Source organism: Gekko japonicus, unplaced genomic scaffold (assembly GCF_001447785.1).
Source record: "Gekko japonicus isolate JY-2015 unplaced genomic scaffold, Gekko_japonicus_V1.1 scaffold934, whole genome shotgun sequence".
Lineage (NCBI taxonomy): Eukaryota > Metazoa > Chordata > Lepidosauria > Squamata > Gekkonidae > Gekko > Gekko japonicus.
The window spans coordinates 140075-212163 of NW_015177036.1; the positions used below are offsets into that span (position 1 = coordinate 140075).

At 45.1% G+C, this 72089-nt stretch overlaps 1 protein-coding gene across 1 annotated transcript; it reads left to right on the top strand.

Moving 5' to 3' along the window:
- Positions 1–2415: 2415 nt before the first annotated feature.
- On the top strand, positions 2416–30227 carry FOSL2 (FOS like antigen 2). Its single transcript, XM_015427969.1, has 4 exons — positions 2416–3322; positions 16284–16538; positions 26624–26731; positions 27415–30227. Exons 1-4 carry the CDS (start codon positions 3224–3226, stop codon positions 27922–27924), a joined length of 972 nt encoding a protein of 323 aa, XP_015283455.1. The 5' UTR covers positions 2416–3223; the 3' UTR covers positions 27925–30227.
- The last annotated feature ends 41862 nt before the right edge of the window (positions 30228–72089 follow it).

Below are 72089 nucleotides of genomic sequence, written 5' to 3' on the forward strand. Positions count from 1 at the left end.
TTGTAGACCTGGCTGTGATTTGTGATTTGGCGTTGAGTTTGGAGTACCCCACATAAAAATCCTGAGGATCCATGGTTTAGATCCATGTCTTTGTGCCACTGCAGTACCATGAAGCAATGCATCTGTGAATTTCTGTGGTGCATTCTATGGCTATGGACAGAAGTGATTTGATAGTGAGTTTTGCATGTCCTAACTTTAAAATCCTGTGTATCCATTAGTATCCATTCTTTGAATCCACATTGTGTGCCATGGTGGAAGTACAAAGGGGTAGATCCCTGATTTCTGTAGTGCAGGATATGATGAGTGATTTGGTGATGAGTTTGGGGTGACCCAATGCAAAAGTCCTCAGAATCCATGAGTATCTGTGCTTTGGAATGATGTCTTTGTGTATGATGGTGCCATGAAGCAGTGGATCCATGATTTTTGTAGTACACTCTGTGGTTATGAATATGACATGTGATTTGAGTTTGGGGTGGCTCAGTGGTTAAGACGCTGAACTGCAGACTGGAAGGTCGGTAGTTCAGCAGTTCTAAACCCGAGTGCCACATGACGGAGTGAGCTCCCGTCTCTGGTCCCAGCTCTTGCCATCCTAGCAGTTCAAAACCAAGAAATTGCAAGTAGATAAATAGGTACCGCTTTGGTGGGAAGGTAACAGCATTCCGTGCGCCTCGGTGTCTAGTCATGTCGGCCACATGACCATGGAAATGTCTTCGGTCAGCGCTGGCTCTTCAGCTTGGAAATGGAGATGAGCGCCACCCCCTAGAGCTGGATTCAACTGGCTTTTGAGCAAGGGAAACCTTTACCTTTTGGGGGTGACTCAATGCAAAAATTATGAGGATCTATGTTTCAGAACCGTGGTGGTGCCATGAAGCAGTGGATTTATGATTTTTGTGGTGCAATCTGTGGCTATGGAGATGACATGATTAGATGGTGACTTTGGGGTGACCCAATACAAAAATCTGAAGGATTCATGAGGATCCGTGCTTTGGAACCACATTTTTGCACCACTGCAGTGCCACAAAATGGTAGATGCATGATTTTTGTGGTGCTGCCTACAGACTGATGCTGTAGTCTACAGTATGATGTTGGGTTTATTTTGTTTCAATGTAACAATCATATGAATTCCTGAGGACCCATGCCTCGGATCCATGTTTTGTGCCATTGCAGTGCTGTGAGAAGTTTTGGATCTGGGTTTTTGTTTTGTTTTAATGGATCAGTCCATGTTCTTCGGTTTGACATGTGATCTGATACTGGATTTGGGGGAGTTCTGTTGAAAAAACTACAGGATCCACGTAGATCCCTCTTGTACTCCCCCTCCATCTTACTTAGGGCACACAAGCAAACTCAGAAAATCCGTGAGGCCCAGTTATCACGACCCCTTCCCCAAGGCGCTGGATAATAATTTGTGGCTTTTGTTATTGTTTAGTGAAAGGTAACAACGAATCAACGCGGAACTAAGCACTAAAATCCCCCCAAAAAACTGGGCACCATTCTCACCACCGTTGCAAAAGGACGCCCCTAAGTCCCACGGCCGCCACCTGTCTGAATAATTCCTTACCAAAAAACTGGGCACCATTCTCACCACCACCGTTGCAAAAGGACGCCTCTAAGTCCCACGGCCGCCACCTCTCTGAATAATTCATGACAGCTCACCCAAAGCAGACTTTCCGCGAATTCTCTTTACCAAAACAATGCATCAGAGAAGAAAGACTTCTCTCGCGTCCCTCTCCCTTTCTCCCTTCCTGGGCCGCTTGACTTCGAACCTCAATCCTCCATTTCCTTCACAAACGCCACATATAGAAGATCCGAACGCAGCTCCTCCGAACCACCGAGTCCTCCTCGCTCGTCTCCACCCCACCACTCTTTCTTTCCTCCTGATCCGATTTCCTCTGCAGCGATCTGTTCGATCTCTCGCGGACTAGCAGGGAATCCCTCTCTGAGCGCGTCATCCTAACCAAGGAAACCCGCGCTCGCGTAGTACCACGCAAATGACCATCTTTGGCAACGGCGACTTGCGACAATGGAACAGACTAAACCCAGACGTAGGAGGGGGGGAGAGAGAGAGGAAAGGAGGCGGTCTGGACCTCGGAAATCGAGCCCATCTAACGCCCTGGCCGGCCTGTCCTTCCGCGGCAGAGGGGAATGGCTGTGAGAGAGGCTGCCAGTCTTCTGCCTGGGGTTGGCTGCGCTGGGTTTACTGGGCAGGGTGATCCTGGCCGCCACCGACGCCTCCTCTTCCTCGTTTGCCAGGTGGGAGGTTCCGCGGTGCGAGGCGGGGTGTGGCCAAGTGCAAGCTTGACGTTTGCGAATCCACATGGTACAGATTTTTTTTTTCCTCCAGAGGCAGATGGAATAATAAGAACCGTGGATTTGAACTAATGCCATTGCACTGACTCATCCAGGGGGAGTAAAGGAGCTCAGAGAACAGGATACATAGGCGCTCAGCAGAAAGAAAAAGAGAAGGGGGGCGTGTAACAAGGAGGGGAAACGAGATCGCTTTCGTGACAGAGAAGGTCCAGCATCAAGGGTTAAAAGATCATTAATTAAGAGGCACATTTTAAACGGCAACAATAAACAAACAAGGATCCTCAGATCCTGGGCTGAATCATCCCGTCCAGTTAGACCAGGAAGCTGGCACTTTTCTGAAGGGCTTAATTACACAGGAGGCGAAGAGCCTCCTGACTTCAAAACTACAGTGCCACCGAGGCTTGGAAAGCAGAAGAGAGATCCACAGGAAGTTGGAAGGAAGGCGATCAGACGCGTCAACTCTGGGGGCTTTCTCCCCTGTAGAGGATTAAAGTCGCGTTTGGAAAGGGAAGGATTTTTTTTCCCTCCCCCCAATTAGTCTATCGCCGATTTAATGAACAAAACCAACTTTTAATTTTCATCCGAGGCTCAATGATTTGGCTCTAGAGGGAGTGTATTCCCCCCCCCCATATACTAGAGAGGGATTGGGGGGATTGTTTTTAATTCTCACAGTCCGGTATCTCAAGGAAAAAGAAGGTCCAGGAAGGGACTGCGTTTTCCATTGCTTGAAAGGGCACCCTCCAAACGCAACTATCTCCGCTGAGTGTCTTTGGAAAATCCTAAAGCAGCAAAGTTAATAAAAGATCGGAGGCGAGAAAGACAGAGAGGGGCAGACAAAAGGGGAGCGTGCGCTCGGAAGGTGTTTGGTGTTTTTTTTTTTTTAAAGTTTATTTCCCTCCTGCTCCCACCTCGGATCATGTACCAGGACTTTCCAGGGAACTTTGATACCTCCTCTCGGGGCAGCAGTGGTTCTCCTGGCCACCCGGAAACGTACTCCAGCGTGACACCTCAACAGGTAGGGGCGATCACAGGCTTTTCTGCCACCAGCCAAGTTTTGGAGTTGCTCTTGTTTCCCTTTCCTTCTTAAAAATACTCGTGGTCTTTGGATCCTCTGTGCGCTTTATTTATTTATTTTTATTTTCTGTCTCGAACTACAGCTCGGGTGACTGGATTTTTATTGGGCAGTATTTCTGGGTTTGGGATGGTTTATCTAGGAACGGGGCTCCCACTGTCCTCCTTTTGTTCTCCCCCAGCCCCGGGGTCTCGATAGCCCCCGTTCCCAGCGCCCTGCAATTATTCGAAGCCAGCAGTAACCTGTCCTCCTTCCCTCCCTCCCTGCCTGCCTGCCCCCCTGGCGGCTCCGTGCCTTCCAGCACTCCTTAATCAAATAGTAAAGTTCACTAACCACACCCAGTCCACCTCCTGCGAGTGCGCTCAAACCTCTCCCTCGCGCGGGAGATTAGGGGGAAGAGGAATAGGGTGGCGCGTCTCCTTTGGCCTCCAGTCCAACAGCCGTCCTTCTACGCTACACCTTAAAAGGAGGCGGAAGCGCCGGCTGCCTGTGCGAGAGCTTGGGCGGTTTGGGGTGAGCGCGGAGAGGACGCGAGTGTGAAGTTCGGGCGAGAGCCGGGGTTTGCCAGGGTAGAGAAAAGGCGGCGAGTGAGGGAGTGGGAGCCGCCGCCGAGGCTCCGTCGCGAAGTAAGTGGGACCGAGTTCTTCTTCTCTTGGGAAAGGGCTGAGTCTATGGAAAATAGCCGGTCTGGAAGGGTCTGGGGCGAACGGCGCGCTTGGCAAAACCCACCCTTGGTGCCTGCGTGACCGTTCTGGGGCTGTTGTTGTCTTCGCGGGTTGTGCTGGCCTCTGGTGGATTGAAATTGGGGCCGGAGAGGGGAAAAAAAAGGGGGGGGGAGACCCAGTTCAATCGTGGGGCTGGTTATGCTGTTTATTGCCGGGCACTGCCAGAGAGCAGGATTCATCGTTGCCTGGTGGTAGTTCAGACACTTCACCCTGAATATCTGTTTTGCGCCTCAAGGGACGCCTGGAAGGAGTGCCAGGATGCAGAGTTCCTTACACGTGTTCTCCCAAACCGAAATAGGAGCACCAGGCTTATGCGCTTAGCCAGGCTCTACGGGCAGAATAGTCTCTGTCTCTCTCAACATTCCCCCCCCCCCCCCAGTATGAAGGGGTGTAGGGGGGGGAAGCCGTGCATAGTCGCTGAAAGGAAACGACAGATCTTGAGTGCTTAATGTTGAGATTTCCACTGGGCTAGAAACAATATATATTTTAAAAAGCAAAAACAAAACTGGTCTCCCTTTTCGGAACGTTGCCTGCCCGTCGAAAAGCAAAACATTCCAATGTGGAGGTGCTGTAGGGGCGGGGAAGAAGTTTAAGCTGTAAACCTAGAAGTAATTATCCTGCACTGCAGTCCTCAAACAGTTTATATCCTTTTACAGCAATGGGATTATAGAGAAGTGATGAGCTCATGAACGGTGGTGCTGTCGTTCAGATCATCCATATAGTTGCTTGGATTTACTCTTTACATTTCTGACGATGGTGGATTTGGATTTTGTGGAATTTCATATGGGACATCTGTCTTTGGACTGTACCCAATTATTAATGGGATTCTGCCCCCCTGAGCTCGCCATGGTGACTGGCTCACACCCTCTCACATGACTTATGGACACCAGAATGCCTTTTACATGCCACTTAGATGCTTTGTGTTGGCTTTTGTAGAATCAAAATCATAACTATACTTCCTTGGCCTTTCTCGATGCAGGCAGATTGTGTAGGTCACCTAAGGGAGGCTCGGGGAGATACTAGTTGAATTCTTTTTGTACCTCATGTACCTGTCTGAGTGGATGTGCTTTCTCTTACAATTGTTTTAATTGTAAACATTGAGCTAAAAAAATACTTCTCATTCCTTCAAAAAAATACTTCTCATTCCTTCAAACTTCCTGTTGTTTCCCCTTCCTTAATTCCTTATCTCCTTATTAGAGATATGCAAATGTATAAACATGGCAGATGGGCTGATGAAAGGAAACACCGTCCTAACTTCTTTGGGCATGGTCCCAGACTGATATGCATTTATGTGCATTCCCAGGAACAAGCTGTTTGGATGCCGGGCTCCTATGAACCCAACTAAACTGGGTTTGTGTTTTAATCATATCTTTGAGGCTTGACGAAAGATTGTGCATGTGAATTTAAAGACTCCTTCAAGAGACTAGGCTGCATTAAAAAGTCCAAAGAAGCAGGGCCACTGGCAGAGTGAGGGCCAGATCCACACCAGTTTTATAGACTTGAGTTGTAGTGTTTTTTGTGAGACCTCTGTGCAAATATAGAAAAACTAATAGTGTTGTTTAGTATGGCTTCACAAAATCCTTTTCAAATAACTGCAGTCTATTTTCATTGCATGGGATTCTAGGGGAGGGGTGAGAGTGTCTAAAATGTGTGGGTATATCAAATTAAGCCCAAATGTCACAGGAGATCTTTGTATAAATGTACTTAATTTGTTAACTTTTCTTTGCAACACTTGGATGGTTTTCTTTTCTTTCTCTCTGTTTGTCTCTCTCTTTTGTCTAAGCTGGTTTCCTGAAGAAGAAGGAAAGACACAGACCTCTGAAAAATGTAAAAATATATGGAGCAAGCCACTAGAATCTTTGTGGACATTTGGTTCAGGTCCATCTCACACAAGGGCACAGAGAAGTATTGCTTCCCCTTCAGCCCTGTGCTTTTAAATATTTAAATCTTTTGAATGTTCTGTTTCAATCAAATATATTTTTTTAAAATCATGACAGTTTTAAAATAATGGACCATACAGTTCTCTGGAGGCATTGGCAACTTTTTTTTTGCTCTCTTATGAAGCAGTTTGGCTCCCTACCTTGTACCAGTGTGCTAGGCCTGTCAAATCTTTTTGCAGTGATTTCCAAAAACACCCAGGTTTGTTTTGCTTTCTGAATCTTTACCAGAAACCATGCATGTTTCCAGAATTGTTTAATTATCATGATGGTTAGAAATGTTCACATTTAAAAAAGAAGAAGCAGATGAAGAAGCTGTAAAATGCCAGATTATGAAGTACATAAACATCAGCACTTACTCTGGAAGAACATTTAACTAAAATCATTGGGACATCTTTCCAAGGAGCAGGTTTAGGACTACAGAGTATGTTGGCCTGATTCTCTCAGCTCATCCTGACCCAAACTAACAATATTTAAAATATAAAATAAGATAGCTATTTGGACAGGTAGCTCAGAATCCAGATAAAGATATATATGGGCCTGTTCAGATTTCTGCCACTCTGGTCGCCCACTTTTATATTTTTCAGGACAAACTTTCTATTTTGTTGTCAATGTTCTTTGTAAAATCCAGCTATGAATTCATCCTTATCCACAACAAGTTTCCATTTTTCAATAGCTATTCTTGGCTTGGGTTGGAGATGACATATTTCTATGTCAAAAATATGTTTCAAAATGTCAAAGAATGAGCTTAAAAACAGCCTTTAAATGAACATCGCATAAGCACTTAGCTAATTCTGAGGGTGCTGCTACACAAAAGGGTTTAATAATGAGTAGTAGCATAAACATAGTGCTATGTTAGCTTCTGACTGCCATTAGTTTACAGATGCCCTGCAAAAAATGGACTCTTAGGTTAATCCCAGTATTCTGTTTTTCAAGAAATTATGATGAAACCATCTGTAAAAATCTTTTTTCTCTCTCTTGCTTTTTTACCCCATCCCCATTATTTTTCCTTGAATTCTTTTCTTTCCTATTCTGAATTCACCACTGTTTCATCAGCTATACAAAAGCATAATGATTTCTGCTCCATGGTGGTGTTTAAGAACTATGATCATCTTCGTGATGACATAACCAGTATCTTTTTAAATTCAGGTGGGGTAGCCGTGTTGGTCCGAAGCAGCAGAACAGCGTTTGAGTCCAGTGGCACCTTTAAGACTAACAGGCATTTACATTGAGTTTTTAATAGTATCTGTCCAAGAAGATGGAATGTATTGTTTCCCTTAGTGGCTTACATCTTCACGCAAAGCTGGGGAGAGATATTTTATTGCTTTCCTTTGGTATTCGGACATTCCTTGGCTGACTAAAGGGAGGTTGTTGGTATTTATTGTTGATTAGTTTTGACCTTCAGAATGCAAATTCTTACAGGCCTTGTGCGATTTGACTGCATTTTTGTGATAGCTCTTATGGTCAGCGTCTAGTCTTGAAGGATGTCGGAACTTGAAGAATGAGAAATATTTCCTGTTGAAACTGAAATACACGAAATCCAGGAGGCTACTTGCTTCCCTCCCCTTGGTCTACATTTTTCTTAGGACTTTTTGGAGGTATCTTCTTAATGTGCCAGCATAAGCAAAACCCATGGCTTCTGGAGAAGACATTGCACAACCTCATTAGTTACACAAACGTATATTTCATAACTTGTTTACATCAGCTGGCCTTGCTTCGCTTCCCTCCCCCCCGCAACTTTCTTACCACATGTGTAAAGTGTGTAGAATGTAAGGTGAGGCACTCAAAACTTTTTTTTCATATCAAGTACCTTTAAGGTTTTAAAAAAAACCCAAAATAAAACTTTCCTGTATAAAACTTTGCAAGTGATGCCAGTCTGTGACATTCTCACACATCAAAGACCTTTTCTTACCAGAAATGACTCTCACGGTGTCCAAGTCCTCACCAAAGATATATCTTTGGTGCCCTCTGTAGGCTATGGAAAGATTGCCAGAGATCATACACAATGGAAAGGAATTATTTGCTCACTTACAGTAAACTTGGGGAATCTTGCAGGGGCTGGGTGGAGCAAGATTTTCAAAGGCTTGCATTGTTTGGTGCCTCTTGTTGCAATCCATGGGTCGCTAAAGGGACTGCTATTAAATATGTGTTCCTAATTTTTCCAATTTGGCAAGTTTTTGTTTAGATTTTCAGTTTTTCTTGTAAGCCTTTTCCTGTGCCATCCAATGGCGCCTTTAAGACCAACAAAGTCCCCCCCACCCCGCCGGGTATAAGCTTTCATGTGCACGCACACTTCTTCAAATACTGAAGGAGTGTGCACGTACATGAAAAGCTTATATCCAGAATAAAACTTTGTTGGTGTTAAAGGTGCCACTGGACTCAGACTTTGTTCTGCTGATCTGTGTTTGCTCTGTTCTGTGTTTGATCAACACAGCTGCCCACCTGAATCTACCTGTGCCATCCAGGCACTTTAGTCCAGCATTACACCCTGTTGTGCATTTTGCTCTCTAGGTCTGAATCAGCTCCAGCTTGTGGGATCTCACCTCTCAAGGTGATGATGCCAGTCAGTCAATTCACTGATCGAATTGGTCAACTGATGGTCTGTTTTGTTGTGTCTTACGATTGATGATTATTGTTTAACAGCACAGATTTCTCTTTTGTCACAGTTTTAGTATTTGATCCAGCAATGAACCAAGATGTTGTATTCTAGTAAGTGTGTTCCCCATCCATATGGGTTTTTAAAGTCATATTTGTAGATGTTGCAGGAAGGGCAGTCTACTGCAGTTACCCCCGCGTGTCATCACCAACACCTTTATTTTACACCCACCCTTCACTTGGTGGGTTACAGGATCAGCAACCCTGATCCAAATTCGAGTCTGCCTGGAACTTATGCCCTCTGTGTACAGAGTACTCATGGTAACCTGGTGAAGACAATACTCCCTGTATTATTGTGTTACGTGTTTCGGGACTAATCCTTCACATTGAAAAATGAGGTGGGACAGAGGGAAGAATAAAGAAGTCAGAATACAGTCTTGCACGGGCCTCTATCAGTGAGTGACCGCATTCTCTTCTAAGACACTGGGAGGTGTCTTCATTGTCTTACCCTTGATCCCTGCAGATGTTGTAGATTAAGATGTTGCACAGATTTCTTCATCTCAAGATTTCATGTTTCATGAATTCTTTACTGTGGATGTCAGCTGAATCCTATCAGCAGAGAAAAGTATATCTTAAATGCGTTGCTTCCTTTTTATCATTACTTTTTCTTCAAAAAGATGCAATGTATGTTAGAGTGGAGTTTGTCTTTTGGAGTAAAAGTATCAATACCTTCGTATTGTTTTACCCTTCAAAGACCAGGCTGTAGGTTTGGTGGGGGGTTTTAATGGCAGGAAACACTGTACGTTTCATAGTACAGTACAAGTTACATTACAAGTTAAATATGGCTTGCGTTATTTCATACAGGCTTAACAGGAAGACTTATCTGGAAATTTCCTGCAAGATTAAATCTGGAGGCACATCTAAGTTGAAAAGGGTTGGACTCTGTTGACTTCTGCTGCTCCCCAACTTTTTCTAACCATGGTGTCAGTACCCTGTAGATAAATATCATTATAGTTGTTATGTGCAGACAGTTATTGTTGTGGGTTCATAGAAATAGGTAAAGTAGGACTATTTCATAAATCTTTTTTTTTTTAATCTGGTGAAAGATTCTGAACTTTTTCTCTTTTCAGCAGCACATTCCTTGTAGAATTTGCCCCAGGCACAGTTTCTGCATGGTTGGGGGGATTTCCCTTGGTTCCCATTCTCTTCAGCGTATTACATTTTTAACAGGGTCTTTAAAAGCAGACAGGGGGTGTTGGATTTGAAGCCTCTGGTGACAGATTGGTCTTGGACAGATCACTCTGTCTCTGGCAAATTAGCTTCACACAGGGTTGTCGTGATGGCACATAAGATAAGAACGATAAAATACTGAGCCGAAAAATGCTGTAGAAATTATATATAAGACAATTCTTCCAATGAGGGTGAATGGCAATGGTTTGTTTGTGTAACCTTGTAATCGGTGATATCCCTTATTATTTTAAAGGGCATTGTTTGTTCCATGGTCTCACTGAATTTATTGACCCCTGTTTCCCCAAACTGACCTTGAAAGCCAGAATGGAGAGAATGTTGTCAGTTTCTTTGGGTCTCCCCTGAAGAGAATATTTATTTCATTTATACCCTGTCTTTCTCCCCAGTTGGGACCCAAAGTGGCTTAAAAGAAACATGAGCGTCAACTGTGACTGAATACATGGGTGTACACTTTTTCAGCCTACATTCATGCAAGTAATATGTATTGTGTGAAATAGCATAAGGCACAATAAGCAGCCTCTCCTGTAATTTTGTCTTTGTGTGTAGTTGTGGGGTCTGCTCTTATTAGGAATTAGGAGTCCATCCTTGCTAATACAACATAGACTTGAGGAACCTAGGTCAAGTGTGATCCTTAGTGACATTTATGAAGATTATAGAGGCCTGACCTTCAACTCCTGGTTGTTTGGGAGAGGTTTGTTTCTGACTCTAGGTTATTTGAAGGTCATTATAATTTATGTGACTTGTCAAATATGAACTCCTCCCTGATTATTAGTCACTAGACATTAGGGCAGACGTCACTGAAAAGGTAATTTTGCTCTCGTGTACACTCCCAACTCCTAGCTCATCTTCCGAAACGTATATTGGATAATTATAATGCACCTTGCATTCATAGCTTTTACCTAGAGCCCCCCAAAGTCTGTATTTATGATGTTTAGCAGAACTGGTCTACTTCATGCACGTAAAAACAAATAGTGGTTTTGTAGTGGGACTTAAACGGTGGCTCAAGTGGTTAAGACGCTGAACTGCAAGCTGTGGAAGGTCAGTAGTTCAGTAGTTCGAGACCCGGGTGCCGCATGACGGAGTGAGCTCCCATCTCTAGTTCCAGCTCCTGCCAACCTAGCAGTTCGAAAGCAAGAAATTGCAAGTAGATAAATAGGTACCACTTCGGTGGGAAGGGAACAGCGTTCCGTGTGCCTTGGTGTTTAGTTATGCCGGCCACATGACCATGGAAACGTCTTCGGACAGCGCTGGCTCTTCAGCTTTGAAACGGAGATGAGCACCACAACCCTAGAGACGGATTCGACTGGCTTTCGAGCAAGGGAATCTTTACCTTTACCTTTACTAGTGGGATATTACGTGAGCCAAATAAGCAAATGGCTTCCATACTGGCTAACGAATTACATTGACTGGACCCTTCCTTCCTTCCTTCCTTCCTTCCTTCCTTCCTTCCTTCCTTCCTTCCTCTCTCTCTCTCTTTCACTCTTTCTTTTCCTTCCTTCCTTCCTTCCTTCCTTCCTTCCTCCCTCTTTTCTTTCTTTCTTTCTTTCTTTCTTCTTCTTGATCCAGATGACCTAATAATTAAAACTTTTGTCCTCTGCAAAGATAACTTGTGCATGCACTGTGGTGTAGAACTGTTCTGTCAGATAATTATGATTCAGGCTTTGGATCACTGATGTTGTAGAGTAGAGGCAACATTAAGTGCAGATTTGTTAATATTGAATTCCTGTATAGTTATTGAAAACTAGTTGAGAAGTTTGACCTATATTCCTTAGAATAATAAAGAATGTGTTTATCATATTTTCTCATGGTGGATAGATTCATCTATCAATAGCTATGGACTGTGATAGCCGCAGACCTAACTTTCACGTTCAGGGAATGTGTATGTCTCCTATGTTTTGCCAAGCGTAAGGGGTAAATTAAGGTTGACTACCGATATAATTCCTTGCTTGTAACTTTCCCGGGGACCTATGGCTGACCATTTCTGAAGACACAGTCCTGGTAGACCTTTTGCCTGATCCAAATGAGGCATGCTTTTCTCCTCCTTTTGCTGTATATGATTAAAATTATGTGGTGGTGGAAAATGCTATCAAGTCACAGCTGACTTATGGTGACCCTGTAGGGTTTACAAGGCAAGAGAAGAAGTTTGCCATCGCCTACCTCTGTGTAGCAACCCTGGACTTCTTTGGTAGCCTCTCATCCAAATACTAACCAGGGCCAACCCTGCTTAGTTTCCAAGATACAATGAGATTGGGGTATCCTGGGCCATCCAGGTCAGGGCTGATAAAGTTGCCTGTGGAGGACCATAAACCATTTTTATTAACACTTTTAAAATCCCATTGTTGAGACATGATATGACTATAAAACTAATGTGTGTCTCCTGTAATCTCTGTCTCCTGAATGGCTCCCTTGTTAGACAAAAACATTCCTTCTCATGGTACTTTCCCCTTCAGGGGCAGTCTATTGTGTGTGTGTTTTCTCCCCCCCGCCAGCAGTTTAGTGCCAACAAACTATCCAAATGGATTTACTTCAGACTGGAAACAAGGTGTACAAGTTTTCTTTTTTATTATTTTGCAGGAGATCATTACCTAGTGCCTTTTAAAAAGCTGCTGCTTTTGTTTTGTCTAGACAGAGCAAGAGAGCTGCAGGGAATTTTTCTGATCTGAATCCCAAAACACATTTTATAGGGTATTATTAAAATACATGCACGCAAACCTGCTGCAGCTAGACACACCTTTATATTCTGCTCTGTTTACATGTGGCCTCAAAATGGACATTTTTGGACAGCTGTGTCTACAGCTGGAGCCTGGGGGGGGAATCATGTGTCTTGGTGGTAGAACAGTGTAAAGAGCTTGTACCCATCTTTCTTTTGCATTGGGGGGTATGCGTGGCATTGAGTACACATTGATGTTCCATCACTTTTTTTATACCCTGCATGTAGTAAACTAAGTAAAGAAAGTTTAGACGGTTGTTTTAGCAAACAAAATCCAAATGTGTGCGACATTGCCAATGAACTTTCACTGCGTGTGCTGTGGTAGCATTTTTAGACTGAAATTTATTCTTAACGAATACTGTCGCTCTTCTGAGGTTTACAGATTGTTCTAGGCAAACACCCATAAGAGAGAGATATGCGCCCAGGCAGTTATGAAGAAAGTAAAAGAGAACAGAAGCACACTCCTCTCTGTACCAGCTTTTAGGTTCACCTCTTTCTTGGCCTTCCAGGTAGCTTTGGGAAGGGTCAGATTACTTGTTGCCATGTGCCAGTGTCTTTTCAAGGGTGGCGTAGCTCTGTCCACTTCATGAGTCAGTTCCTCCTCTTCCCTTGTCACGTTGCCTTCTAGGCATGAGAACAAGTGGGTGGGTGTCACCAGGGTACCTCCTTGGATTTTGTCAGGGAATTAATGGAAGTTGTCAGAATAAGATTCTTATGCATCCATCACCCTAAGCGGCTTTCACGTGTTAGTGTACATGCACCAATTTGTGTTCACTGTACACATACAAGATGATGTTTATATACATGGATGGCAAATGCATTTATTCAACACATGTGCATCATTTCACACAATCTAGACCCTGGATTTTTCAAGGTGTTGGTGCTTGAGTAGTTGGTGCTTGCGCAGTTCCGCAGGGCCTGCAAGATGGAGCTCTTCCGCCAGGCTTATGAGTAGGAGCTGCCACAGCCACTTCCACCACCGCTCTTTATAGAGAGAGACCACTGGGGTGGTGGAGTAACATCTTTCCATCACCCCAGTCTTCCCCCCCTGCTGTACAAGATGTTAGTTTATATGTGCATCCGCTGGATTGATTTTAAGTTGTTTTAAGTAATTTTAATTCTGTATTTTATACTATGTAATTGTATATTGAACGCACTTGGTGCCTAATGTGAGCCGCCCTGAGCCCGTTCGCGGGGAGGGCGGAGTATAAATGTAATAAATAAATAAATTAAATTAAATAAAATCAGGACGAATGCATGTTCATTTATCACAGAAGCATGTTGTACATTATATTGTACATACATTAGTATGTGCTCAGGTAAAACAGAGAATGTACTTGCATACAATGTAATATGTGAAAAGATAGTTTTTGTGGCGCCCCCTCCCTTATTTATTTGTTATCCATTCTACACATTACGCAGGAAAAAAATAGTAAACTGAGGTGGCAGAATTCTGGGTTGTTCTATTTTAGATTGGAAGCATGGCATCAGTTTTTTTTTTAAATGTCCCATCGCTCTTTTTTTATACCCTGCGTGTAGTGAAGCAAGTAAGAAAAGTTTAGATGGTTGTTCTAACAAACAAAATCCAAATGTGTGCAACATTGCCAATGAACTTTCACTACTTATGCTGTGGTAGCATTTTTAGACTGAAATTTATTGTCTCAGGTTGCTTCACAATATTTACTACCAATGAGGAGAGAAGAAATACATGGCAAGCTCTGTAATTAAGCTGCTAGGCTGACATTCTGGGCTCTTGGTAAGCCATTGTAATGTGCTGTTATTGAAACGGGGATCCAAAGTGTGCAGAGCTTTGCACATCTACAGTTCTATACTAAAGTGACTTGTTCTGCAAATAGAGATCTGTAGTTCTGTGCTACTCAGGGCTGATTGATGTGTGGGTGAAATTACATCTTGGCCAACTCTCATAACTACTTAAATGTTGTTCGGTCCACTTTTGTCATAACTGGTTTATTCTTGCTATGCAAATAAATGAGATAAGCTGTAGTAGAGGGAAAGGATTCTGGTAAAGTTGGCATTCAATGATTATTATTTATTTTACATGATGGTAATCTGGCAGACCTAAGCAGTGCTAGAATTATGTCTACTCATTGGCATACATTACTTAAGGGTTTTCAGCAAACCAAACTGATAAATTCCATTTTTTTTTGTAGGTTTTTTTCGCCAGAATATTAGATTTGCTAGTTTAATTTTGCAGTACCTTTACTCAGTTCTACTAGGGCTGATATATATTGGTTAGACAGCTTCTACCTTGCCAATGCACTCGCCAGGCCTGCTTGCTTCCTTCATCTTGAGCAAAACTTTCAAATTCAAAGATGTGTACATTACACAAAGGCCTAACCACCACCTATGTTCAATAATTCCTCTCCAAATACTCCATGGCCTATCTAGTGAAGTACCATAGCATGTGGAAGTCCTGGGCATAACTACAGGAAGGAGTAGGAGGTGCAGAGAGACGTGCCCACTTCTAATTTGGACTCAATTGGATCTATGGCTGCCAGGTCCCCGGGAAGGCTGAGGTTTCCCCGCTCAAAGGGTCCCCAATCTGCTGGTCCGCAAAAGGCCAGCAGGGGGAACCCCACCCTCAATGTGCCCAGTTCAGGCTGACATGCCCCAACATGATGACATCACTTCCGGGTGACGTCAATGCTCCGTGCACGTGTGAATGTCTTGGCCAGGGACCAACTCTCCCCTTCTTTTAACCATAAGTCACTTGGCAACCCTAATTGGATCCTGAGTAGGGATGGGCACGAACTGGAAAAATGGAGGTTTGTGCTTTGGGCTTTTTCATGAACCATGAATTTCCATGAACTTCTCCATTGCACAGTTCATGCTTCAGATGTTTGTGGGGCTCCCCACCCCGAAGTGAGTTCTGAAGGCATTTAAATGCCCTCAGAACCCACCACGGCCAACCTGAATGAGCTCCAAAGGCATTTAAGTGCCTTCAGATCCCACCTCTGGGTTGGGCCACCCAACCAAGCTCTGAGAGTGAGCTCCAAAGGCCTATAAAAGCCTTTGGGAGTTCACCCTTGGAGCTCAGTCAAGTCGTGTGGCCCAACTCGACTGAGCTCTCAGTGTGAGCTCTGAAGGCTTTTATAGGCCTTTGGGCCCACTTCCAGGTGGGGCCTGCCCATATAAAAGTCTTCAGAGCTCACACTCAGCGCTCAGTCGAGTCAGGCTCCCTGACTTAACTGAGCTCCGAGAGTGAGCTCCAAAGGCTTTTATAGGCCTTTGGGGCTCAGTTGGGCTGGCCTGACCCAGAGGTGGGCTCCGAAAGCATTAAAATGCCTTTGGAGCTCACTCGGCTAGGGGTGGTGGACTCAGACAGCATTTAAATGCCTTTGGGGCTCACTTCTGGTTGGCTGAATGCCTTTGGAGCTCACTCGGGTTGGCTGTGGTGGGCTGACAGCCATAACCATGATTCACTGAGTTCAGACACTCACTGTCCACATGATTCCCCATCCCCCAGTCTCATCCATGTATCAATTTAAGAACCTGTAGAGTTGGTACTGTTTGGAATGGATGCTGTGGGGCCAGGTGTACTTTAAGCATTGTTTGGTAAAAGGCAGCTTCTTTTATCTTGACTTACATATTGCTTATATGTCAGTGGTTTAGTATTCTGGCATCTGAATTTTTTCTCTTTCTCTCTTTTTCTGTGTTGTATCTCCTAGAAATTCCGGGTAGATATGCCAGGATCGAGCAGCACTTTTATCCCCACTCTGAACGCGATTACCACCAGCCAAGACCTGCAGTGGATGGTCCAGCCCACTGTGATCACCTCCATGCCAAGTGCCTACTCTCGTTCGCATCCCTACAGCCATGCTCTTCCTAATCTGTCTTCAGTTTCTGGTCACACAGCCCTTCAGAGACCTGGTGTTATCAAAACCATTGGGACCACAGTAGGCAGAAGGAGACGAGATGAACAGGTAATCACAGTGGTTCAAGCAAGTGCGTATCATCTGCTAGCTGGGTTGGCATGGGAATTGCTGGAATTGAAAGCAAATTTCCAGGACAATAACTTAATTCTCCTTGTATAGTTGGGGCTGACTTACGCTGTGATGTCGGTATTTTTCATGGTGATGTAGTATTTTAAGTTAATATGGAGGATGCTGGGTTGCATAGATATTTTTTTGTATAAGGCAAGTTATACAAACAATGGCTCACCAGTAGGGCATGTCTTGTGTTTCTGTATATCTCACGCACTTTCGTCCCACTCTTCCTCCAAGGTGCTCAGAGTAGCATACATGATCCCCCCTTCCTTATTTTATCTTCAAAGCAACTCTGAGCTAGATTAGGCAGGGAGAGTGACTGGCCCAAAGTTGCTCAGTGAGTTTCACAGCAGAATGGGAATTTGAACCCCCTTCTGCCTGTTCCAGCTGGGGTTGCCAGATCCCCCAGGCCACCAGCAGGGGATAGAATGGGGTTGCTTGTTTTTTGCTAGATCCAGGTTGGGAAATTTCTGGAGATTGGTGTGTGTGTGTGGAGCCTGGGGAAGACAGGGACCTCAGTGGAATATGATGCCATAGAGTCCACTCCAAAGCATCCATTTTCTCCAGGGGAACTGATCTCTGTGATGAGCTGTAATTCCAGGGGATCCCCAACCTCCACCTGGAGGCTGGCATCCCTAGATCCAGCACCCTTGCTACTGTGCCACTCTGGCTCATCTCATGTGAGGGCTCGCTTTGGACCCTGGCATTTCCAGTGAAGAGATTTTGGCTAGCAAGCTAGGAGAGACCGGGGATCTATAAAACTAAATTAGAGACTTGCTAGCAGTCAGGACTGATGGTACTGAACAATATCAGACTATAAAATACCATTCAGAGTCTGTGTGTAATGTTTGCTGTGTTTCCATACCACCGAAATGATTTTGCAAAAAGGGGCAACAAGGCAGCATTGTTTTTCAGTGGTTCCTGGAGTTCTTGGTCTAAAGGTAAATTAATTCCTAAAGCCAAAGTCTTGTATGCTGCCTTACTGAAGAATGCTGTCTAAAACTGAGCTGGTTTTAAAACAGTCATGTTTGTTTATCTAGCATATTTTTATACTGCTTTTTCCCCAATGGACCCAAAGTGGCTTACAAAATAATACTAATAAAACTTAAATCCATTTAAACAAACAAAACAGAGAGTAAACAAAAAAGCAATAAACAAAAGGCAAACCAAACATCCTGGGATGGGCTGGCCACAGGCTGCAAGTCGTGGGCCGAGAGCCCTTCCTCTCACACTCCCAGCCACGCCTAGGCTTTAAGCAGAGAGACAAACACTTCTTAGCCTAGACCTTACCTTCTGGTAGCCATCTTCCCATGTCCCCCTTCCCCCCCCCCCAATGTTTTCCTCCTGCCAGTCTTCCTACTTGGCCAGTCCTGAGGACACATGGCTAGGAACCGAAGAGCTGTTCTGAAATGTGCTAGTTGGAATTAAGCCGTATAATTTTTTCATGTTGTCTTGCTATTCCAGTTCCTTGTTCCTCAGTCTACTATCCTAGAACTCATTTTTCTTCCCTGGCACAGTTCCCTATGCTACCTAATTAGCTTATGGAACGTGAGATGGCATTTTGGAGTTGGCCCTTGATTTTCTGTAATGTTAGGGATATTTTGGAATTAAATCCTGTGTAGGTGGAGTGGAGTCCTGCTAATGTGTTTATAAAACTAGAGCTTTGTCAAGATCGTAGGCTGTGAGCTCTCCCTTATGGGTAGTCCCAAATTAGGCAAAAGTTCCAGACTGAAGTTTTGAGCTGCGTGGATGTTGACCATTTTCATTCCCTTGGCAGTAGCAGAGCAAAAGTCCAGTCTGTTTTAGCAGCTTTGTGGTCAATAGGGGTTGAATGTAGCTCCCAGGAAGCAATTGTATGCACACTTTGAAATTAGCACATGTTGGGAATGTTCAGCTTTCATTTTCACCACACCACACAAATTTGGTTGTGAGAATTGGCCTTTACACTCCAATTGTGACTGTGCCAAGGAGCATTTTTGCTCTGTTCTCTGTTAAAGTACATAGACATGCTGTCAATGGAAATGGCAGTTCCATTTTAGAGTCTCCCACCTTTGTAACACCTGGGTCAATCAACTTACCTGATGTCCTGGTGATAGTACATCCTCTCTCTTTCTCTGCCAGTAATACTGTGAAGTAGGGTGTAGAAATGCTCAGCAATGGAAGGACATAAAGTAGATTGAATTAATATGTATGTGGGGTAGTAGTAATTTGATGCAGAGTATCTGGCATTAGTGGCAGCTCAGTGTTTTTTTCCCCCTAATGTGTGGTTCCATCCTACAAAAATTTGCTTATTTTAGATAAATCAACTCAAACCAGAGGGGAAAGTGTCCTGGTCTGCCTGTTTCTTCTCCTTCTTCTCCATCTCCACTAATTGTGTGTCCTCTTCATATGTCTCCAGTTCCATCCAGTTAAGCTAGCCAGAATTCTGCTGTTTAAGATCAACTTGTTCTAAAAGTCATGCCTATCAAAGAACAGCAACAAAAAACAGAGGCTCCTCTGAGACAAGAACTTCAGGGCACCAGGAGCTTAGTTGGAGTTGCAACGGGAGTGTTAAAAAGTGCCCCATGTCATCATGAGTATCTTGTAGTAATCTCAGATGGGGATCTTGTTAGGTAAACCCTTTTAACTCCCAGCTTGTTTGACTGTACTTGCATGAAAAGTAATTTGCATGAGCATTGATAGCAGAGGAGCAAATGAGGCCTTGAAGCTGGAGCCCTGTTTTCAGAGAAGCCTGATTGGGCATTATGAGAGCTTTACCTGATTTGGAGTTAAGTGTTCCTGAAGCAGCCCTCATGGGGTGCTGCCCCTAAAGCTTTGAGTTCACAGATACTTCCAGGGCTGTTAACATTGCTAAAAATACTCTTATTGACAAAATGCAAATATGTAAGATCTCTATCTGTCTGGGTTTAAACCAGTTGTCCATGTTCCACCCTTATCTGTTTATTAGTGGATTTTGTTCTGCTTTCCTTGAAAGAGATCAGGGCAGCGTACATAGTTCTCCACTTTATCCTCACAAGAGCCCTGTGATGTAGGTTGGAAATTGTACTATTGTAATGATTCATCTCTACACTTTTCCTTACAAGACTGAAAAATCTAGGTGGTGAATGTGTACAGTAGCATAAAGTCCAACAGTATATGGTATGTTCGTATACACTGTGGAAGCGATTATTTTAGAGTAATTATGTTGAGGACAACTTTTGCCAACCCCATGCAATCCATGGGACTAATCTGAAATAACTGGCCAGTGGGGGAGACCCCACCCACAAATGTGGGGAGGGCCTCCACAAATGTGGGGGCACCCCCATCCAGACCAACTGGCTGGCAACCCTAACTCCGACGCTCCGACAGAGAGCCAGTTTGGTGTAGTGGTTAAGTGCGCGGACTCTAATCTGGGAGAACCGGGTTTGATTCCCCACTCCTCCACTTGCACCTGGCTGGATGGCCTTGGGCAAGCCGTAGCTCTGATAAGAGCTGTTCTTGAAAAAGAGCAGTTTCTGTCAAGAGTTCTCTCAGCCCCACCCACCTCACAGGGTGTCTGTTGTGGGGAGGGGAAGGGAAAGGAGTTAGTAAGCCGCTCTGAGACACCTTTGGGTAGTGAAGGGCGGGGTTTAAATCCAATCTCTTCTCTTCTTTTTCTTCTTAATGCCACAGGGCTATATTTAAATATCAACAGAGGTTACAATTGTAAATATTGCCATTCAACAGAAGTTGACAAGTCATATCTAGAACGCAGCTGAGAAAATAACAAAAAAAGTCATCATAGTCTGTCAATTGATCCAATGTAAAAATCTCCCTATTAGTCCTTCCTAATTTTTAGGTCAGGATTGGTCCATCATGTTAATCTAGCATGTGAAAATGGTTTAGATTGATATTGTTGTGGCATTACGTACCATAGTTCTCTAGCGGCAGATGTTGCAGGAGGAATGGGATCCACTCTAGCATAAAGTAGACCCTAATATGCATTCCACTTAGAGAGGAGCACCAGACAGGAAGCCTCCCAAACAGCCCAAGATGAAAAGTCTAACCATGAAGAACAATCCCAATAATTAGTACAAGTTAACAAATATGCCTGCTGATGTAAACTAAGATCAGGGAAACCAAATCTCCCTTCACTGAATGGGAGCTGCATCCCCTTTACAGAAATCCCAAGGGGTAAGGAACTCCACATAAATCTCCAAAATGAAGTATTTAGTTTCATGAATGGTATATGAAAAGTGTTTGCTTTATCAAGCAAACCAGAAACAAAATCTGACTTCAGCCACAGCTCACAAGAGCATTAAACACCCCCCTGCCCATTATAGATGCTTTAATTTCTTCGGCCTCTTTGGATTACTCCTCCACTCCAAGTCAGACAACGCTGGGCTCCTTCATGGCATTTATCTCCTGATAAAGGACGAGTGCATTATCATAAAACAGCAGGGGGGCGGATGGGGGGGCAAAATGGGAAGTAGATGTTAAATGAAAAAAAAAGTCATTATTTTGATTTGGCGGGGACTATTCCAATTGATGCAGCCTCTGAGGATCTTGGCTCCTGACTTTTGAGTTAACAAATGTTTCATGTGGGTAGAAACAGATATTTTGTTTCAAGAAAGAGAGCCTTGCAACATCTTGTTATGCTTTTGCCTCATAAACCACCCAGGTTGTGAAACAACTGGGAGAATCTGCTGTGTGTTTGGCCTTGATTGCAGATTCACTGTCTTCTTGCTCAATCTCCCTACAGTTTCTCCACTCCCTTGGCCCCCCCACCACCACCACCTTGCCGACTCTCTTCCTGTCTGGTTTAAACTCCTGGTGGGGGAGGGAGAGAAGAGAAGCAACTCTGTTGCCGATAGTAAACAAGCTAACCCATGCTCTCCTTCCAGAACAATAAACGTCTGTTAATTTGTATATTTAATTGTTAAAATAACTTAAAACTCCTCTTAAGACTTCTGTCGACAACATACCCTCCTTTGGGGACTAAGATTTTGCCTCAAGAAAGGGAAGGTTTTTTTTACTTCAGATCCTATGGACACAGAAATGAAGCTGCATCATTTTGCCTCAAAGTAATCTGCTGTAGGTGCTACGGAAAGTAACTGTGTCTCTTTAGAGGTTTTATGTACACTTGTTTTGCCAGTTTTCTACAAGTTGGGACTGGTCCACACTCACTCTGACTGTGTCACTTAGGCCTGGTTCACACATGCAGGAAAATGAGGAGGCAGAACCCTGAGGTGGTCAAATGGATGGCACCCCTTCAGACTAGAAGCAATGGATTCCAGTTTTGAAACAAAACTCCATGCCATCAAAAAGCCAGCAGAGCAAGGAGAAAGATTCCTGCCCCTTTCTTTGCTTGCTGTGGTGGTTTTCTCTTTACAGGGAATTTTCAACCTGGGGAGCTGTCAGGCCTCCAGTTACCTCACTCTCAAACATGAGCTTTTGTAAGAGAAAGTTTATTGAAGAGATTGGAGATACTGTAAAGGTGAACTCTTTGTCAGGAATGAGGGGCAAAGGCATGCACTGCTGTGGGTGAATCTCGACAAGCTAGTGTATAACTAAAACCCACATCCCAGTCATACATCACACACTCATAAATGTAAGAAGTCCTAAGAACCTAGACAGATACAATGGTTCAACTAGCCATTCAGTCTTATCTTCAAGGACATTCCCATGATAATCCGAGGTACTACTTGAGAAAGTGGTTACTGCATTGCCTCCCTAAACTACAGACATTCACATAAACTCCCTCCCTCCCCCCAGGAATGTCAGCCAGGGTGAGCGATAAGCGGATGGCTAGATACATCTGCTGCAGCTGGGGGATGAGGAGGGGGAGAAGGGACGGGGTGCGGTTACATTGAAGCAGGTAATGACACTACAGGTACAGGTAACATTGTAAAAGGCAAACCGGAGTCTGACATACTGCCCCCCCAACTCACCCCCCACCCGGTTTATCAGGATGATGACGATGGAATCTGTGCACCAGCTTGGGTGCATTGACATGCTTGACTTTCACCCACTCATGCTCCTCAGGTCCAACGTCTCTCCATTTCACCAAGTAGTACTATTGGCCCCACTTCAGGCAGGAATCAAGGATCTCCTCCAAAACATGGTGGAGTTCCCCATCTATCAGAAGAGGAGGTGGAGCTGGAGGACGCTGTGCCCAGGGAGAGGGTCCCGCATCTTTCTTTAATAGGCTGAAATGAAACACAAGATGCAAATGACTAACGTTTTGGGGAGATCGAGTTCTACAGCGACCTTGTTAATCACATGCACCACCTTAAAAGGGCCTACATATTTCCAACCTAATTTCCTTCGGGGTTGCAGCCCCTTTAAATGCTTGGTAGATCCGTAGACAGAGTCTCCCGGAGCTAAGTCCCATTCAGGGCTCCTTTCCCCATCAGCATAATGTTTGTAATCTGCTTTGGCTTTCTCTAAGGACTTTTGTAATACATCCCAGTTTTTAGTTACATTTGACCACCATAACTGGGCATCATCCTTGATAGGTTCAGCAAGGTCGACCGTGGGAAGGGCCCCCCCTTCATATCCATGTACTGCCTTAAAAGGACTTATGCAAATGAAACTGTGAAAGGAATTATTATAGCTGTACTCCGCGAATGGCAAAAGGGGTACCCAGTTATCCTGTTGGTAGTTCACATAGCACCTTAACACTTGTTCAAGTATTTGATTTGTGCGCTCGGTCTGTCTGTCAGTCTAAGGGTGGTAGCTGCTACTCAGCCCCCACTCTATGCCCAGTAGTTTTACGAGCTCTTTCCAAAACTTAGCAATGAAATGAGCTCCGTGGTAGGAAATGACCTTTTTTGGCAAAGCATGTAATCTTATCACGTACTGCAAAAACAGGGAGGCTAGATGCTTTGCGGTGGAGATTTGCTTGCAAGGTACAAAATGTGCTTGCTTTGAGAATAGGTCCACCACCACCCAAACCACAGTCTTTCTCTGACTCTCTGGTAGGTCAGTTATAAAATCCATGGAGATCACCGACCAGGGACATTCGGGGTTTCCAAAGGGTGGAGTTGCCTGGGAACCTAACCTCCCCCCTCGTTTACTCATTAGACAGGCTTGACAGGTGGCTATACACTTTGAAACATCTTTGCACCATCCTGGCCACCAAAATTGTCTCTGCAATAGGTGTAAGGTTTTCAAAAACCCGAAGTGTCCAGTCAGTTTGTTGTCATGACTTTGTGCCATCACTGTCCCTCTCAGGGAGATGGGTACATACACCTTCCCCCCCTTTACACCAACTGCCATTATCTTGGGGCTGTAAACCTTCATGCACCACCACCTCTAAATCTTGAGGCAAAAAAGCAGCTTTGAAACTTTCCAACCAGTCCATAACTTCCATCTCCCTCCCCACTTTTGCCTGGCTACGTGTCACCACCGCCCCCCCCCCCAACTGGGTGGGGGAAAAACCATGTCAGTGACCTCATCCCGTTAACTTGCATGTTGAGGTAGGCAAGAGCCATCGGCCAAAAAGTTGGACTTCCGGGGGAGGTACTTGATGGTGAACTGAAACTTAGAAAAGAATTCCACCCACCAGAACTGCTTAGCGTTCAAGCGGCGGGGGGTTCTGAGCACCTCTAAGTTCTTATGGTCAGTCCACACCTCAAAAGGCACCCGCGCCCTCTCCAACCAATGATACCAAGTAGTGAGGGCCAGCTTCATTGCCGCTGCTTCCTTATCCCAAACAGCCCAATTACGTTTGACCCCCGAAAATTTCTTCGAGACATAAGCGAGGGGGTGCAGTTTGCCATCATCCCCCTCCCATGGCCACATCGGAAGTGTCCACCTGGACAATAAACCCCTTACTCTCGTCGGGGTGATATAAGTTGGGCTCCAGAGTGAACAAGAGTTTTAAGTCATTGAAAGCCCTTTGGCAACCAGGGGACCATTCGAGTTTACTCCCTCCTTTGGTCGCTTCCGGCCCCTTTCCTTTAGTCTTTAATAAGTCAGGGGGAGTGACACCTGCGCAAATTGAGGGATGAATGCATGGTAAACGTTTGCAAACCCTAAGAAGCTTTGGAGCTGTTTTCAGGTTTTAGGAGGCTCCTATCCCACCACATCCTGCACCTTCTTGGAGTCCATCCCCAGTCCCTGCGGGTTATGCAGTACCCTAGGAAGTCTATCTCTGTTTTGTGGAACTTGCACTTTGAGAGCTTGGTGAACAGATGGTTGTCATATAGGGCAGTCAACACCTCACGCACCAACTTCACATGTGGATTCATGTCTTGTGTGTACACTAACACATCATCCAGATAAACAATAACCCCCTTCTTCTTCTGGGGGTCAGGACCAGGCAACTCAGGTTCAGATCCGGTACTGGTCCCTGCTCCACCGTCTCCCTCTCTGTTCCCCATCATGATAGTGGGATGTCAGGAAGGAGAAATGGGGGATTCCTGACAATCTGTCAGGCCTCCAGTTAACTCACTCTCGAACACGAGCTTTCTTAAGAGAAAGTTTATTGAAGCGATTTGAGATACTGTAAAGGTGAACTCTTTGTCAGGAATGAGGGGCAAAGGCGGGGACCTAGTGTATAACTAAAACCCACATCCCAGTCATACGTCACGCACTCATAAATGTAAGAAGTCCTAAGAACCCAGACAGATACAATGGTTCAAATAGCTATTTGAAGTCTTATCTTCAAGGACATTCCCATGAGAATACTCCCGAGGTACTACTTGAGAAAGTGGTTACTGCATTGCCTCCCTAAACTACAGACATTCACACAGACTCCCTCCCTCCCCCCAGGAATGTCAGCCAGGGTGAGCGATAAGCGGATGGCTAGATACATCTGCTGCAGCTGGGGGATGAGGAGGGGGAGAAGGGACGGGGTGCGGTTACATTGAAGCAGGTAATGACACTACAGGTACAGGTAGCATTGTAAAAGGCGAACCGGAGTCTGACAGGAGCTTTCTAATATCTGCCATCAGACGTAGTGTAGACCATTCTTTCCCACCTCATTCTCCTACATGGGTGAGCCAAGCTTTGGCTGTGTTTCCATTTGTCACCTCTCAGTTCTAATGTGACATTCCTGTCTTTTGTGTTGCTGGGCTTTCTGGCCTTGTAATGTTTTCTCCTCTCTAGATTTGTATACATATATAAAATCTGCCAGCTGTACCTAATATCTTATATAATATGATGAACTGAGCTCTGGCTCACGCAGGGTTATGCCACTATACATTTGTTAGCCTTTAGGGTAACTGCAACAGGTTAAAACACAAAAAGGAGAACCAGTTATTGCCTTGTTCATATGTCCATACAGTCCATGTAGAGTATACACTGGATTTTTTTCTTCATATGTGTGTTGAGTAATTTTCATGCTCATGATTTTTAAACCCCTCATTGATCCAGGTACTGGGCCCCGGTTAAGGGAACACATGCGGGCTCTTTCTTGCAAACACATTATGCACCTGCAGGATATATGTGTATTCACTGTAACATGTGAATAGGGTGTTGTGTGTTGCAGTAGTTGGTGTGTCAGACTGGGATTGAGGAGACCGAGTTTCAAATCGCCATTCGAAGCGTGAAGTTCACTAGGTGACCTTGAGCTAGTCTCTCTCTGCCGAGCCTACCTCATAAGGTTGTTGAAAGGATTATATGGAGCAAGTGACCTTGTGTGCCATTTTCAGCTCCTTAGAAGAAGGACAAGAGAAAAATGTGATTAATATATTATCGATGTCGATAAATATCCCAACATTGTTTTTGTACATGATTTCTGCCCAAAGGCCAAGGTTAACATTTTAGTTCTTTAGCAAAATTCCTAAAAAGTAATGACATGCATGCAAGTGTGGCACGTGGTGGTGGGGGAATGCATAATAGCTACATTTTACAAGGGAGGGGAAGAAGTGCTTTAGCTGGCATCAAACTGGCGATGGTGTCTTTTTAGAGAACCATTTTGTAATCGACAAAGAATGGTGAGTATCCCTGAGAGTTCAAAGATGCTGTGGAGCTCACCGGATACATTCACTGTAATTTAGTGTGGTGTGGAACTTTCCCGCCCCATTTGATATTTTCTTCCATTTGCATGGTTACAGTTGTCTCCTGAAGAAGAGGAGAAGAGAAGGATTAGAAGAGAGAGGAACAAGCTAGCAGCTGCCAAATGCCGCAACAGACGCCGAGAGCTGACAGAGAAACTCCAGGCAGTAAGTATTCCACACGTAGATGTTTCCTCTTTTCCTTGGGCAATTCAGAATTAACCTTCTTAAAAGTTTTTGTATACAGGTTTGAGGAAAGTGGCCTTATTGAAGGACGTTGGGTATGAGAAGGTGATCCAGAGAAACACAGGAGTAGTTAAGCTAGATTCCAGTAGCTCCTTAGAGACCCAACAAGGTTTTCAGGGTATAAACTTTATAGAATCAAAGCTCTCTTTGCCTTAAGCACTTCGTAATGGTTAAGAATATGAACTGTGAGGTAGATCTGCCCTGCTTTGTCCGGGTTTTCTTACACAGTGTGTCCCAATGTAAGAAAGGGGTGAGAGCTAGTTAACTTCTCCCTTATGTTGATCCTTACCTCTTACGGATACAATGTCTGTCAAGAGTGCGTGCACATGTGGATGATACGGAGTCACTCTTCCGAGTAGATGCTGTGCCTTGCACCTAGGCCTACAAGTCTCCAGGGATACTGAACAGCCTGTATTTGTTCAGGAAAGCATCACTTTGCTGCTTTTGCTGCAAAATATGATATTTAGACATCAGAAATATTTATTTCTGTTGTATAAAATGTTTAGAGGTTTTAGATTTCTTATTGGTCTTGTTTCTCTCTCTTTGGTACTTTCTGCTTCGACTACTGGCAGGTTGATGACTGCTTATTTCTTTTGAATTCACAGGAAACAGAGGAGCTGGAGGAGGAGAAATCTTTGTTGCAGAAGGAGATTGCTGAACTGGAGAAAGAGAAGGAGAAGCTGAAGTTCATGCTGATGGCTCACAGTCCTATGTGCAAGATCAGCCCTGAGGAGCGCCGAACCCCACCTCCTCACAGCCTCCAGACAGTCCGGACTGGATTGAGTGGTGCCATAGTAGTGAAGCAGGAGCCAGTGGAGGAAGAGATTCCCTCCTCATCTTCTGACCTGGAGAAAGGGCAGAGGTCTGTCATTAAACCCATCAGCATTGTAGGAGCCTTTTATGGAGAAGAGCCTCTCAACACTCCCATTGTGGTGACCTCAACACCTGCCATCACTCCTGGCACATCTAACTTGGTCTTCACCTACCCCAGTGTGCTGGACCAGGAGTCTCCACTCTCCCCTTCGGAGTCTTGCTCCAAAGCTCACCGGAGGAGCAGCAGCAGTGGCGACCAGTCCTCAGATTCCTTGAACTCTCCAACTCTGCTGGCACTGTAACCTCCTCCCTTTTGCCACCACTCTACCCCATTACTCTGGGGGAAGCCCCTCATTGAAATCAAAGACCAGCACAATGGCCTTCAAGCACAAGGGGTGCAAGAACAACATGGGGAAACAGTGTACCCCCCAGGTACTTCCTGGGATAGGAAGAACCAGATCAAATGAAAACCATATAGGGATTGGGGGGGGGGCTAGGACGGAAGTCACACTACTGGGAGCCGAGTGTTTGGACTATACGGTGAGCAGGGAGGAATTCCCCCACAATTTAGTGTGCTCTTGGCCAGGAGTGGATGTGAGCTTCAGTAAATCACTTGCCATTCTCCTGTTATGCTGATGAATGGACTGGTCTGACCAGGTTACGCTCTGTGCTTAGTAGTACATTCCAGTTAGTTGATCTCATGTAGGTCTTCACCTTTTATTTTTATTGGATGCCATGACATTTCGAAAACTCTAAAGGCTTGTTGCAATTGTCGTTAAACCGCTGCTGATGTGTGTGTGTGTGTGGGGGGTCTGCCTATTGGGAATTCTTGCTATTATTAAGTAGTTTTGAGTAGATTATGATGATGATGGAGATGAGAGGAATAAATAACAAGTCCAAATCATTCTTTAAAAGTTACATCCCCAACATCTTAGTGGAGCAGGGGGTGGGGCCAAAATAAATCCAACATGCTGGATATTCTGTTAACAAAAGGAGAAGGTCTCTTTGAAGGACAGGGAATGTGGAGAGAGGGAGGCTTGGTTCCGTGGTGTGTTGAAAGGGCCATGTCTTCAACACGCCTCGTAAGTGGGCCAGGAGTGATGCCAAGGGAGCTGAGGAGATGCCAGAGTTGGTTTCCACTCAGCCTTTGTTATTGGCATAGCTTCTTTTGTAATTAGTGTTTGTCAAATCTGTTGCTGGACCCTGTGTTTCCTTTCCTTTTGGCTGCCAGCCACCTTGGGTGTGATGCATCCTCCTCATCAGTGCGCCTGACTCAGATGCCGGTGCCGTTTCTTGAACACAGACTGACTCCCCCCATCTACAGACTCTAGCTCTTCAGCAGTGCTCTGCTGCCACTCTTCTCTTGTGACTGGTCCAGGGAAGGGATTCACTGAAGTTGATACTGCAGGAAAGGACCTGGGGGCTCCCTTGGGGAATTTCTCTTATTTTTTGCTATATTTTACACGTCAGTTTCTGGCCAAAGTCTTATATGTTGCTAATCTGATTGTTTCAGGCCTGTCTCTCCCCCCCCCCCAATTCTCTAGAAAACCAGAGGAAAATGATTCTTATGCCTTCTCTTGGTCTCCTCCTAAGCTTGGTTCCTGCACATCCAAACGGACTTTGCTGTTTGGAAAACCTGTGCTCACTACTGAAATGGGTAGCATGCTTCACTCCAGTCATCTCTCTCTGTGCCAAGGCAAAATCCCCTTCAAGACAATTGCATTTAGACTGTGCAGCTGCTTGGTTTTGTAGAGAGCCAAACCAATGAATCTCGGGGAGGTGTGCCAGATCTTCCATATAGCAGAGTCTGGCTTTGTTTAACTCTGTTATACTTAGAACATCTGATTTAATCCAACCCATTGAGGGTCCCCGTGATGAGTGTATTTATGTGCAGGTTTCCACTGTTTTCTTTTTTGGGTGCCTGGTGGTTGAGGGATCCGTAATCTCATTTGTGCTGTTTTAAGGACCAGATTTCTGAGCTGCGAGAACATCTTCAAGCCATGTTTAACTCCGTTGGTGAGCATCTCTGCACTGCGGCTTTGGCTTCATAGCCAGGGAATTCTCACAAGTATTTCCAATGAAGTCGGTGACCAAATTCCCATTGATTTTAATGGACCAGGATCACAGCCATATTTTCCAGTCAGCAGCTTAGTGCAAAGGGGGATAGATATGCTCGGATGGTTTTGAGAATGACTGAGACTTTTCTATTTAAAAAAAAGGTCAAAATCTGTGACCTGAATAAAACATGCAAATTTGGGTGTACAATATTTTGCATTATTTATTCTGCCAATAGTAGCCATGAGGAGACAGGAGCTATGCAGAGCACTGAAGCTCTACCTCCGGCCACTGGCCTTCCTGCTTAGCAGCCCTCTGGCCTCTGAAACCTTATCAGGCATTACCTACGTCTTTTCAAGCTTCTTTTTTACAGCAATAAAAATCAGTAACTTTCAAAAAATAAAAGTGAGAGAACCAGGTTTCTGGATGCTGATCATTGTATCTGATACCAAATTCTGTATGTAGTAGCAGGATCACTTAAAGCCTGGAATCAACACAGTTCTGGCCGTGACTTGTTTCTACATGCAATTCCTCCACCCCCCCCAAAAAAAACACATTTTCTTCAGATCCTGCTCTACACTATGCTGTTGTTAGTGATCCAGTTCTAAGCATCTGTTTAGTGGCTCAGGGAAGATTCTGCTCTCAGTAGAATGGGCAGAGAACCTGGACTTGCACCCATTTTAAAAATAACATCAGAACCTTTTGAACAGAAGTCATTGGTATGCAAAAAAAAAGAAAAAAGAAGCTTTTCACTGCCTGGGCGAACAGTTTTTTTTAAAAATCACCGTGCCATGTTCTCAGCCCATGCCACTGCACACTAGGCCAATTTGAACCAGATTGCCTGTTTGTCTTAGTGATTCTTGGAAAACTGGAGGCTCAAGACAACTGAGGCACCTGCTGTGCCAGGCTTGTAAATCAAAGAATTATTGGCAGAAGGGGAATATGTTCTCTGAAATGTTCTGTGGTCTCCAAGTATGTGTGTGGTGGTGTTTGACAGATGGCAACATGCAGGGCCCTCCATGTTCTGGCTGCAGATCGCTGGGGTCAAGGAGCCCAAGCTGGTCAAAGGCCACTTACAAGAAAGAACTGGATAACATAATGGGTGGCAATCATTTAGCAACCACTTCCTGAAGTAGCACAAAATTGTTGTGTAAAAGGCCATATTTAGAACATGGTTGCCTTGATGCAACTAGGATGAGTGATAGGCCACCTTCACAGAAGAGTGCCCTCTCAAAAGAGAGGGAGACTCAGATGAATGTCCAGATTCCGCAGTCTTTTATAATGCCAGATACCTTTTCAGGTGATCCCTCAGCTTTTTCTTTTGTATCAGTAGGCTTGCATATTCTTCCCTGGGCCTAGCAGCAGTGGCTTGCCTTTGCTGGGGTCGGGGGTTGTTGGATTTCACTGGGACTTGTTTTCGTCTCTGCTTCAGATAGATTCACACAATCAAACCAAGCCATATCTCTCCTCCGCAAGCTGGCTTGTTGGAGCCCAATTAGTTCAGTTCACTCTTACAATTGCTTTAGGATGTATTCATATTCGGGCCAATATCCTATTCTGCTGTGCGAATCTACCTTGAACTCCAGATTCTGCTTTTCTTCCAGTTATCCTTGTATTAATGTGTAAACTTGTATATGTGAAGAAGCATGTTGCACCTTTTTCCGTGTGCTACAAATGTGGAGCTCTGGCTACAGGTGTGTGTGATGGGAGCTTTGGCCTGATGGAACCTTGTTGAATGCTCCTGCTTGCTCTTGCTCTGACAGAAGGGATAGATCTGGATTTAGGAATTGGTATGAGACCTGCAGGTGGCATCCTGGAAGGATTAATTTAGCTAGGGAGTTGGGAGCCCCATGAAAGCTGCAGTTTTCCATGACACCTGCAACTCTACAAGCCCCCCACCCCGGGGATAATATGACACTGCTTACGTGGACAGGGACTAAGGAAATTTTGCAACTGAGGCAACACCCAAGTTTTTCTAAGCTTTGTGGGATTCATGCTCCAATAGTTGGGTCTCTGATCCAACAATTATTTGCCCATGTACAGGTTAAAACAACATGCAAGTAACTTGATAAATAGGGATGTCGCCATTCATTACCTTGGAATATTTCTGAGAAAGCCTAGTAGGAAAGGAAACATCTGTTTGTCTCCCAACACTAATTTTTTGCTTAAATAATTGTTTCCCATTCATTCCAACTTTGTACTTCACTCCTCTATTTGATTTATAGCACAGTCCACCCCATGCACACTTATTGCTGCATGATCTCTGTTCATTTCAATATGCTTTGCCCTAGCCCTACTAATGTAGCATGGCCCCATTGCTCTAAGGGATTGTGCTCTTAAACCTGCAATGTGCTTGTGATAGAGTAACAGGGTCTGGGCTATTATGTTGATATCAGTAGTTTCCCCCTCCCACCTTAACATATTTTTATTTAATTAATCTATTGCCTTTATTTGAACCTACCAGCATGCTGCTTTTTTCCTGTTCCTCCTGGCCTTCATCCTAAAAACACTCTCTCGTGTTTCTCATTATTTATTGGCTGGCAAACACTTCTTGTGTCTGCTCCAGCAAATCTGCCCACTATTCATGTAACATTCCTTTAACTTGTGTTCCTGGTTTTTAATGCCAAAATGAAATTCTGCTACATAAAAAAAAACTTCCAAAATTATTTTCATTCAATTGGGTGGGCTGAATATTTTGAGAGGGTGCGAATGATCATGTGTTTGTTTTTGTTTTCTTATTTATATATATAATCTATAAATAATGTTTACAACTTTTTTCTGCCTCAATTTTGGATTTTAAAAAGAGAGCATTAAAAAAATCTATACCTTTCCCCTGTTGATTTCTTTAAAAAAATACTGATTTTCCTTTCCTTTATAAAATATATTATCTAAGGGTAGGGGTGGAGAGATTCCTCCCCCTTCCAGTTCACAGCTCTTCTGCAGTTTTTTTCTGCTGTGCCTATCTTCTGCATTTACATGGAATGTTTCTACATTAATTTCAGAAATGGTGTGTGCAATTTGCTCTTGTCATGGACCTCTGTTCTTTTCATTCATGTGAATAGTTTTCTGTTTAAGTAAAATGACAGTGTGTATTAAAACACCTTGCAGGGCTATTGTTGTTGTTTTTAAATTCTACCATATGATGGTACTCATGGTAACACTTTTGTTTGTTTTAGATAACAATATATAAGTACCAGTCTTAGTGTACATGGCTGCCCATTTGCTTAAGGGTACAACCTTACATATTTTGCTATAAGAACAAATAAAAGATTCAGGCTTTTAAAAAAACAACAACAACGACTGTGAGGGCAGATATCAAGCCATCATGCCCAAGGCGTGTTAGTTAATCAACAGTACCATCCTAAGCAAAGTTACACCCTTCAGTGAACTCTGAAGGAGATACCTCTTCTTAGGATGGTGCTGTGATCTTGTAAACTATCATGTAATTGACTAAGAGAAATGTCTTTCATGCTTAAAAAGCTCAATATAATTCCCTGGTGTGTTGGTACTCAAGACTGCACATATGCATGGTTTACCTATGCAGGGAGGGGGGAAGCATGTAAACTAAAGGAATGAAAAGCTATGGCAAGAGCAATATGGTCTTTTGAAATTGTGGAAAGCCAAGCAGAAGGAAAACATATTGTTGTTTCTCTGTGATCATAGTATGGTGAATCAGAACCACTAAATCTGAGCAGAGGGGAGGAAATACAGAGGGAGGGAAATTTGGAAGCATCCTTATCTATAGGATCCATCCTGTATAAAATGTATAAAGAGATACTTGTTTCTAAAGATGCATTATCAATCTTCTGCAAGTAGTAGATGGAGCTGGAAGAACTGTCTTGGAATACAAGAGATGAATCAATGTTTTCAGTCCTATGAAATGGTTTTCTTCTTTTCCACTTTGTACAATTAAAAAGTTGGTTCACTTTCATGTTGGTGACTGTTTGATGTGGAAAAATATTGAATTATGTGTAGAAAATAGACTGCAGATTTGTCTTTGCTCAGTGAGCAGATGCAGTGTTGTATATATAAATTCTACTGTGTAGTCCTGAGTAACTTTGGTGAAAGATGGTGCATCTTCATTAGCACAATAGTTTTCCTAGTGTAAATGGATGAATGCATTAAGATCCCTAAAGACAAAAGGGTCTGACTCTCATTCTGTTTACATGGCTGTGATTCTAAATGCACTCACATTAGATGTATGTAACTACACTCGTGATAACCTTGGTAGAGGAAGTGACCTAAGTAACCCAATTTGTGCTGCAAAACCACAGAGATCAATAAATGTTTGGGTGTGCCATATTAATTTTTTTCCCTTAAACATTTTTAGTCCCACCCGCTTACTTTAGGGTGAAACAACTGTCAAAAGTTCTTTAAAATGACCAAATTGAAATCCTTATAATTTTTATAGCTCTTCCTACAGTGGAGAAGCTTGCCTATACTGTCAATTGTTCATTTCCTTGTAATACAGACCTATCGTATTTGCACTAAAACCCACAATGATTAAAACAATTATATGGAAGCTGATTTGGGAAAGTTTGCTGCTAAGAAAGAACATACTAAAATGATGGGTCATGCTTTTACAGTTTTCATGGAGTATTATCATTTTGTAGAATAAAATCAATCAAGATTGAAAAGAATGAAGGTTTTATAACTATAACACTATATATATATTATTATTATTATTTGCTTTCTCTCACCCTTCATTTCACTCCCATCCCATTTCTTGCTCTGTCTCTGCTCCTTTTCTGCTGGCTGAATGGGTTTCCTTCCCCCACCCTTCCCCATGTTAGAACAATTGTAAATCCTGCTTTAATGGCACTGGAGACACCCCCCCCCCCCGAAAAAAAAGTGAGAGCTAACTGGAGTTCTTCTCTTTGTTTGGTTGCAGTCATTAAAAGATTCTGTTTGCTATGACTAAGTAAAAGCTTGCATTTTCCTTTGGTTGAAACAAATGTCAATAACACAGCTAGATTTTTTTTTTGGGCATGTATGGCAGTGGGGGAAGGGGCATTTTTCCTCAGAAGAGATGCTGCTTAAATACCTTCTGAGACACTGGGGTGGGGGGAATGGCTGCTGTGGGAGAGGCTGTATGAAGGAACTGCTGTAAAAGGTAAACGTTTCAACAAGCTCTATGCCTTCTTTTAAATAAAATTTTTGTAACAAGAAAACAGGGAAGTACAGTAAATGGTTGGCTGTTCTGGCCTCCATCCAGAAGGAGCTTCCAGCTTCTACGATTATAAAGCAGGTTCTAAATAATTTTCTTAGGTGCACAGGTTGTTATTATAAAGGCAATGACATGTTGCACTGAAATTGTATCCAAGCCTATTTGCTTAGTTTAAGTTCCTTGCTTGACAGACGGGCTTGTGCTTTTGTCTTCCTGCCACACAGTCATTAATCAACAAGTGGGGCTTCTCTTCTGGCCCCTGTCAAGTCTAAAACTGGGGGAATGACCGCTCATTCAGGTTTTGGCAGGTTACTTTTAGAGGATAAGGCTCCTTTGCCAGTGAAGGCGGCTTTTTCTTTATAAAAAGAATAATTCAGTGATGTAACAGCCTTCTGGATCAGACCAAAAGGGCCCCCTGTTCCAGTGTCTGGTTTTCCTCACTAGCCAGCCTCAAAGCAGCACCTGTCCTCAGCCCTATCTCACTGTTGCTTCCGTCTGCACCAGCGACTGATGTTCAGCAGTACATGGTCTTTTTCTAGGCCTCAGTTCATGAGACAAGTTTGAAAGCATGCACAGTGTGTCTCCTGGAAAGCGACACCTGAGAATACAGCTGTCAGCTGAGCAAAACAACAACAGCAGCCACTTGCAAAAGGATAAATGGGAGGAGATGCCAATGACCAAGGCCAATGTTTATGCTGTATACGTATTTTGTAGAGCCAGGCAATGCATTCTCACCAATGTGTCAGGTGTGCATCTGATTGCCAAGTTGACCAGTGACAGCTGTATACATCAGAGCAAAATTTACACAGGATCGTTTTCAGTTAATCATGAGAAAGAAGCATCTTGTCTCTAGTCACTCTAGTATTTTACCACTGAGAGCTGCACATGGCAAATCATCCAAAGCTCTTACAGATGCAGGAACCCCTTCAGGCTCTAGACCCGGTAAGCCTGACTAGTAATGGCAGCTGCTTTCTCCTTGAAAAAAGTAGGTGGTGGAGAAAGCAGCTGCCATTTCTAGTCGGTGGTGCAAGCAAATAAACTTTGCGAATACAGATGTATACATTTAACCATAGGTACGCCTGGATTTACAAATGCTGCACATACAGTGTATTTATGCTAGCCCAACACTTTTCATGTGCTTGCATAGGTTTGTTTATGAACGCCACAGCGTTGCGTCATCATCATCACCCTAATGACTAGCCATGCTTATTTGTCTAGGACACTTCCTAGAGTGAAAAAGCACCTTACCGTCTTGATCATTACTGGCGACAACCACACAAAGCAGGGGGGTCCCTATGTATTTCCAATATACAGAGGAGAAAATGAGATGGAGACAGCAGTTTTCCAAAGGCTACCCACTGTGTTTGCGTCAGACCTAGCATTTTCAGCCAGGGACAAAGCCACTGCTCTTCATAAAACATAAGCAGGGCCGGTAGCATTGCCAAGTCTTAGTGTTTGCCTGTCGCAAAAGAGCATGCAGGAGCTTGTGCCACTCTGTTGCTCCAGTGGCCTCTTGGCCAAATCATCTCTCTAGCTTGCTGTCAAATGCAGGACACCAGGCAAGATGAAAGAGATGGAAGGAAAGACAGAGGTGCAGAGCAGGCAGCTTGGCTGCTGTGTGCTTGTTCATGTCTGCTGAACACTTAAAATGGTTGAGCCTCAAAGAGATGGACACTTTGGGGGTGGGTAATGCTGGAGCTGTTATTATAGTTGCAGGGGACCCATGAAGCTATCTTAGACTGACTCAAAACCATTGGTCAACCAAAGTCAGTATTGTCTACTTATACCGGCAGTATGAGCATCCGGAAAAAAAATCTTTCACATCACACCTGGACATGCTGGCAATTTTACAAGGGAGCTCCAATTTAGGCTGGTGTAACTTTGCATAGGATTGCACTTTCAACCACCTAAATCTCTCAAAGAGAGATTATGACAAAGCACAGGATAGGAAAATATTTCTAAAACTGAAGAAAGGGGAGGAGCTGAGGCTCAGAGGGAGAGCATCCGCCATGCATGCAGGAGCCTCTGGGTTCCCCTGGCATCTGTAGTTTAAAAGATCAGGTAATAGGAGGTGTCAAAGACTTCTGCCTGACTATAAAGAACTGCACGTCTGCACAGACAATACTGACCTTGATGGAATAACGGTCTGAATCAGTATAAAGCCGTTTCATGTGTTTCTGTGTGTTTGAGTGGCCAGAAAGCACCATATTTCTGCCTAAAATTATGCCTGCCATTTGTGCACTGGATTGTGATACATTTCTGATCTGTTTGGAGAGGTGAGTTTAGTATAGGGAAGAGAAAAAACTGCAGTCATCTATCTTCCTGGATCCTTCCCAGTTGCCTCCACAGACTGGCACTGCTTGCTGGGAACTCCAGAAGACAGGAAAGGTGTTTCCATACCCTCCAATTTGCTGGTTGCATCTGGTGTCCTGGCACCAGTTTAAGAGGATTTCCCCCCTCAGTTCGATACAACATGGTTTCACCTGATGTTTAGGTGGTAGCATCACTAAAGCAGTAGTTCTTTGGCCTTTCCAGATAGTGCTTGATTTGGCCTTGTTTGTAGAATATGGACTTCAGGCAGCACACATCTGGCTGGAGATGACACCAAATTGCACAAAAGCTGAACTACAATTGTAAAACCTCTCTTGTGCAAGTCCTCTGATCAGTCACTTCTACTGCAGGGGATTGACAAGGTGGTACTTTCCATTGTCACCCCACCCCAAAACTTCCACCAGTTATTTTCTGAATTTCAGCCTACACCATGTGCTGCTGTACTTAGCCTTCCTCTTTTGTCCACAGTGTGCTTTGCAAAAAGCGTCAGGTTACTTTTTTCTCAAGACTGTAAACATTCGCTTAGCAATTCCTGGCTAGATTGTCTTTCAGCCTCAACAGCCCACAGACTGTGGAATCTCTACATAGCTACTGTAATTTGGATCTGAAGGATGAAATTATATGGCAGCGTTAACCACATGCGTATTTAAATCCCCCTTCTGTGGGAAGTTTTCAGTCACACTTTTCCTTCCTACAGAAGTGCTATCCTTTCTTGGCTTCCTTCTTCCCTTCCTTCCTTCCCCAATTCCTGTGCACAAGGTTTTCTTGCTGGGTTTGTTTTGTTTTCTTGTTCCTTGGACACACACTGCTAATCTTTGCATTTCCAGTCAGCAGTGGAGGATGTTTCCCCAAAGAAGCCATTCATTGTACAATTCCTGCTAGGAAGCTTATTCTATATTATGGACATCAGGGCCTGCAGCAGGTTATTCCTAAAGTGAACTGGGGAGTTGGAGAAAAGCAGCTAAAGTGATCTTTGACAGATGCACATAAAAACATTGGTTCAATATGGAAGTTTACAAGCAGAATTGCAGGATAAATCTAAGCTCTAAGCTGTAGAAAGCCTCCTGTGATTGTATTAAAATACATTTTATTACGACTAACCACCATTTGCACTGCAATATGCAACTTTTCTTTTTTTGGCCCCCTGTAGGGGATTTTTTAATTTGCATTTTCTAAAAACTACAACGAAAATAGGGAGGGGATCTACAACTATAGGAGAAAGGAAAGAAAACCCACTAAAACTCAAGAGTTGGTGGTCATATATCTCTTATAAAGGTATTAGCTTAATATAGAAATTGCTTTTCTTAACATTGAGAGTGGTCAATAATCATCATTGATTATGTTAGCAAACCATCAAATCTGACTATATAAAGAGCATTCCAGGAGAATCGCTAGTTAAGTTAAACACAAATTTCAAAGAACAGTGGCATCTCATTTTACAATTGTTTCCCCTCCTTCCTTTAAAGTCAATTAATAATTAAATTTCCCTCAGTAGAAGTAACACAGTCAGTTTCTCTTCCCTCGCTGTAATCTTCTTTCTTCTTGAACACTTTCCCTGAAACTGGAACTGGTCATCTCAAAACAAAGTGCCTTTTTCTTTTTCAAGGACTGTTATCCGCTTGAATTCATGCCTTCAATCTTAGAGATCATTCCATTTGTTGCTTTTAAAAGCCAAACTTACAGAGAGTCTATCCGCCCTTTTGCCCGTCAGACTTATTTTGGATATGTCCATGGCATACCCATTCACTTTCAGCTTCGCTTAACATCTGCATACAGGCCCCACCACTTAAACCTACTCAATAGACTCTCCTCATAAATATTGGAAGTCACTGTGATCAAAGGCTAGTCGCTTCTCCAATGTTAACACAGTCCCTTGAAAATAAGCCAATATATAGCACAGTTCTTGTGAAGTACCTCATTTTTGCCAGCAGGGGGCAAAGGCTTAGCATCCTGCCTGAAAGAGTCTATGGTTACTTCTGGGCACATGGGCCAGTTGCTCTTCCACTTCCTAAAGACAGCTTGGATTTCGCTTGCTGCTGCTTCTGCCTCGCTGATCGCCATTTTAAAGCATGTTTACTTTTTATGGAACTTGCCAAAGTCCCAAAAACTTGCCCAAATGCTTATTTGGCTCCTGGAGTCTCTCTAATACAGTCAACTGCCGCTTAGAACTCCGTCCCCACTACAAAGCCTCTTCTTTAATCGCTTAGTTGTTCTTTCCGGGGAAGAGTCCCCCCCCCCTGCTTTTAGTAAAAGGGTAAAAAAGAGTAAAAGACTCGCTCATTCTCTGGTGTTCTCGCTTTAACGTACTCACGTTAAAGCATCGCAAGAGGGCTGGGATGAAGTAGTGGCGGCTATCATCCATGGCTGACCCTACTGAACTCAGTGAATCTGTATGTAGGGAACAGCAAGCTGTACGTTCCATGATCTAGCTCCTGAACTGTGCATGCAGGGACCATGGGGCAGAGACCCTCCACATGTACAAGCAGGCTCCAGGGCAGATTAGGTTTGCCAAGTGCCCACTGAGGGCAGGGGAAGTCTCGCTCCTATCCTCTGTTGCCTGCCCTTGATCCAGCAAGTGGCAGGGGGAAAGAGGGGGGCTGTAACAGAATTTCATGACATCACAATATCATTTCTGGCTGTGTAACTGGAAGTGTCATCACCACATGACTGGCCACTCTGATCCTCCACTTACTAAGTTTTTTACCATACTTTCAGGGAAACCCTAGAACAGGGGTGTTGAACTCATTTGTTATGAGGGCCGGATCTGACATAAATGAGACCTTGTTGGGCCGAGCCATGTGTGTCATAAAATGTAATGCCAGGTAGCGGAGATATAAACTTTATAAAGGACACAAACACAAATGTCTTTTTTTACTTAAAATAAAAACACGCTTAAAACATTAGCACTCTTGCAATATCTTGTTTCTTTAACAGTGTCTGAAAACTGACACCTCTTGCTCTGAATTACTGCATCGAAACATAGGTACTGTTGCAATCTTGAGTATGCTGTTCAGGTGTGTATCTGTAAGCTGCAAACCTCCGATGACGCAGCAGCAGCAGAACTGGAAGAAGAAGCAGAAGACAGCCAGTTCCACTGCGGGCCTGATAGAAGCCCTCTAGGGGCCTGATTTGGCCCCCGGGCCGCATGTTTGACACCCCTGTCCTAGAGCATCCTGCGGCACAGCTATGTCAGTTTTGGTTACACAGTCGGAAATGATATTGTGACATTGTGGGATGCCATTTTGGTGAGTCTTCATCCCCTCCCCCAGTCTCCCAGGCCACATACATGTGTGTGTTGCCCTCACCACATTTAGCTGTCAGGGTCTGTGCACACACAAGAAGTACCTGTTATTGCCATCTGGGTCCAAGTGTGCTGCTGCATACCAGGCTGTGCAGCAGTAGTGGGAGAACCTTTGTCTTCCCTCAGCTACCCTTCTTGTCCCATGGGCCTTGACCAGTCCAGGTACACCGCTTAATCATGCCTATAAGTTTGGAGGATCCACATGGAGCAAGGCTGCACCACTAAGGGGTGGGAGGAATGAGCGGCTGGCTCTAAGCACTGTGTGGGTCCAGCAGTGGATGACCTTGCAATGGCTGGAGTGTGCAGGCTGGATATTCTATGAGCTCAGAGGTACAGCCAGCTGCATTCCTATCAAAATTTAGTGTGAAGTTACGACATCAAGATCAGCTCTTAAGGCTGCAATCCTCTATGTGCTTGAAGAAGAAGATAAGAGATTGGATTTATGCCCCGCCCTTCACTACCCAAAGGTATCTCAGAGCGGCTTACAGTCTCCTTTCCCTCCCCCTCCCCACATCAGACACCCTGTGAGGTAGGCGGGGCTGAGAGAGCTCTGACAGAAACTGCTCTTTTTTCAAGGACAGCTCTTATCAGAACTACGGCTTGCCTAAGGTCATCCAGCCAGGTGCAAGTGGAGGAGTGGGGAATCAAACCCGGCTCTCCCAGATTAGAGTCCACACACTTAACCGCTATACCAAACTGGCCCAGGAGTAACCCTTACTGAATGCAGCGGGACTTGTTTCTGAGTAAACATGCATAGGATTGTGTTGCGTGAACCTTTCTGAGGCCCAGAGAGAAAGAACCGCCTTTGCGCTCAATATAAAATCAAGGTGAAAAATACCCTTGCTGGAAGCAAATGGACTATGGCTGTGGTCACACACACAAAATAATCCACTTTAATTCCACTTTCAATGCACTTTCCAACTGGATTTTCCCAGTTCACACAGTATAGATTACCAGCTCTTGACGGAGCACCTTTGACACTGGCAGAATCCGTCAAGAGCTTGGGAGTGATTTTGGACCCCTCCTTGAGTATGGAGGTCTGGGTTGCTCAGACTGCCAAGCTCAGCAACTAGCCCCTTTCCTGTCATGCCCTGATCTGGCCATGCGACAGTCACCTCCAGATTAGACTACTGTAACTCGCTCTACGCTGGCCTACCTTTGAGATTGACCCGGAAGCTCCAACTGGTCCAGAATGTGGCAGCACAAGTCCTGACAGGAACAGCATGGACGGCACATATACATCCAGTGCTGCGCCAGCTACACTGGCTCCCAGTGGAATACCGAGTCAAGTTCAAGGTTTTGGTATTGACCTATAAGGCCTTGAGTGGTCAGGGACGGATGTATCTATGGGACGGTCACCTCCGTTATGTCCCCAGGAGAGCTTTGCACTCCTTAGATAGCAATCTACTGGCCATCACTAGCCCTAAAGACATCCGGCTGTTCTTGACCGGGGCCAGGGCGTTTTCAGTTCTGGACCCAACCTGGTGGAATGCTCTGCCAAATTCCATCAGGGCCCTGCAGGATCTGATGCAATCCTGCAGGGCCTGCAAGGCAGAGATGTTTCGCCAGGCTTTTGGTTGAGGGCAGCGACGGTTCCATCTTGGCTGGCACCCTTCCCATTCCTTGTTGTCTACATCTATTCTGCCCTCCTCCCCCCTGTCCACGAAGTAGCTGGCAGTGGGAGTTGGGAGGAGGATTGGTTATTCGCCATCTGTTTGTTTTTAATATTGTATTAAGATTGTAATTAATTTTATCTTGTTTTATTTCGGGTTGTACATCACCCAGAGCCCTGCAGTAGCAGGGGTGGGGCAATTCAATAACAACAACAACAATAATAATAACAATAATAACAATAATAATAAATAATATCATCATCCAGTTGGAAAGTGCACTGAAAGTGCACTGAAAGTGGATTATTCAGTAAGTGTGACCGCAGCCTATAAAAGGCTTTATCACACACTTTAAGGTAAAATAAGTAGACTGTGGGCCCAAATATAAAATCTTGTTCCTCTGTTTGACATTGTTTTGATAACCCTATCTATACTAAAAATCTGTAATAGTTTTGTACCCAAGAGCCATGGTTTCCCCGAAAAATGCTTGGGAATTGCACCCTGGTGAAATGGTGAGATTCATTTGTCACAAAACTCTAAATTGCAGTCCAACAGAACTACAGTTGCCAGAGTTCCCCGTAAACAGGGACTGGCCAGTTTAAATCTATAGAGTGGCCGAGGCCTATCATTTGTTCCCTTCCACCCCTGCATTTGTAGGACAGGCTCCTTTGGCAACTGCATGTCTTATTATCATACCATTTGCTTTCCAGTGAACTGAATGCTTCAAGTAGTTTTGAAGACATTGCAAGGAACACTCGCTGCTTCGAAGGGGCAATGAGCGTGGCTGCTGGGTCAGACCGTAAAGTGTTTGTTTGGAGATACCCAGGGCCAAAAACAAAGGACGTGATTGTGCCCTGCTCCTTGCAGGGAGGGAGAATATAAAGACACGGCCTTTTCTGAATTGTGTTTTTCACCGTTGGAAATAGGGCACCCAAGCCAAAGAAGGTGCCATACCCAGTTGGCCTAATTTCCTGTTTTGGAAGGTACCTGAGTCTCCTCCTTCTAAGTGGAGATGCAGAAAGGCTGTAATTGCCACCCTTCCTCCCATGCAATCCTGTCATAACATGTCAGTCAGTGAAGATTAATGTAAGCATGTCATGTCATCTGGCAGCAGTCTCCTTGCTCAGCCGGGTTTATTTATCTTTTTACTCCGTGTTGACATTCAACAGATACAGGGCTTTTACCTGGAGAAACCACTTTGGTCTTTACAATCAAACTGCCTAAAATAAGTGATCTGAATGAAGCCACCACCCTTGGCTCAGGAGAACAGTGAGTGCTCTTGGGCTCTGTCTCTGAAAGAGCTGTGGAGTGATAGATAGGCTGCAGACAAATTAAGGCCCAAAACACAGATCAGATGATAGGGCTTGCTGGGTCGTCTCTCAGCCATCCCTGAATGTGGGAATCTGGCACCAAAGTCTCTGAGTTTGCAAATTCTGCCATAAACAAGAAGTCACACAAATGAAAAAAGAGTGGTTTTCAAAATTGGCCACTGGAGAACAAAAATGTTGGCCATGTTACCTTTAAAGTACTACTTCTGATGGTGCCTGTCACGGCTCAGGTGGGGCGTCACCTGACGCTGCCACCACTCTGGTTCCAGGCTCCCCTGAGAAGGCCCAGAGCACCCTCCCAATACCTTCAGACCTCCCCTTTGGCCGAATAATAGGCGTAAGGACCAGGCAGAGTGAACAATGAAAATAGTTTATTTTATAGGAGGTCAAACAAACAAGGTGCAGGAATAGTAACAGTAAGTGGGTGAAAAGAAAAGAAATCAAATGTCCTAACGCGTCTCAATATATACTGTCCCTAGCTCACTATCTCAAGTGGCCTTAGACTACTCACCCTTCCCTCAGGATGAGGGTTTCTTCCCACAGCAGCCTGCCTTCTGGCTCTGCCGTCTGGGAAGAAGAACAAGTTTTCCCCATTGTACCAGTTCTCTTATTCCGCAGCCCTCTTCTTCTCTATTGGTCAAAATCGGCACCAAAACTTCCCAAGGCCTTCTGGGGTTTGTAGGCCCAGCCTCTCGTACTGCTAGCCAGGCTCCCAGGGCCTGCTAGGCCTCTGGTGGCACAGCCCAAATCATGGCAGCACCGCTTTCCTTAGTACTGCAAAGAGGTAAAGCAGCTTGCTTGATGGCCCTTACTGTCAGAAAGAGCAGGCACATGTCCATGACACCCTATGATCAACAGTCCTGTACTTTGGATGATCTAGAAGCACGGAATAAATGAATAAATCAATACATAAACCTCTGGGGACACCTCCATAGCATTCCTGTAGATGGTTTGTCACAGCTGGATTGGGAGGTTCCTGGGCCTAGAAGGGAGTAAGAAATCCAACCAGTAACTTCCTGAAACAGGTGGCCCTATTGCTCTCTCCTGTCCTTATCCCAACTTGAAGATCTAAGAGTCTTGTCTGGTTGTAGAAGGTTAGGACTAAACTGGAAGGAGTGTCTATGAGAAAGAAGAAATTGTATTGCCAGAGAATGAGGCCGAGGTTGCCTATTTCATGTTTCACACTCCATTCCTCAGCTCCCTACCTAGTCAGAGAAAGAAGATTTGCATGGATTCCATACAAGAGGAGATTCCACGATTTCTAGAAACCCGATCCAGTCCTCTGATGGTTTCGACTGTGGTAGCAGTTTGCCATCTGACCTGATACATATCCCACAACACCACCAGTCACCTTTCCTTTTGTGAGTTAAAGGGCTCGAGGAAAAGTACGCCTCACGGGGACATGCAGAACTGGAGTGGTGGATTCCAAGCTGCTGATTCTCACAAAGTTTTCCACAAGGCATCTAAAGATGCGATGATTGGAACACTTCAATTAAAAGCTGTGATAAAGGAAAAATCAGCCAAAGCTCCATGCCACAGAGACTTCCAACTGTAGGCCAAGCTTAAGAAGCTCCCCAAGCTACAACCCCTTCCAGGACAGACTGACTCCTAAGATCTTGAGAAGCACAGCAGCACTTGTGGTCTCAAGGGACATTTCTTTTTCATATTACATATTTGTTAGTTTATAAGACTTACCATGAACATTTGGTGTGGTGAGTTGGTGTAGTAAGGTTGCCTACTCCAGCTTGGGAAATTCCTGGAGATTTGAGAGTGGTGTCTGGCCAGAGCAGAGCTTGAGGAGGGGAGGAAGCTCAGTGGTGATGTTAGGGTTGCCAAATAATTATTCACCGGAGCGGGGGGCTCCCGGCCAGTGTCGGGTGAGTGCGCGCTTGCGCCGCATGTGCGTCACTTCCTAGTGATGCGCACGCCAGTGGCGGGGTTCCTCTGGGGCCCAATTCTGCCGCGGCGGAAATCGGGCCTCCAAAGCGGGAGTTTCCCTGCCCCCCGGCCCGATTTGGCAGCCCTAGGTGATGTAATGTCTCTCCAGGGTTTGCATTTCTACTTCTGTAGAGTCTGCCCTCTGAAGCTGCCATTTCCTACAAGGGAGCTGAGAGATCTGGAGATCAGTCATAATTCTGGGAGAACTCCAGGCCTCGCCTCGAGACCAGTAATCCTAGTTGGTAGCTTGTTGCCTCAGGAATTCACCTCAACAATTCTGTGATAGATTCCTGCGATCTTTTTGGCTCGCGGCATTTGAAACATTTTCATTATACTCCAGAAAAGGAGGCTTTCAATATTGGCCAGCCATAGAATTAAAATTCCAAACTATCTGAAGGACTAGATTCTACAACTTCCATTAGGAAGCTTACAATAATTTATGAAATAAGAAATCTCTGGAGATACAGGGAAAGGCCTTTATAGGCATGGGCACTAACTGGCTCACAAACTAAAGGTCATGATGAATTTTGACTGGTTCGTGGTCCATGAAGTAATGTGTGTGGAGGCTCTACCACCACTGTCCCCAGGCATGAAACCCAGCCCCCTCCTGAGTCCTGTCCCAGCAGGGCATCACCAGGCATTTTGGAGCCTTCTTCCCCTGCTGCCCTTGGGGCTTTCCCAAGAGGAAACAGAGGCATTAGCACCAGCCGTTGCTAGATCTCTTCAGAGAGGAATCCTCTGCCAGCAGTGGTTCAGAGACTGGGGGCAAAGCATCTTCCCCTCCCAGGTCCCAACTCCCTCCTCCTCCTCCTCCTCCTGTTGCCCAAGTACACCCTCCTCTGGTGCCACCCGGCCCGGTGCCAGAAAGCAGCTGCGCCTAGTCCCACCTGCTCAAATCATGGGGACCCATTTCCAGTCCAACCTGTGGAAACATTTCTGAACCCTCCCCAGGGACCCCTGTGTGGCAGAGTGCCAGGTGTGCCACTCCCATGTACTCAGGGGCACAAACACCCCAAATCTGTCTTCCTCTGTTCTCTGCAGGAACCTGGAAAGGGTGCCCCCCACTTTGTTGCTGCTGGAAGAAGGATTGGCAGGCAGTGGGAGGAGGGAGGGACCCACTCCCTCTCAGCAGGGAGGAGTGGATGGGGAGCGGGAGGGCCCTCTGGGAAAGGCTCTCAGTGGGGTTGGGACCCCAAGGCAGGCCACCCTCCCAGGGATGCCGACAGTGCCACTCAAAAGGGCAAGAGGGAGGGCCCAGGAAGCACTCACTCACTTCATTGGTGAGATGACTGCCATGGATGGCCAATCATGTAGAGGATGTAGACTTTTGCCGGCTGCTACACCACCTGACTCCCTAGTACTCTGTCCCCTCGCAAAGGACCATGAGCCGGTAAGCCTTGCCCACCATGCATCGATCCGCAGTGGCATTGGTCAAGGCTGACCTCTTCAGACCGCAAGGCCAAACCATCCATTTCAACGTGGACCTCTGGAGTAGGCGGCAGCACGGCTATCTCTTCATCACCGCCAACTCTTGAGTCGAATGTTTTATGAGTCGAATGTCATAATTTGCTGGACTGTGTGGTTCTGTTCTTGCTGGACTGTACCACTTCAAAATACAGGTGGGTGACAACTTGTTTGGCTCCCGCATGCACTTCTTAAAACTCTCTGTACATGGATAACCAGCAGCATAAGAACAAAGGTAAAGGTTTCCCTTGCCCAAAAGCTAGTCGAATCTGACTCTAGGGGGCGGTGCTCATCTCCGTTTCCAAGCCGAAGAGCTAGCGCTGTCTGAAGACGTTTCCGTGGTCATGTGGCCGACACGACTAAACGCCAAGGCACACGGAACGCTGTTACCTTCCCACCAAAGCGGTACCTGTTTATCTACTTGCAATTTCTTGCTTTCGAACTGCTAGGTTGGCAGGAGCTGGGGCCAGAGATGGGAGCTCAGTCCATCAAGGGGCACTAGGGTCTCGAACTGCCAACCTACAGACCTTCTGTTCTGTAGCTCAGCATCTTAACCTCTGTGCCTCCGCGGCCCCATAGAGGATATACACAAAGCAGAAATGTCAATAGAAAATACAGCAGTGTGCACATGTTTGAAAATATAACACAGGAAAACTAACACACATGTCTATTTAACACATCCAAACAGCCTGGCGATGTCAACTCTTGAAACAGGTCTGCAAGAATCTTTTGGGTTCCTTTTCTCATGCACCAAGGGCCGGTCAAAATTATAAGCCATTATGGCAGATTCTTATTTTTTTTAAAAAAAAATAACATAATCTAACATAACATGGGAAAAGTAATCCAGGGCTTCATTGGAGCCAGGCTTTTCAGTTCCAGGGCTCAGCCCTATAGCATAGAAAATGAGTGCCTCCAAGCATATGCAGGTTGCACATTTCTCACCACTAGCTACTACTGCATCTCTCACACTACTATGAAGAAGGAGGGCTTTCAGTTCAGAGGGCACGAGTTCCAGGCAGACCTGAGTCATAGCCTCTGTCTTTATTTCCCAAACAATATTTATTTTCCTGATGCTGAATGGTGGGATATTCAGGTCATTTTTGGCACAGTTTGCTTTGAACACTGAAGATCTATGGAGCCACCGTAATCTGTCACTCATTTTTGAATGTGCAAGGTTATGTGTGGCTTATCTGGGTAACAGAAGAATAAATGAAACTGCACACTATGCATGTGTGCTGTAGGCAGCAGTCATGCAGAAATGCCCTTAGAAAATGTAGCTGTGTGTACATGTTTGAAAGTGTAGCACAGGAAAACTGACATGTATGCCTTTTTCCTAGAGACCCTGAATGCCCTTTGGACTACTTTCTATGCGAGTTATGCCCTAAGAGCCAGTTTGGTGTAGTGGTTAAGTGTGCGGACTCTAATCTGGGAGAACCGGGTTTGATTCCCCACTCCTCCACTTGCTCCTCCTGATGTGACCTTGGGTCAGTCACAAGCTCTGGCATAGCTGTTCCTGAAAGAGCAGTTTCTGTCAGAGTTCTCTCAGCCCCACCCACCTCACAGGGTGTCTGTTGTGGGGAGGGGAAGGGAAAGGAGTTTGTAAACTGCTCTGAGACTCCAAGTGAAGGGCGGGGTATAAATCCAATCTCTTCTCTTCTTCTTCTTCTTCTATGTACATAACTAGGGATCTATCATGCAGTTAAGATGTTTCCTTCTGTCTGGGGCATGATGGAACTTGCTAGCCACTGGGGACAATGAAAGCTGATGAAATAGCAATTAGCAGGAAACCCTTTGTGTCCCAAAGTACTGGAATGTCCATGGAGGAACACGCCCATCCTGGAGGGGTGGGGGATAAGAGAAATTGCCTGATCTGGCTGGGAATTGGTAACAGAATTGCCAAGAAACCAGGTTGAGAAAGAATTTGGCTTTTCCAGTTCTGAGAACAAGTTGGATTTCCTTGGGAACTAGCACTGGCTGTTCTTACAACCAAACCCTTGGAATACCTGCTCAACCTGTACATTGCAAATTGAGGTTACGTATTTTGAATCAAAGCTTATTTTTTTCCACATTGGCCTCCCGCCTCTGGTCCCAGCTCCTGCTAACCTAGCAGTTCGAAAGCAAGAAATTGCAAGTAGATAAATAGGTACCACTTCGGTGGGAAGGTAACAGCGTTCCATGCACCTTGGCATCTAGTCATGCCGGCCACATGACCATGGAAACGTCTCTGGACAGCGCTGGCTCTTTGGCTTGGAAACGGAGATGAGCACCGCATCCCTAGAGTCGGATTCGACTGGCTTTCAAGCAAGGGAAACCTTTACACCTTTACCTTTGCCTTTCTCCCCAGTGCCTTCCAATAGTCTCCCTAGGGTTGCCAGCCCCCCCGACCATTGGCAAGGGATGGGAGGGTAAGGTTGCCAGATCCAGGTTGGGTGACTCCTGGACATTTGGGGGTGGACCCTGGGGAAGACATAGGGCTGCCAGGTCTGGGTTGGAAAATACCTGGAGACTTTGGGGGTGGATCCGGGGGAGGGTGGAGTTTGGGGAGAGGAGGGGCCTCAGCATGGTACAGTGCCATAGAGTGCACCCTTCAAAGTGGCCATTTTCTCCAGGGGAGCTGATCTCTGTCAGCTGGAGATCAGTTGTGAAAGTGGGAGATCCCCAGGCCCCACCTGAAGACTGGCAACCCAAGGAAGACAGGGTCCTCAGTGGGGTACAATGCCATAGAGGCCACCCTCCAAATCATCTATTTTTTCCAGGGGAACTGATCCCTGTAGTCTAGAGATGAGCTGTAATTCTGGGGATCCCCAGTTCCCATCTGGAGGCTGGCATCCCTGACTCACAGCAATCCTCTGGTAGGTTAAGCCTAAAGTCACTCAACAAGCTTTCATAGCAAAGTGGGAGTTCAAATTGGATCTCTCCGTTCCTAGTCCAGTGTTCTAACCACTATACCACACTGGCTTTTAAGCTTTGACTGTGCTCCTGCGATGAGGCCCAGTTGCAGAGCTTGAGTAGCATGCCTACTTAGACCTGCTTGGGATTCCTCTCTGTATCATATTAGAAGAAATCTGAGATAAATGCATTCTTAACAAATAAACAAACCCTCTATTACCCAGGTAAGAGCTCTAACAACATGGCCACACACAACTGTGAAAGTTCAGAAATAAGTGATTGATTATGACGTTTCATACATCGTCAGTGTTTGCTCCCTCAAAGGAAAGTGGCTGTGTAAAAATGTCCTGAATTTCGTAGCATTTCCTTAGGAAATAGATGCCCATAAAGACAGATGACTCAGGCCTGCCTGGAATTTAACAGCCTCTGAACTGAAAGCCCTTCCTCTTAACACAATATATGTAGGAGGTAGGCTGTGGTTATTCAGTGGTGAAGGAAATGTAATCTGCAAGCCCTCAGAGGTACTCTCCCCTCCACTGTTTTAAGGTCCAGGGTCTGAAACCTGGCTCAGCCTGTGGATTACGCTTCCCAATTTATGGTTTTCGAACATCTCAAACCAGAGCTGTATACCATTTTTTTAAAGTTACATAGGAAGCAGCTATAACTGGTTGCAGTTCTGCATAGGCTTGCCAAGTCCCCCCGGGGGGCGGGGAAACCCCCGCTCGAGAGGCCCGTTACCCGCCGGCGGCGGATTGGGCCCTGGGGGGGAATCCCACCCCCAAAGCACGTGACGTGCCCAGCGTCAGCACATCACCCGGAAGTGACGCAGTCACGTCGGGCGCGTTGGGGGCGGGGCCGCGGTCATCCAAGGGAAAACTCTATGGTTTTCCCTCGGATTATTGTGCCCCCCCCACGTGCCCGACATGGTTGCATCACTTCCGGGTGACACGCGCGCTCCCGGAACAAGGCTGGAGTCCCCCGCTGTACATACAGCGGGGACTTGGCAACCCTAGTTCTGCACAAGGTAAAAGACTTCAAGGATTCTTATAAACTTCTTTGCAGAAGTTGACACAGGCACAGGATTTCACAGGGGGATTCTGTGTTGTCAGTCTAAACTTGTGTTAATCATGTGCTTGTGCTTCCTTGCTTTTGATATTAAACAATGAAATACATTTTCCCCAAATCTTTCTCAACAGCCTGTTTACTTGAGTTCTTGGACTTGCCCGAGGGCACAGTCTGCAGAACCACAAGGAAATCCTTCACTGCATAAAACCCATGCAGAAGCTCCATCCTCTTAACTGTTGTCTTTGTGGTTACTTAATGGGAAGCCTCTTGTAGCGAAAGGCAACATAGTCTGTACAGTAGCAAAAGGCCATCTCAAATATAGGCAGGTTCCTCAGTACAGATAACTGGGTGTTATACATGGGATAAAGCTTGGGGATGGAAATGCAACAAAAACAGCACCCAAAGAGCAGGAAGTGTTGCAATTTGGGGAAAAACACTGTGTGTTGGCTGGTCTATGTGATACAGAGAGAAGAGCCCGGTACAGCAGCTGATGTTGCAATTTTGGACTGAGGTTTATTAGTTTAGCTGTTGCATGCTTCAAAAATTATGAAGCCAACACACCACTGCCAGCAATCATATACTCGCCTGCATCCCTGTCCCTACAAATGTACACATTAGTATTGGGGTGCACACCTTAATTGCATTGGCCAGAATATATCTTAACTGGAACTAAGTGGGCTCTTATTGTGAAAGTATGACATCACTAGACCCCGCCCCATGATATTATCAAGTCTTGCCCCATGACTCTCAGAGTTTTGCATGCTTACAGCTGCTAGGCTGCCAACTCTGGGTTGAAAACTCCTGGAGATCTGGGGATGGAACATGGGGAGGGCAGAGCGGGGGATAGGAGGGACCTCGGCAAGCAGGGCCGGCCCGCTCACTAGGCGAACTAGATCATGATGGCGCCGAACTGCGCGCCACCCCACCAAAAGCCCTGCGTGCTGCATCGTCCCCTGACCCCAGCCACCACCTCTTTCTCCACCCCCCCGGCCATCTTCATCCTGAACTGCCCTGCTGGCCACCGCCCTCCCCCCCACCAAAAGCCCCTGGCCAAGTCGGCGCGGCGGCGGCTCCCCACAAGGGAGGAGTTAAAACTGCTCGGTCAGCAGCCTGAAATGATTGCATGCCCCCTCCCCGACCTTTCTCCAGCAGAGAAATAAAGAATGGAGTGGGGGGGGGGTTGACCCAGAAACCTGCTTGGTGCGCTCCCTCCGTCAAGGGCCCTTGGGTTCCGTGCCACCCTGTGCGCTGTGCCGGCCCTGGTGCCCCGGGTGCCGCCTTGACTGGCCCGCGGGGGAGGGGGATTGGGGCCTTCCCCTCCCACTGCAGCGCCCGGTCCGCTTCTCTCCGCACCCAGCAGCACCAACTAGAGAGGGATCGATTGCGCCACATCTCCGGCAGCTGAGCCACCTTCTGGCGGGAGGGTCTGTACCCATTCAGGTCACAGGTGGGATGTCCTGGGCCGGGTGGCGGACACCTCCTGCTGGGGCCACCCGGGTTCGCCTTCCCTTCTTCTGCCTGGAGGCTTGCAGAGAGAGGCACCGAGGGGACTCCAGGCGGCCAAAGGCAAGAGGCGGAGGAGGCCGGGGGGGCAAAAAGCATCCAGTTGGGGACCTGGAGTCCAGGAAAGCCTGCTGAGTCACCAAACTGGTGGTAGGGGACTGCAGCATAGATTTTGGTGGGCCACATGTGGCCCCTGTATAATGTGCACCCCTACATTGTTACCAAAGAGCCCAGTGTTGCTAGTTGCCTAGGATTTTGCCCTCTCCAGAATTAGAGGGTACAAAGTCAGAAGCTTTTCTAGCTGACCTGGCTTTTGCTGCTAGCGCACATGCAAAGTTGTGGGCTGTCATTGAGCAAGCAAGGACATGAAATGCATCCTGTGGAAAGAAAGTGGGTGATTTTTTATTGTAGTACATATTCTAGGGAGGGTCTGCTGCCTCCCTACCGTCTCACATCAGTAGTAACTGTACTAGGAAGTCTACACAAGGAATAGCTACAATAGTTCTCTGCAGTCAGGGGTCATTTCCTGCAGGAGTTCACAGGAGCGGAGCTCCGGCAGTAAAGAGCCCAGGGGGCGGGCACATGCAACAAGCCCCACCCCCTGCTCCCAGCAGCCCTCAGTCAGAGCAAGAAGCTGCCAGGTAAGTTGCAGAGCTCCCCCCTGCCCAAAACAGACCAGTGGCACCTTTAAGACCAAGTTTTATTCAGGTACAAGCTCTCCCTCCTCTGCGAGGACAGATCTACACGTTCCCCCAATAGCTAGCAATCCAAAACAGTCCAGTGGAGCCTGAGCAATGATGTCAGGGGGTGTGGCATATGCAAATAAGTTATGCTAATGAGCTATGCTAATGAGCTCCTGCACCTCTTTTTCTACGAAATGACCCCTGTCTGCAGTTGTGTAGCCCTGGTGTTTGCAAGAAGCCAGCTTGGAGAGGTTCTGTTATTCAACATGGTTTCTTTCTAAAAGCCTGTATTTTAAAATGCAGTGCTGCTTCTAAACTGAGTGGAGCTAGGTGGGAATGGTAGTTTTTCCAATGTAGATTCTCCAAGAGGAAAAGCACCCTTCATGTGCTAGGAAGTACTCCATCCTTTGGTTCATCTTTTTAAAGAAAAGGTTGCTCTCTCCAGTCAGTAAAGTCATTCTAGACATGCTCAGAGGCATTGCACCCTTAGGGTCATTTTGAAAAGGCACTGTGTCCCTGCTCAAAAGAATCCAACTGAGATGTCAGAATTTTCAAAACTAAAAAAGTTGGTCACACTTTCAACATGCCATTCATGTGATCACTTTCCTACTGATCTACAATTAAAGTATCTTGCTATACATCTGTGTTACTCAGGTCCCCAGTAGCTGTTTCCTTCTGCTTGATGGATGGGGCACATGGCTGCCCTGCTCACAAGAACGGCTTACTTTCCATGCCCATGGCAGCCACCTGTTTGTGGTGAATGGGTTGTCTGACTCATCCGCTACAAGCAGAAGCTAAATTTCACATGCCACCACAAACGTCCTTCATGTGGGTGGAGTGATGGCTTGCAAAATATCAGCTTCTGCTCATGGCAAATTACTTAGGCAACTGGTTTGCCAAAGATGCCACATGGATGGGGGTGGAGCAGCTACTACAAGAAGTATTTATTTATTTATTATTATTTATTACTCCGGACTTTTACCCCATCCCCTCGCCCCCCACATAGCAAGCCTCAGGGCAGGTAACAACAGTTAAAATTGAAAACATCTTACAGAACTATCTTATTCAATGATTAACTATCAAGTCGGCGCACATAAAACTAATACAGCATAAATATCATCAATAAAACTGAATGCCAATGGGGGAAGAGGAAGGGGGTGGCGGCAAAACAGACACGCCGTCACTAGTTCTCACTCATAGGCCTCGTGGAACATCTCTGTCTTACAGGCCCTATGAAATTGTCTCAGATCCCTCAGGGCCCAGGTCTTGCTAGGCAGAGAATTCTACCAGGTTGAATCAGAGCCGAGAATGCTCTGGCTCTAGTTGTGGATAGCCGGATGGCACTTGACGCAAATGTCTGACTATCAGGAAGTGGGAGAATCAGGATGTAAAGTGTAGCTAGGCCCTCAAAGGCATCATAGCCACACAGTGATCATGTTCTGTAGGGGTCTAATTGATACGCATGAACCACTGAGGATGGATTTGCACTGATCGCTTCCTTTATTGGTTAATCTTCTTCATTAGAAGCAGGATAATTTGGAATGTGACAAAAATATGGAACTAGCGTGGGCAGAGAGCCACATAACCACCTGGTGAGTGCTTGGGAGGGAATAGATGTGGGTTGGTTTAACACACAGTGATAATCGGGAGGGAGATTACAACAGCTGGGTGCTCTAGCAACAACGGATTCTTATCTTGCACTGCCATCCCAAACAGGTGACCAAGTCTAGCAGGCACAGCCTCTGCTCCTTCCACCCTGCTCACTCCTGCCTTCTCTCCGGGGTTCCTTGTGCCAATGTCAGGGCTAGCTAGGGTTGCCAGCTCTGGGTTGGGTAATATGAGGAGATTTGGGGGCTGGAGCCCCCGGAAGGGCATGGAAGGGAGAGACCTCAGTGAGGTGCAATGCCATGCAATGCCCTCCAAAGCAGCCATATTCTCCAGGGCAACTGATACCTGTGATCTGGAGACCAGTTGTAATTGTGGGAGACCTCCAGCCACCACCTGGAGACACAGCAGCCCTAGCGCTAGCACTGGTGGGGTACAAAGGCTTTGGGTGGCAGTCAGTGTGGAAACAAGGACGTTAGGAGGCTCTTGGCATTTATTTATAATACATTTATACATTTAGATCCTGTCTCTCCAGCTATCTGCTTTGAGACTGCTAACAGGAAAAAAAGAGGAAAAAAGAAACACAACCATAAACAATACAAATTTAAACCAATTAAAACAATAAATCATTTTGGTTTTTTTGTAACGTTCCGTCTCTCCATGGTAAAATGACTTATTTGTTGAAACCAGCAGCCAGTCCACTGTGTTGGTAGAACCTGCCTTTCCTTTCTTCACTCTGGAGTCCTTTGGAGTCCTCATTTCCAAAAATGCCTGTTACGCAATGCCTCTCCCATCACAGGGCTAGAGCAAGGGAAGATAAACCTGTGCTTGTTCAAGGATAACTTGCATAAGAGCTCTTACAATAGCAGATCCTTGTGTTTAAATATGAGTTGCCAACAAAGAGCCTTAAAATGGGGGAGGGAGACTCAGGAAGGGTGCCGAATTCTTCTTCTGCTTGGCAGCTTCTTCCTCAGGCTGTTTTTTTCCCTTCTTGTTTGGCTTATTTCCAGTTTGAGAGACCAGCTAGGAGAAGAGCAGCCGGGGAAGAGGGCTGTATGCCTATGGAATCCAGAATGGTAGACAGTAGAAGAATTTGGCATTCTCTCTCATCCACCGCTTTTCTTCTTCGACTTGCCCACCTTCCGTTTCTAGCCTTTAAAGGTAAAGGTTCCCTTGCTCGAAAGCCAGTCGAATCTGACTCTAGGGTTACGGTGACCATCTCCGTTTCAAAGCCGAAGAGCCAGCGCTGTCCGAAGATGTTTCCGTGGTCATGTGGCCGGCATGACTAAACACCAAGGTGCACGGAACGCTGTTACCTTCCCACCGAAGTGGTACCTATTTATCTACTTGCAATTTCTTGCTTTCAAACTGTTAGGTTGGCAGGAGCTGGAACTAGAGATGGGAGCTCACTCCGTCATGCGGCACACTCGGGTCTCAAACTGCTGAACTACCGACCTTCGACAGCCTGCAGTTCAGCATCTTAACCACTTGAGCCACCGCAGCTCCAGCCTTTTAGCCTTTAGGTGAGATTTAAAGAAAAGGGCCATGTCTAGTTCTTCCCTGAATGTGACAGACATTCTGTCCCTTTTGAAATATACACCTAAGGTCCCTTGAAGATAGGACCATGAACATCTAGAATGTTTTCTACTAGTATTTAAAAGTTCCAAGAGGGTTGGTTCCTTCCCACTTCTCCCCCTCATAATGCTTTCCGACATGTCTTGTAGAGTGCTCTAAGAGATGCATAGGAAGGGCAGGCATCCCACCGGAAGCATTAATAAAAGACAGGAAAAGCTTCAGGCTGTTTTCACAGTGACCCATCAATCCTTCTTTGCATTTCCTGTATCTGTAATTGGGATGTTAAATCTACATCGACTAGAAGGCACGTTCAGTTTAAAACTGACTCCCTCCCAGGCAGCATCCAGGTGGTCATGCAGGTCTGACAGCTTTGTATTTCAAAGTAACAGGGCCCACCAGTGAGGCATTCCAGACTAAAAGGCATTTTTTCCTGTCACTTAGGAAACAGTCCCTTCACAGAGAGAAATCAAAAAGTATGCTTTAGTGTCCTTGCCACTGTTTAGGTCACAAGAGAATCTTCTTAAGGGGGTGGGGGAAGAATACAAAAGGGAAAACAACCAGGGCTCTTTTTGTAGAAAAAGCCCAGCAGGAACTCATTAGCATAATAGGCCACACCCAACAGCAGAAACTCATTAGCATATTAGGCCACAACCCTGACAGCACAGCTCATTAGCACATTACGCCGCACCCCCATGTTACCAGAAGTGTGGTCATCCAGCCACACCCACCTTTTGCTTCTTATTCTGTTTACCTTGTTTGTTGTCAAAACCCAGAGCTTTTTTTGTAGCAGGAACTCCTTTGCATGTTAGGCCACACACCCCTAATGCAGCCAATCCTAATGAGTTTCTGCTGTTGGGTGTGGCCTATTATGCTAATGAGTTCCTGCTGGGTGTGGCCAACTCAGGAGCCAGCCAGAACTCCGTTCCTGTGCGTTCCTGCCCAAAAATAGCCCTGAAAACAACTAAAACTCCTCACCAGTGTAAGAACCAGTTCAAACACAGCCTGGTCACTATAGCATGGCTCTGGAATTAGGTCTGAACCTGGCCCCCTCTGAGGGTTGCAGCCTATGGCTTACTAGGAGGGAGGGGGCCCAGTGATGACATCAACAATGTGCCAGCGTCACTTCTGGAAAGTGATGCCATCGTGCCAAGGCAACACTCTAGCATTCCCCCCCCCCCAACACTCTATGTTTTAATCAAAGCTTGGGGCGGGTGCTAGAGCATTGCCAAGATGTGATGCCATCTCTTCTAGGTCATGCCAGAAGTGACATCAGCACATCATCAATACTGAGGATTGTCCCCACCAGCCAAGGAGAAGCGGTAGGGTAAGAGTGCTGTGTGGCTGCGGATTGGTGGGCGCCGCTTCCGCCAGACCTGGCAGCCTGCCTCCCCCTCCCCTGCCTCTCAGATGAGACCAACAGATTTAAGCAGAAGTGCTTTGGCAGTGATTGTCATTCGACACACGAAGGGCGTGATTGTACATTGAGATCGGTACTCGTGCCCTTTCATATCACTAACCTGGGCTTGAACCTTCCACAGCTTTTGTGTTTACATGATCGATCAATTAAGGAAAAGCTGATGTAAACCTCATACATGCAAAACATCCTTGGAATTGCAGATAAGCGCCACTGGTTTTGAACTCCAGCTAGCTGTAATCTAGTAATTAAAATCAGCATCTCAATATGCTATTTGAATACAACTGGATGCAGAGTTCACAGAACCAGAAACTGACTTGCAGAGTGTTTGTTAGACAAGAGCTCTTCAACACCGTTTCGTTTATCGGTCTGCAATTGTCCAATTGTTCTAAAATTCAAGGAAATGCATCTTGCCTCTGTACTGTGTGTTCCTGTTTAGCAAGGAGATAAAGCAGGGAGTGTCCTCTTTCTGAGAAGAATGACACACCTAGGGGAGTAGTTAGGAACTACTCTTAAGATTGAGTGTAATTAACTGCCTAGAGTGCCCCAGTGTTGCACAATAAACCTGGGCCCCATTGCAATGGTACATTTCATTCGCATTCTGAAATACAAACATAAAGCACATTTTTAACATACACTTTTAGACAGGGTGTTTTTTTGTCCACCTTTTGAAACAGTTCACAATGAACAACAGTTCACTATCTATCTATGGCATAACAAGCCCATAGATAGATAGATAGAAAAACAATTTCCCCCCACCCCCACTATTTTAGTGCTTTGTGCAAGTGGGAACAGGTTAATTCCTTTTATTCAGGAAAAAAAGATATGTCACTAACAGACAACTGCTTTGTGTGCAAGTCTACACTGACTTAGTTCACAAGTAGTTCTGCATGATTTAAGGACATTTATATATATATATATTGAACAATAGGGAAAATACACAGTCTCTCTCTCTCTCTCTCTCTCTCTCTCTCTCTCGCAAGGCAAAAAGCCCATAAACTGAATAAAACTTTGTTAGTCTTAAAGGTGTTTTGTATCTCCCATGGGATTGAGGGAACTGGGCAAAGTAAGCTCTGGCTCTTCCCCCCCCCCCCGGACAAGAAGGGGGAGGAGCCTCAGCCAGTGGAGAAAAGAGAGGCTTGGCTCAGTAGCTCTCCTGTGCAATTGAGAGAGCCTGGCAAAGCAAGCTGTGATGAACAAGGAAGCAGGAGAGTGGGAGAAGGAAGCAGATGAGAGCCAATTGCTCATGGCCCAGATATGAGCCCCGTGGGGGCCAGATACAGCCCACGGGCCACATGTTTGACACCCTTGGTTTCAGAGGGTAGCTGTGTTGTCTGCAGTAGAAGAGCTAGATTCGAGTCCAGTCGGACCTTAGACACCAACAAGATTTTCAGGGTATAAGCTTTTGAGAGTCAAAGCTCCTTTTTTCTGATGAAGGGAACTTTGACTCTTGAAAGCTTATTCCCCAAAAATCTTGTTGGTCTTTTAAGGTGCTACTGGACTCAAATCTACCTGGACTCTGCATCTGTGAAGGAACAAATCACTGGCAATTGCCACACACTCCACACCAATTAATCATTTACATTCAATTTGGCTGCAATGCTGTTGCACTTCCAATTGTTCCTTTCTTCCTGCTCATAAAGGATACCTCAATACTCCTTCTGAGTCTCTTTATAGGTATCGGATTTGCTGTTTATGACTCTGGTTGCAAAAACAGTAAGAAGTAGTAAATATAGGTATTGGCAAAAGCAGAATCAGGTAACAAAGAAGAGAGGAAGCCATTGTGAGGTCTAAATTATTCCCTTCAGGGCTAGAACAGGAATAATTTAAACTTGTTCTTACATCAGGAAGAGGAATACAATTGTGATTTAAAAACAAACTAACAAACCAACATTGCAATGGCCACCAATCCTGGTCCTTCCTTTTTACCCATCTGTAATTTTTCAGTATGCTCAATAGGAAAATATACATTTTTATTTATTTAGATACTTGTACCTGGCTTTTCTTTCCAATAGGACCCAAAGCAGCTTATGGCCCTGTTAGGGTTGCCAAGTCCTCGCTGTATGTAGAGCGGGGGACTCCAGCGCTGCTCCGGGAGTCCGTGCGCGCGCGCGCCGAAACCACGTCACCCGGAAGCGATGCAACCACGTCAGGCATGCCGGGGGCGGGGCCACAATCATCCGAGGGAAAACCATAGAGTTTTCCCTCAGATGACTGCAGCCCCGCCCCCGACGCGACTGCGTCACTTCCGGGTGATGTCCTGACGCCGGGCACGTCGTGTGCTTTGGGGGTGGGGTTCCCCCCGGGGCCCGATCCGCCGGCAGCAGGTAACGGTTCTCTCGGGCGGGGGTTTCCCTGCCCCCCGGGGGGACTTGGAAAGCCTAGGCCCTGTTCTTCCCTCCTCCATTGAAAGCCACCCAGTGAGCGTCTGCAGCAGAGTGGGGATTTCAACCAGATTCCAGTCTGACACTCTCTACTGCACTGTACTGGGGCATATTAAAGATCATTATGTATTAAATATCAATATTATTGTGTATTATATATACTCATTTGCATGTATTTAGGACTTCATTTGGTTAAGTTTGCTAGCAGTCCTGAGTTCTGATTCAGTTTTGGTTTTTATGTTTTTAATGTATTTCATTTCATTTGTTTTATCTATGTTCTAAGCCACCTCAAGCTCCGTAAGGAAGGTGGCTAATAAAGGTTTAGATAAATAAATATTTATATGAATAAAAAGGTAAAGGCTCTGTTTCAAAGCCGAAGAGCCAGCACTGTCCGAAGACATTTCTGTGGTCATGTGGCCGGCATGACTAAACACCAAGGCGCACGGAACTCTGTTACCTTCCCACCGAAGTGGTCCCTATTTATCTACTTGCAATTTCTTGCTTTCGAACTGCTAGGTTGGCAGGAGCTGGAACTAGAGACAGGAGCTCACCCCGTCTTGCGGCACCCGGGTCTTGAACTGCTGAACTACTGACCTTCGACAGCCTGCAGCTCAGCGTCTTCACCACTTGAGCCACCGCAGCTCCCTATTTATATTTAAATTTATATTTATGTATTTATATATATGGATATTTATGAATATCCATATGCAAATTAATCCTGCCATTTCTAAGTGAAAGCAAACATTTTAATTGGGCCAGAACCTTCTGCTTTCTGTTTGTTTGAAGAGGAATGTGCCTGAGACTACTTTTCAATCAATCTGAAAAGAATCTTATTAGGAAGGCACATTTCATGCCAGAGTTTAGCCAGATTGCCATCACTGATACTGAAAACAGATGAGAGACTGACAAGGATACCTAGAGTGCAGGGAGTGTAAAAGAATGACTATATACAACACGTGCCGGAAGAATGTAAAACACAATTCCATTCACATTGGTTGGAGGTAAAATGACCTTTTCAGAGAGAAAGGAAAGCCAGATAAGCTGCATGTTCAACACCCACATTCTTTTGCAGTGTTTGCTCCTAAGTTTGGGTCTGACCCAAGCAAGGTCAGAAGCACTGGTAGAGCAGAAGCAACACCCTGCCCATCACTCAAAAGCTTATTCATAGAATCATGCAAAGTGTCCATTTTGCTCATTCCAGGACTTACACACCCTAATGAAAGCAAATTTTCTGTAATGACAGCCTGTTAATCTGTCCATACCATTATAAAACATAGGTGATAACTGATTTATTTCCTGTAGAAACGGGTTGTGTGGGTATGTTATAGCCTGGTTACTATTCACCACTTCTCTTTCCACACACACACCTAGTCCCTGAGACATGCTCTCAAGAGCATGAGCTGGTATCAAACAGCATGAAAGGAAGAAAAAGAAGAAGAAGAAGAGATTGGATTTAATTAAAGTTATTTATTAAAAAGAATGTGCAAGAATATATAATAGACTAGTGAGGATAAAATAATAAAAGTAGGTATCTAAGCTAAGCACATTTACAAGCTTTGGTTCCAGATCCAGATGTTTTCTGACAAGACTGAGTCCAATACAGTTTCAAAGTCCAAAGTCCAAAACAGGGGCTCTGACCAGAATGGCCCACCCAGAATCAAGATGTGTCCTAAAGTTACATATAATCCAGATAAAGGGCGAAACTAGAATGAATGAAAGCTCTTTCCTTCAAGCCCAGTAACTCACATGTGTTGATTGTAGTTGACCAATCAAATGTACGGCCAATGACAAGCATCTGCTTGTCATGCATAAGGTCTCAGGTTCAAACCCGGTATCTCCAGTTGTGGCAATAGGTGATGAGAAAGACCTCTGCCTGAGACCCTGGAGACTCACTGCCAGTCTGAGTAGGCAATACTGACTTTAATAGACTGATGGTCTGATTCTGTATAAGGCAGCTTCATGTGTGATGTGACTTGTCCAATCAGGTATGTTGCTACCTAGGTGATCCAGCCAATCAGATGAATTGCCCTAATGAGCGCCTACACTCTGCACCTGTATAGGGTCCAGTTAAGCCAAGCACCTTCCACACTCATAGGTCCTTGCACTTTCAAGATGGAATACATAGGTCAAACTCCCTCCCTTGGCCTTGAAACTGACAGGCCTAATGGTCTGACCAGCACCTGTTTCAGCCTCCCATCCTTCCTTATCTCACACTTTGAAACTCGGCTTGTCTTCGAGAGAGAAACTTCCATGATTTCTGATAGACATCAGCCTGAACCAGTGCTTCAGAATTGACAAAAGTCTACTAAGCCATATTATCTACCTTCACCATTGAGCAAGAAACATGTATTGACTTCTCAAACATAATGATGTTGGAAAGGTTTAAAGGCCCTGGTTCTCAGCTGAGCAGCCTAATGCCAGTAACACAGTAACACAGTGCTCCCAGCAAATGGCACAGGAGATTAAACATCTGTGGAGTAGCTTATTTGTACACAATCACCTACTATAATATTACCTACTAAGATACTAGAACATAATTTCTACAGCTCTGAGCTATAGCAGCTATATTTGTGCATGGGAATTTATTTCATTACTTTTGTTTCATTACTGGGTTGTTTTGTATGATTATGTTCCATTATTGTTTCTTTTATCTGTTTTATTCATAGAACTTGAAAGAGTCTGATATCAGATATTGTGTAAGGATGCAGAATTGTATGTATTCCGTTTTAAATAATCAAATTGCAAATTGTGGTTGGAGAGTTCCCTGTATTGAGTTTATATTGTCTTTGATAGGAAACCGTTGCATTGAGAAAGAACATATCGAAACGAACGGTAAAACTCCGGGGAAGTTCGTCCCGTTTGTTTCGATGTCATCTTTGAATGTCTGATGGCGTCTCTTGCTGAAAAACAGAAAGATTAAAACAGCTTGAAGTTGCCTCAAGAGTCAACTTATTATTCTTTCTATTCATTGTTATTGCATGCACTTTTGCAGTATTGTGCTTCTCCTTCTTCTTCACTGCCCTTGGTGCTGTCCTCTTTCTTCACTTCAACCTCTCCTGGTGCACGTCTATGTAGACGTAGAAATTCTCGTGCCTTTTCAACAGTGTCAATTTTTTCTTTTCCAACCATAAATTTAAAAATTAACCCTTCAGGTACCAGTCATCTGTAGGGGATTTTTTTTTTGTAAAAATGTCACTAAGCTCTGTACTTTCTCCTTTTTCTTCTTATTTCAAATGGAATGTCCTTTAATACTTTTATTTCTTTGTCTTTGATCTTCAAGGTGGTCCCGTTTGTCGCTTTAAGAATTTGGTCTCTCACTTGTCTTCTCGAGAATCTAATAATCACTTCCCCAGGCAGATTAGTTTTTTCTAATATATTCTAGATAAGATCTGTATATTATATATATTTTGCTTTGTAAAGTTTCCATTTTTATATCTGCCATAGGTCCAAGTGCATCACACATAGTCTGTTTCAGATTCTCTGGAACAGCTTGAAATCTTAGAACATAGATGGCTCTTTCCATTTGCAGCTGTAACAGTTGGGACTCCTCTGTCAATCTCTTCTTTTCCATCACTTGCAGTTGTTTTTTAAGTTTTTTTGTGTTGGCATCCACTTCTTTTACTTCTTGTTCCATCTTGTCTGTTTTTTTGGCTATCTCAGACAGTTGTAGTTGCTGTGTGTCAAGTTTGCTGTGCAAATGCTGTAACTTGCTCCAGCAGGGGTCGCAATGCTTCCGACAGCATCCTTTGTAACTCTGCGGTTGTGTCCTGTCTAGGAGAAGGACTCGCTAGCCCTGTATTTCCGGCAAGAAGTTTTGGTTTAGCTTGCTTGTCTTTCTCATCCTTCTTCGTGGGCGCCATCTTTGAGATTGTTTACAATTCTTAAAAGTTATTAAAAGTCTCTGATTCTCTCAGCTCAGTTTAGTAAGTACTTATATGATTTTAGTTTCAGTCTCTCTTGCTTCAATCTTCCCCCCTCCCTTGTTGCAGTGTTAAAATTCGCTTACAGTCTTTTCTTATCGGGGAGGGTTCCCCCCCTCGCTTTTAAAGGGAAGGTTTCTGCTGCAATTTGGTGGTTCTTGCTTAAAACTTTGGACTCACATTTCAAAGTTTTGATTTTTTTTTCATTCCGCTGGATCACCAAACGCCTGATCCGGTGTGCTGCTCTTAGTCCCATTCAGGAGCTCTGTGTGAGGAACTTCGGGGCACCAGAACGCCTCAATCTGCCGGCTGCGTGCTGGGGGGAGAGGCGATCTTAATCCCAATGGCCAGGAGCTCATTCCCAGAGCTCCTGGGGAGTGCGTACATTCGCGCCCCTTCCTCTCCGTAGGCTTATGGTCTGCTTCCTTGGGAGTGACCGAGGATTGCGGCCGCCATCGAAAGCGCCAAAACCGGAACAAAGCACCCCACTTTTGTAATGATTGCAATAACAAAAGAAATGCAACAAGTCTAATAGCAACCCATATTCTCCTCCTCCCTTTCTCTTATAAAGGTGCTATCATCTCAAAAAACTGAATGAGGTAGTAGTATTTTTCCCTGCTAATGCAGGAGGAGGAGAAGAAGAAGAGTTGGTTTTTATACCCCACTTTTCTCTACCCTAATAAGTCTCAAAGCAGCTTACAATCACCTTCCCTTCTTCTCCTCACAACAGACACCTCTACCTACCCTCCAAGTTTGGTGAGGATTGGATTCACAGGGTCTGAGTTACAGTCCCCAAAGTAGACTGGTTTTAAGATTGCTATTTTATACATTGTAGTTTTTATGTTATTGTAAGCCGCCCTGAGCCAGCCATGGCTGCGAGGGCGGGGAATATATATAATAAATAGGGCCCCCAAGAAAGTGCTTTCTGAGGGTACCTTCTTTGGGGGGCTGTAACTTAGACCTCATAAATCATATCCTTATTAAACTTGGAGCGTGGGTACAGTTGAGTTAGCCAGAGATCTCTTGTGAATTTGGTGTCTCTATCTTGCACAGGATCTGTTCTATATACTTCTGAACTTGCGCCTGTCAACATGACCAAGTTTGAGGAGTGTATAGAATGGATCCTGTGCAAGCTAAAGACATCAACGGTGTAGGGGACCTCCTCCAAATGCTCTCCAAGTCATTGCTTTGAAGTTCTGTAAACATTTTGATTGAGTGGAGACAGTCTGTCTGGAAATGTCTCTGCTCACAAACCAGCATGAACCTCCATGAACAGCTTGAAAATTCATGGAAAGTTTATGCTGGGTGGCCTGCCATGAACTGGACTTCGCAAGGCATGAACCGCCCAAAATTCCTCACTGACTTTAGTTCATGAGCCTGTTTGTGGAGCTGTATTGTTTCTAACCCTGGTTTTCGGAAAAAACAGGCTAATTTTAGTGAATATTTTAAAGAGACTAAAATTGTCTCAAAACCCAGTTTCAGGGGAGAGCTGACTGAATAACTGGAATTTCCAGAATGGGCTCAGACTTATACTGTGAGATCTATAAGGATGTGGAAAGTCCAAAGTTTCACCTCTAGAGTTTCAAAGCTTGACTTATAATTGCTCTCTGCACCTAGGAACTGATAAGTGAAATATTATAACCTAATGAGCCTACCAAATGCTGTGTTTTATACTTGTAAATAGTTTCTACTTCTTTCCTTAACGTTTTCCATTACAAGAAAGTCAATAAAATTACTGTTGTTTCTGTTTCCCTAATGATTCATTTGAAATAACTGTATTTAGAAGCCACTTGAAGTCAGTCTGTTAGATCGCCGCTAACAAAGAACCGGAGAGTGATTTCAACAAAGTGATCAGCTTTATTGTAGGTACGAACAAGCGCTTGAAAGAAGTCATAACCAGAACAGATTAACATTGGGAGCTAGGCTCCTTTTAAACATTCCCGGGCTAATGTAGCCATGCCTATTTACACTAATCAACCAATGAGGTTGTGCGGATAACGTCCAATGAGAGTTCTTCCCTTGCAGGGAATAGTGCAGTTCTGATTGGTCGCTGATGTGGAGCGACCAATAGTAAGTTAGTTCGGAGGAGCCTTGTCTGGCTCGAAGCTTAACATGTAGAGTGAACGCGGTGATTCACGTAAGCCTTTTGAATACACCACACAGTCTGTCAGGTGGAGGCTGGGGCAGAGGTCACAATGGTCAGACTTCATATTATGCTACCTCTGTTTAAACCTCATTTAAAACCACAGCCTTCACACACATGCATGCACAAACCACCAAGCTGCCATAGGCCCCCAAAGAAGAGAATCCAGGTGCATAGCATCTGTACCTATATTCCCCTTCCTCTGAGTTTTGAATCACATCTGGAAAAAATTCTTGAATTCCTCAATAGATGGATGTTGCAGACATGCAAAGGATTAATTTCTATGGAGCAGACAAAACAATTCAGGGCATTTTGCAGCAATGAGAGGAATGGAGACAGATGTAATTTCTCTCCCCCTGCCTGACATACACAAAGTCTCCAGCACACATCCCCATCCTTGTAGTGAACCCTGCTCTGTGGACATGAACTCATTCACCCTTCTTTGCAATAGACTGTTGATGACGTACATAAGGCATTAGTCACCCATTCGACATCAGTCATCTTTCCAGAAGTATGAGCCACAGGGAGGTAAAAATTCCACCAAAAGGGGAAGTGTCAGAAGGCAAGCTAGGATGTGCAAAGTTCTTGAATGCTGCTGCAATTGCAATATAAGCTATATGATATCTCATAGGGAAGAACTTTATCTTTCCCTTGAGGTACGTGCCCACAGGCAGGGAGGAGCTGAAATGTTCCCAAAGACAGGACGTATGGGGTTTTGAAGTACCAAAACCACAGAATCGAGGGTATGCATTTCACAGAAAAAGAGCTACAAGCTAAAGATATCAAACTCAAGTTGAGACCTGTGAAATGTCATGGGAATGCTTTGATCTTTCCCTCTCTCTCTCTCACACACAAACACACACGCACACATACAGAGCCGTTTTTTTCTCTTTCACACACACAGGCTGCATTCAAATATGGTTTAATTTAAAGAAACCAGGGTTCCCATTATTGTGACATCAGAACACAGCCACTAACATCAGCCATCTGAATAGTCATCTCTGATGGTCCTAACTAACAAAAAATATCTAGCAAAAACAGATATCTAGAAAGAAAAAATTACAGTGTTCAGTGCTTTGGTCAGGCATGTTGTAATTTTAACAAAAACATTGTATGGTGTGTATTGTACATATTTAAACCACTGATTTAAACCTCACAGCCAAAATGCATGTGGTTTGTCTTATAAGTTTTTATATGATTTATAACAGTACCTGGTCATAGGAAAGATGCTTGTAAGTGTATGACATCCCCATGTGTACAAACACAAATGTTTTGTTTTTTACACTAGGGGAATGTACCTATATATGCATATATACCTATATGTACCAATATATGTATAGGCATACACATAAATATCATTGCATTTTGATAGTTAATATTTATAATTATAAAATGTTTATATTGATAATTTTAAAAATACAGGCTTTGAAATATAATTTTAGCTTTTTTTGTAATTTACAGTGATAATTACATATATAAGCCCCCCCCTTTTCAACTTGTGTGAGCAAGATGACCATGGCTATATTCAGACATCACAACAAATTACTTAAGCAGCTTGTTTGCTGTGTTTGTATGCTCCTGCCTCCCTCCTTTGTATCCTCCTACCTCCCCTCCTTCTCTGGCATGTGGGGCTTGATTAATCAAGTTCCAAATCAGGTCCCTCAATGGTTGACTACTCTACACAAACCAGAGGTTCTAACAGGACTGGTTCCAGGTTTTGGGAGGCTCCGGGCAGAGACTATCCCAGGACCCCCCTCCCGTCCTCTGCCTACCACTAGGCCCTTCTTACACCCTCACCCCCCGCACCCATCTCATGAACCCACCTGCCTGTGTGTCCTCCTCCTGCCTACTTGCAAGACCTCCCACTGCCCATGCTTACAGCCACCTGCGCCACCCTCTACCCTTTCCGTCATGGCATTGGAAAGTGCGTGCAGCTGGGAGCATGGGTGGCAGAGTGCTAGCAAGTGGGCATGGCGCTGCCAGGTCTTCCCTGGCCACCAGTGGGGGACGGGGAATAAGTTTTCCAGATTCAGGTTTGAAAATGTCTGCAGATTTGGGGATGGAGCCTGGGGAGGAGAAGGGGCCTCAGTGGGACACAATGCCATAGTGTCCACCCTCCAAAGCATCCATCTTTTCCAGCGGAACTGATTTCTGTAGTCTGGAGAAGGGCTGTAATTCCCTAGCTAGGCAGGAAGGGTCAGCAACAATGGGCCTTCCTAGAAGCTTGGGGCCCTGGCAGCTGCCTCGACTCAGGATAGGCTGACGCTGGCCCTGGGTTCTAAACTGGGATTTAACTGAGGTTTAGAATCCTAGCTTGTTGGAAGGAAAACAAGTTCCAGTTTGCCACAGCCCCTGCATTCAGACACCACTGAAAACTGGAGCTTGATCAAGCTGGGTTCAAGTTCAACAAAGCTCTGCCTGTGGCAGACAGAGGGAGGAGCAGGCCCGTAGCTATAGTGGGGCATCTCGGGGCCTGGCCCCCCAACTTACTGCTAAGCCCCCCCGACTTCTCATCCAGCCCAGACCCCCCGACTTCCAATTTTTTAATTTTATTTATGTCGCTCCCTTCTTCCCCCAACTTATTTAAAGCCCCCCCCCCCCGGATTAAAAAATCCTGGCTACAGGCCTGGAGAGGAGTGAGAGCTGAGGCTCATGCATGAGTCCAACAAACAAGGTATGGTATCAGTGTGCCTGTCACAGAGAAGTTCCCATTTCATTAAAATTTGCCATGATGTCTAAATGCATCCAGTCATCACACACACGCACGCACGCACACACGCACGCTCACACACGTATAGTGTTATCTCCTTTTGTCTAACTGTTTCTCTCTCTCCCTCACACACATATTATAAGTGACTGATGTACCCTTTCTCCAGAAGATTCAAGGTGGATCACTAGTAAAATATTTAAAACAAATATATGATCTCGCAATTTATCTCATAAACGTGCAAGCACACACATATTGCAGGCGTCTGCACAGCTATCTCACTGGATGTTTTTAGATGCCATGATAAATGAACCATAGTTTCATTAAATTCCAATTTATCATGATGTCTGAATGCAGGTCACCCTGCAAACTGTGGTTTGTTAAAGGGTACTAAACCAGAATTCTAAACCATGGTTTGCGGCTGGATTGTTAACTATGGTTTGTTATGTCCAAAGGCTGAAATCCCATTTTGTTTGGTCACTCTACTCTTCACAGACACCCAGATACCAGATAATTACTAGAGAAGCCAAAAACAGTCACTTTAATAGCATCTGCTCCATTTCTCCGCCTGCCTCTGAACCTTCTCCCTATGCCCCCCAACAGTAATCACTCACTTAGCAGTACAGCAGGCCTCCAAGCTTTCCTGAGGGGAAATCTGAAAAGAAGCAGAACGAAAAGAAAAGAAAGGAAAAAAAAGAAAGAAAATCCAGCTTAATCACTTGCTTTTATTCATTTTGCCAACCTACACAGAACAAATTTCTGCTGTCAAAAGCAGTCCACAGTCTTCCTATTGCTATACTTCCCCCATCCCTAAAGAATTGGTCATACTTTGGCTGCACTGGGAACGTGGTTCATTTTTACAAAACATTCTAGACCCACAAAGTTTATAAAATCCTAGTAGTACAAACCCTTCAGCTTTGTACGATGCTTCCAGTATGCACCAAAGTTTTACAACATTCCTGCCCTCTCTCGATTTAAAATACTAGCTTCACCACCCAAACTATGTGCACTATTCCCTTACACCCACTATTTTAAATGAAACCAATGACCCCTGAACTATTTTCAACTCAGCCACCACCCACTAACTTTTTTAAAAAGCAAGCTTCGATAACATTTTTGCTCCTTCCCTTTCAGATCTGGAGGAGAACACTGACTGGAAGGAGGATCAGATAGAGGAGATGGGGAGGGCAATGTTGCTCCAAGACAAGCTGGTTCGGGAGGGTTCACTCTGTCTCTCTTTCACAACCTAAGGCCTTGTTTTCAGGGCCAAACTAGACATTACGTGATTAGGAATCCCCCCCCCCCTTAACTAAGCAACAGCTCCACAGGGCAGCCTTGAAGACTGAGGAAGCAGTGCTGGGATGTGTGTTTAATCTTTTGCTCCTGTCCTGTTTTCCTGATATATGTTAGTCTCAAAGCCACAGTTAGATGCAGGGTGGTGGTAGGGGGTGAAAGATAGATTTACAAGAGCATTCTCTGAAAATCCCCTGAAATAGCCTCCTTGGCTGTCCACACAGACAGACAAGGTCATTATCGGTCCTATATTATTAAAGTACTGATTTAGCAGTTTAAACTTTTCTTCAGTGGGTCGCCAACCTACAGGTGGGGCTTGGAGAGCTACTGGAATTACAACTGATCTCCAGACTGCAGAGATCAGTTCTTTCGGAGAAAGCGGCTGGTTTGGAGGGTGGTAGGGTTGCCAAGTCTGGGTTGGAAAATACCTGGAGACTTTGGGGGAGGAGCCAGGAGAGGGCGGGGTTTGGGGAGGTGAGGGGCCTCAGCATAGTACAATGCCATAGAGTCCACCCTTCAGAGCAGCCATTTTCTCCAGGGGAGCTGATCTCTTTCAGCTGGGGATCAGTTGTAAAAGCGGGAGATCCCCAGGCCCCACCTGGAGGCTGGCAACTCTAGAGGGTGGACTGTATGGCACTATCCTCCGCCAAGGTCCCTCCCCAGGCCCCACCCCCAAATCCCCCAAATCTTCCCAATCCAGAGTTGGCAACTCGATAATTCTTCAGCAGTAGCCATAAACTGTCTGATTCCAGGGTTGCCAACCTCCAGGTGGTAGCTGGAGAGCTCCTGGGATTACATCTGCTCTCCAGGCAATAGAGATCAGTGCACCTTGGAGTAAATGGCCACTTTGGAAGGTGGACTCTACGGCATTCTACCCCACAGAAGCCCCTCCTTTCCCCAGACCCACCCTCCTCAGGCTCCACCCCCATACTCTCCAGGTATTTCCCAACCCAGAGCCGGCAGCCCTATTCTTGTTACAGCCATATTATTTGAATTCCTAGTATCTGTAAATGAATTATGCACTTCACATGGCTCCACACACACTCATGTGCATACACAGATGGCCTTCTGTAAACAGGAATCCTGTTGGTCCAAGCAGTCAAGTATCCAAACATTCCTCAAGGCCTTTTGAGTAAGTGTATTTAGACGTATGATTATGTTCCACTGATTTCTGACTCAGTAGGCTTGATGCTGAACCCACGTGCTGAAGGGCTTTGCTGGGAAGTGAACACATGGTTAGATGCTTTCCTGAATGGGCCCAGCACGCATGTCAGGCAAGTCCTTCGGGGATACAGGCCTCCTTGTCTTTTTATACATCCAACTAGAAATAAGGCCCGTTGTGGAAATAAATACAACGAGATCTAGAAAGAGGCTCTGGGAGAGTGCTCTGGCTTTGGGCAAACAGTGTCAGTCTGCTTTTAAAACATGAATCTGGGACCTGCACACCACCAGAATACAGCAGATTCCATATGCAACTGACATTCCAACTGCCTTGGGGGGGGGGGAGTTTGAGGTGTGGAATGAAGTCCAATCAGCTTCCATATGCAAAAAACCAGGTTGTCGCAGCAGTTGTGGTGTGGGCGGGACCCGGGCTTTGCCTTCTGATTGGTGGCGATATATGCTGAGGAGCAGTGCCATCATCCATACACGAAGGGAGTGCATTTTAGAATTAGAACTTTGGCACCCACTATTCAATTATATATAAGGAGAGATAGGGATGTGGCAGATTCACAACAATCCTAGTTCCTGAACATGGATCGAAGCTTGAATTTGGGCCTCCATGCTCCATTGCTACCTTGTGGAAGAGAAATTGTTTTCTGGAATATAGTTCAAGCAGGAAAGTGTGTGTGTGTGTGTGTGTGTGTATGAGTGTGTGCTCTGATATACCATGTGTGATGTTACATCTGGTTGACCATCCACGACCTGACAGCACAGTGTCAAGCTGTCACTGTGCATCATGTCAGATTATCAACAGGCGCTCAACAATTATTCAGTCATGTGAGGGATTTTCCCCCCTCACGACAGAAATGTGGAAATTAGATGAAGATGAGAGAAAATTGCAAGCCAGAGCAGTTGTAACTAAATAAGATGG

Coding starts and splice junctions, on each gene's coding strand:
- FOSL2 (XM_015427969.1), top strand. CDS start 3,224: ATGTACCAGGACTTTCCAGGGAACTTTGATACCTCCTCTCGGGGCAGC. Junction 16,539..26,623: donor GAAGGAGACGAGATGAACAG/GTAATCACAGTG, acceptor GCATGGTTACAG/TTGTCTCCTGAAGAAGAGGA. Junction 26,732..27,414: donor TGACAGAGAAACTCCAGGCA/GTAAGTATTCCA, acceptor TTGAATTCACAG/GAAACAGAGGAGCTGGAGGA.